Here is a 67,938-nt window from a genome sequence, read left to right on the forward strand (position 1 = left end):
TGATTGTCACAACCCGTAGGAATTTGATAAGCTCCACGGGAGTATTTCCACTTGGTATTTCTGATCATGATCTAATTTATGCCAGGGGACAGATAATACTGTTGTACCTATTTTTTACATCTCGTTTTTTACAGCAATCTAATAGTTACAGAGGGCCAGTCCTCTGGAATGCAATCACATCGAAAAACTCTGATATTGCTTCTGAACCACGTAGAACTATTAGCTCTAAATTAAGTAAAATTAAAGATTTCGCAGAGTTTACTTGTAAAGTAGAACCAGCTTCTACAGTTTATTTTAGCAACCAGGGTTTTAGACATTTTTAGGATTATGAGATATTACATTCGATTTTAGTAGTTATTAAGAGCCTTAAGCTATTTATTAAGTTTCTTATTAATTTGACTCGATAACTAAACACACGACCCCATAAGCGTTTAGCTTTTATCATTCATCTTGTATAGATAAAGTTCAGGTATGTATGTATGCATGTGTGTAATCTGTCCATAAATGTCGGTTTCCTGTAAACTGTTTTCCGTAGTGAGTTGTCATCACGGCTTTCTTTTTTTACCGTTTTCTTCGACCTCAAAAGTTAAATCAGGTGAGTCTATAACCTGACTTCCTTTGTTTGGAATTGTGTGATTATATAATGTTGCTGTGTAAGTAACCACATTGTAACATGTAATATTATTATTTAGATTGCAGTAAATACTCTTACTCAGGCTGTCAATGCTCATACCCAAACTAAGCATTGATATAAGGAACAAGTCATAGGACATGTGAGTTTTAGAGGGTTAGAATCTGGAAAAGCAAGGATCCTCCTTTAATAAGGACTGGAATTAATGGAGGCCCACCTATTTAAATTCATGTTTTAACTTTGACCTGCCTTCTCCCCTTTAATGTTTCGGGCACATAGGTGACGAGAAAATCTTTTTGTATTTTGACGCACGAAAGTTAAATTAATTGCCGTCCACACAATGCACAGTATAATAGTATTAATGCCTTGACTTTATGGGTTAAAAACAATTAAAGGAAGAGAGTTGTGCAGACCATATCTTAGTTTTTATCCTCCACTGGATATTTTCTGAAACAACATGGACGCTATCAGTCTCATTCATTCTCACTTTCCACTGACCATGTGGAAAGATGATAACCTCGGTATTTCTTTAAATGAAGAAAGGAAAGCCTGTCCTCTGACGACAGAGAGTTCTTTTGTGCATTTTAGAAGCACTCTCTTAAAATTGAAATTCATGGCAGACCCAGGGCTGTAGTTTGCTACCAATTCTTGATCATTAATTTCTTGTAAAACAGTGGTTTTCTCCCGTTATCAGTACAAACCTGGTCTCCGTTTGTACATGAAGGCGATTGTTCCAAATAGGCTAACCTTTTCGATTAGTTGTGTAATTTTCTTGAACCTTTCGTCGTATGAATGTTTGACTCAATTTTACCTCACTAGCCTAAACTGAATAAATAGAAACTTGAATTTTTTTCTTTTTGAGGTGTGCATCAGAATTATGAAGTGTGATCATAGCCTTGAACTACAGTTTTATAGAAAATACGCATGGGCGTGTATTTCATCTTATAAAACCGGGATTATGAATACTTCGATTGACTTTGCTACGTGCCGTACAGGTACAGGCAGGTGTTGTAAAAGAGTTTGTTTAGCATTTTTATTAGTACACAATTCCTTTTCTAAGAATTTTGCCTATCCAGCCTATGCTGATACATAATTTTTCAACCAACTTTTATTTTCTTTAATTCAAACAGGAGTCGAAAATGACTTTTCTTTTTAAATTTCTACGCTTTTCAGAGAAGGTTGAAATATTAGGGCAAGTGGTGGGGCAAGCAGTCATACCTCGTAACTTCTAGGGAAGATGTAAGAGACGCCTATATATATGGGCGGCCGTCACCACCAAAAATACAAGGATGTCAAATAGATCAGCAAATACAAAGATGGTGTAAGGATCAGCTGCAGGATAGCATAGCTAATAAAGGAATGGCATGGCCAAATTATAGACAGTCTAGTTTTCCTTCGTGCAACAGAACACCCTAAACATGAATAGTTTAGCCAAACGAGAAACGGTCTAGTAGCCCATGTTGAGTTGGAACATGAGATTGTGAAATGGACTAGCTCAATTACGAATAGCTTAGCACTCATTTGCAATACAGTACTCAAACGATGTAGCGTTGAGTTAAACGGCTCAGTGTTACGTTGAGTAGCACAGCGTACGCACAAACGGTGTAGCGTTGCGTCAAATGGCTCAGCTTAATGTAGAATGGTACAGCGTACACACATATGGTGTAGCGCTGCGGGAAATGGCTCAGCGTAATGTCGAATGGTACAGCGTACATAAAGACAGTGTAGCGTTGTGTGAAATGGCTCAGCGTAATGTCGAATGGTACAGCGTACATGCAAACAGTGTAGCGTTGCGTGAAATGGCTTAGCGTAATGTCGAATGGTACAGCGTACATACAAACAGAGCAGCGTTGCGTGAAGTGGCTTAGCATAATGTCGAACGGTACAGCGTACACACAAATGGTGTAGCGTTGCATGACATGGCTCAGCGTAATGCAGAATGGTACAGCGTAGACACAAATAGTGTAGCGTTAGGTCGAATAGCTTTGCAAAACATCAGACGCTCTATCTGAACATTAAATTGCTTAGTATTACTTGAAATATTTCGATGTTGTGGCGAATCGTCGTGGCGTGACGTGAAGGCTATGCCATTCCTTATTAGCTATGCTATCCTGCAGCTGATCCTTAAGTCATCTTTGTATTTGCTGATCTATACGACATCCTTGTATTTTTGGTGGTGACGGCCGCCAAGGCATCTCGCCGAAACCACCAAAATAGTTTTTGCATTATTTCTGAGTTGGTTTTGCCCACATACATACTTATCTTCCCTGTGCTCTTTCCCATTCCGTAGTCATCACGTATTAAGGAAGGCTAGTGCGGACACCGTAATGCACGTAGTTGTACGTAATTGTCCAACTCTAGGTCGTGTTTTACCGTTCGATCTGTTACAGTCGCAACTTGCTGAATAAAAACTATTGCATAATTCAGACAATTGATAGGACATCTTGCTGTTTCGTCGTTTGTTTCGGTAGACGTATTGATTTACATTTTTATTTATTTTTACATTTCTGTACCTCAACTATTAATTTTTGTGATTATTACTATTATTATTATTATTATTATTATTATTGCTACAGACTGAGTTCAGTACACACTAGATATATTGACTAGACTTGCGTGACCATGGTGTCCAGGGCACACACAAAATCCAACTTCTCACGTACTCCTGCAATGTTCAAAGAACCGTTGAAGTTAAACTCCCTTTGAAAAGTAAGCGCAAGTCAGAAAAGAAAAGAAATGAGAGCTCGGCAATAGACATTTAATGCACATTTTAATAATAGTTGAGTTTAATAGTTAAATTAATAGTTGAGGTACAGAAATGAAAAGAAATGAGAGCTCGGCAATAGACATTTAATGCACATTTTAATAATAGTTGAGTTTAATAGTTAAATTAATAGTTGAGGTACAGAAATGTAAAAATAAATAAAAATATAAATAAATGTTCAAAGGGAAGATAAGTATGTATGTGCGCAAAACCAACTCAGAAATAATATTACTCTGGCAAAAACTATTTTGGAACGCGAAAAAAACCTTTTAACTGTTTCCGGTCCAGACATGTAATCTACGTTTGATCGACAAAATAAAAATGGACTTTACTTTTACTATCACTGCACCCAGGAAAAAATTAATAAACAAAGCAATATAATGCACACCTCTTTAAAATAATAAATATGTCTTCTCTTGGCTTACTCTTATATTATCGTCCAGCACAACAATTAAAGCATTCCGATGTCACTTTGATCGAAAAATGTCAAAACAGACCAAGGATAGCAGTTTTCTTACCATGGCGTCCAGTGCACACACAATATTCAACTTCTAACGTACTCCTCCAATGTTCAAAGAGCCGTTAAAGTTGGACTCTCATTGAAAAGTAAGCGTGAGTCGGAGAAAGAAAAGAGAGCTCGACAATTGACATTTAATGCACGTCATAACTCTACTTAATACTATAAACATGTTCAGGCCCACCAACGCGTGCAAACTGTGGTAAACCGGGAGGCCGGCAAATCGTAGTAGAATTCAGTCTCGTTGCTATTTTAATTGACGCTTTCATGAACGACAACGAATAAGTGCAATATCAGCAGTGAAAAAAGAGGAGAAACTTACCAAATTGGCTCTGCTTTACGGCAAAGCGAAGTGCAGACTGTACTACGCCACGTAATACTCCTAATTCCAAAATGGCGGCGGCCGATGAGAGTCTGGATCGAATAGCATGAAAACGAGGCATCGAGGGCCAAGTCTCGTGTTTACGTATGTAAATTAATTGCAAAGAAAAAGCGCATCATGCCGCAAAATTGCTGTGTCCCTGGCTGCACTAAGAAAGTTTACGAAGAAGATGGTATTAAGATCTCTTACCACAAGTTTCCTGAAAATAGAGATTTATTTATGAAGTGGATCGTTGCCATTCGAAGAGATGAGGGTAAAGATTTCAAGGTGACAGAACACACGAGAGTTTGCTCGCGACATTTCAAATCGTCAGATTATCTACCGTCACTCACAGGCCGTAAAAAGAGTTTGAAATCCATGGCAGTCACATCTTTGTTTCCTTGGAAGCAGGGTTCGCCGATCAAGCGAAAATCACCGAGGAAAAGAACTCTGATTTTGAAAAAAACCGCGACAAAATCACAGGAGACGACAATTGCGCCAGCACGAGTCGACAACTGTTCCACGTGCGATCTAGTGACATTTCAAGAATCTCGCGCTTCCTCCCCGTCAACACTAGCAGATTCGGCAAGCACCACAGTAGAAGAACCAGCTGAGGATCTGGAAGCTCTTATTTGCGAACTTAAACTTGAAAATGAACGGCTTGTCGGGGAAATCCGTAAAATCACTATTTTAAATAACAATTTCCAGTCGGAAGTAGAGGAACTTAAACGCCGGAACGATTCCTTGCAGTCAAGAGTGTTCTGCATTGAGAAATTTTTGCCCTCGGAGAAGGACGTCGCTTTTTATACGGGGTTCCCAAACAAAAATGTCTTAGAAAGTGTTTTCGCGTTTTTAGATCCTGGTAAGAAAGGGGAAAATATAAATTACTGGCACTCGGATTCACCATGTGATGTCCCCTCCCCACCCTGTCAGAGGGATGAGGAAGATATTCCCAAGCAGGGTAGGCCACGCCAATTGAGCCCAAAGGAAGAATTCTTTTTGACCCTTTGCAGACTAAGGCAGGGGTTCAAGGAGGAGCATTTAAGCCACTTGTTTGGAGTCTCACAGACAACAGTAAGCAGAATAATAATTTCATGGATAAATTTTATGTTCTTAAAATTCAGTGTAATTCCAGTGTGGCCATCAAGAGCAAAAGTGGATTTGTGCATGCCTGCTGACTTTAAAGACAAATACCCCTCAACTAGGGTCGTTATTGACTGTACTGAGGTACGATGCCAGATGCCCAAGAGTCTACGCCTTAACGGTGAACTTTTTAGTTCTTACAAAAACCACACAACTCTTAAAGGTTTGATTGGCATCTCACCAGGAGGTGCTATTACCTTCATCAGCCAGCTATACACTGGTCATATTTCTGACAGGGAAATTGTTACAAGATCAGGATTTCTGAATCTGCCTTTTAATAGGGGAGATTCTGTCATGGCCGATAAAGGCTTTACTATTCAGGACCTTCTACCCCTTGGAGTGTCCCTAAATATTCCACCTTTTTTGGGAAGCAAGGGTCAAATGAGCGCAGCAGAAGTTGTTGAGACACAGTCGATCGCTTCTGTTCGGATTCATGTTGAAAGGGCAATAAATAAAATTTAAAATTTTCATATATGGGATAGTGTAGTACCGTTCACCCTGTTTGGGGTTGTAAACCAAATGTGGGCGGTATGTGCCATGCTATGCAATTTTCAGAACAGTATCATAAGTGCATAACTTGTTTTGATAGCAAAATATTTGTTTGAGGGAAAACTGAAAAAGGCCCTGGTGTTGAAATCTCTTGGCAAATGATTTTTTAAATTCAATTCTTATCCTTTTAGTTTTTATTTTGTATGTAAAATTTTCAAGAAGTAAGTTGTAAAATAACTTTTTGGGCTAATTAACAGCACGATGTTTGTTGAAATTGTGCATTGCCACGTGATGTAGACACCGTAGAGACTTGCGCTATGATTACAAAATTGCAATCCAATATATAGTAATTTTGCAAATATTTTTCTATTCAATAGTCTCAACTGACACTGAAATATTTGCCAGTATTTTTTATTATTACAATAAATTATGATAAAAGGCCAGTTGTCTTTGTCAGGGTATTTGGTTTCTATAAAAAAAAAAAGAAAAAGAAAAAAAACTACAGTTGGCTCCCGATTACTTGAACCCTCAGGGAAATAGCAATGATTTGAGTTATCGAGGGTAAAAATCATATAGAAAATGACCTGAAGGAAAATGTAAATTACTTCGAGTTAGCGGTAAGTTAGAGAGGGTTCGTCAATTATCTGAGTCAAATGTAGTCTTGATTTCTTTACACATTTATGATCACGACTAACTTCATATGAATAGATCATGAGTATTCATTAGACAATAAAATTTGTAACATACTGCTTTGTATTTTTTGGCTATGTTTTACAGAGCAGCAACTGGAAGAAAGTGCTTGAAATAATAGTCACATAGTTTTCCACATAAGTTGTTCCAGTGGTCCTGATCAAACTTGATCCTCTCCACACTTAGTCCTTTACTAGTGTAAACAATAAAGTCACACCATGGTACCCCTGATAGGCCCATAAGTCCTTGCACCTGATCGTAGTAAACATGGCTTCTTTTTAAAGATGGCTTCCCATTTTTGTTTTCCATAAAGAAGCCAGGGTCATCACAAGCCTCGAGGGGAGTCACATGGAATTTCGACGATGGGCATTTTACCTCACCAAGCCCAAACCTGTCTTTGCAGCTCAAGTCAATGATTTTGGCATCTGGGGAACATCCTAAAATTGGAACCTTCGGAGAAACAAACAGTCCACTCTTTAACACTTTTACAGGTTTTCTCATTTTCCTCATATGTTTCTCATATTCCTTCAGTGCCACCGGCTCATACTTTTTGCCATGTTCTACAGCAGCTGAAGAAAATGTCTTCTGTGCTAAAAGATCTTCCACAAATTTGGTGTGGTTCCTCTGTCTTCGAGAAATTTTTCCAAAATTAGAGGCAGTGAATCTCAATTTTCTTTCTCGCATCCATTCCTCACAACTTGCTTGCTCTCTGGTTTTCTCTTCCATTTTGTTTGCCTCTATAACACCAACAGTCAAGCTCGTCAGCAGTTCCATTTCTTTAACAGTGAGGTTGTCAGGGGTCTGAAATGATCCGCAGAAATCATCCAATGGGAACGAAGGGTAGGCCGGGAATTCATTTGCTGTGCAGTGTTCTGTACAGTCAAATCCATCAAACAAGGTTACAAATGTGAAGTTCGATTCAGTAAAGGAAAGCTGATACGATCCAAATGACCCAACTGGGCATTGCCCAAAACGAGTGTCAACAACAGGTGATGTATCAATACTCGAGGGATCAACCACTTGAGTTATGCCAAGCGTTGAGCTATGCTGCTCAAGAGAATGTAGTAATTGTTCAAGCTTCCTCTTCTGATCACTTTCTCCCTTTCTTGCTTCTGTCAGAAGACAAGTTACTCCTGTTTTTTTGACACGTTCAGCATTATTTGCAGGATTTGAAACAACCACATCCATGACAGGCTGGGAGCGGATACCTTCTAGTCTTGACTTGTGCCAATTTTGCAAAGCTGATGTGCATGCACTGGTTGGATTTTCATCCTCCTCATCCTTCAAATCTCGCACATCTTTGCAATTATAAATAGTGTATTTGCAAACTTTTATCATTAAAGCCAGAATGTGATTGCAAAAACCAGATTTACCTGCAGCACAACTTGACCCACAGTAGGCATACTCCACATTTCCTGTCACCATACAGAGTGCTAGTTTTAAGTTGTGCGGTGCTTCATTGACCTTGAAACTATGAAAACACTTAGCACGGAAGTAAAAATACCTCTGATCAGAGTGCGTTTGTATTTCATGCAAATACTCATCAGCCAGAAACTGCTTGGCTTTTTGTAATCCTGTGGGCAGCGAATGATGCTCACCATGTCGATGCTTTTTTCCAGAATCACTTATATGTTTCTCTAATTCTGCACGAGTAAACATCGGGCCTTTGGCAAGGGATGTACCCCATCCGTTCGCAGGAAAAGCGATGTTCTTTGTGTTGTCCGGGTCCGGCGGAGTCGACAAGTCGGAATCGGCGGATTCGGCTCTTTGGTCCTCAGTACAGACTCTGTTACGATTCTGTTTACGCCTTGTGTAGATAAAGTTTTCATCCGGATCCACAAGGAGATGAGCAACATTTGCTTGGAGGTAGTCGTTGACTCTGTAAAGGAATGAATCCAGTAAGATTCAAGGCCATAGCAACCACAGCAATGATTTGAAGTCAACATAAACACATATCTTACCGCTTGCAAAGTTGCGCTTTGGTCGATAATCCTTTACAGCTATCCCCGCGACATTTCAACCAAAACTTCAGCTCAGAATTTTTTAAACGATTCGGATCTCTTCCGTTTAATGAACTTCCCGGAATATCGTCTTCAGTTAAAAACGGAGGACCGTACACAAGAGTGTTTGCAAGAGACGCCATCTTCTGTTGTCTTTGGCGTTGGCCCTCGATGCCTCGCTTTCGTGTCAACTCGGCCCAGACCATCCGCGGTGGCCGCCATTTTGGAATTAAGCGTATGGTTTCGTGTCAGTCTTCACATTCGATGACGTCATACCCCCAGCAGATCGCTGTTCCATTTGCGGTTTGTATTTTTGGTGGTTTCGGCGAGATGCCTTGGCGGCCGTCACCACCAAAAATACAAGGATGTCGCATAGATCAGCAAATACAAAGATGACTTAAGGATCAGCTGCAGGATAGCATACCTAATAAAAGAATGGCATAGCCTTCACGTCACGCCACGACGATTCGCCACAACATCGAAATATTTCAAGTAATACTAAGCAATTTAATGTTCAGATAGAGCGTCTGATGTTTTGCAAAGCTATTCGACCTAACGCTACACTATTTGTGTCTACGCTGTACCATTCTACATTACGCTGAGCCATTTCACGCAACGCTACACCATTTGTGTGTACGCTGTACCGTTCGACATTATGCTAAGCCACTTCACGCAACGCTGCTCTGTTTGTATGTACGCTGTACCATTCGACATTACGCTAAGCCATTTCACGCAACGCTACACTGTTTGCATGTACGCTGTACCATTCGACATTACGCTGAGCCATTTCACACAACGCTACACTGTTTTTATGTACGCTGTACATTCGACATTAAGCTGAGTCATTTACCGCAGCGCTACACCATATGTGTGTACGCTGTACCATTCTACATTAAGCTGAGCCATTTGACGCAACGTTACACCGTTTGTGCGTACGCTGTGCCACTCAACGTTACCCTGAGCCGTTTAACTCAACGCTACACCGTTTGAGTACTGTATTGCAAATGAGTGCTAAGCTATTCGTAATTGAGCTAGTCCATTTCACAATCTCATGTTCCAACTCAACATGGGCTACTAGACCGTTTCTCGTTTGGCTAAACTATTCATGTTTAGAGTGTTCTGTTGCACGAAGGAAAACTAGACTGTCTATAATTTGGCCATGCAATTCCTTTATTAGCTATGCTATCCTGCAGCTGATCCTTACACCATCTTTGTATTTGCTGATCTATTTGACATCCTTGTATTTTTGGTGGTGACGGCCGCCCATACATACATTGTTTTAATGACTCACTTTTCTCACGCGTATTCTCTTCAATCGACTTATGATGTCTTAACGCAAAGTAGTTTACGAGTCGTGTCTTTCAATTTTGCCACATTTTCCCAAACCAAATTACTGGTCTCGCTCAATAGAATACGATTTTAACTGATGCTGATATCACACATTTCATCTGAAGAGCAAAACATTCCCCTATCTTCGAAAATGTGCTCAAAAAGAAAGGAACATCAACGAAGGTCCTAAGCTGCTTGAAGATACCGCTGACTAACATACGTGTTGATCGCTTTGTAAGTTATAAGAACATCGTCCCCAAGTTCCAGACCTCGTAATTTCTTCCCTTTCCTTTCCTTCCCTTCCCTTCCCTTCCCACCCCCGAACTGGTTCCTAAATCCCCTTGAAGAAACTCTCGTACAGCTAGTGCTGAAGAGTTTTATTACAGTTTATATTGTAGTGAATGGCTGGAAAATAAACTAACAAGAGCTCCGCCCTTAGGCTTGGCTAAATCTATATATTGCCGGAAATCGCATGCTTAAAATCAAAATTCATTATAAATTCCACCTTTACACGAACTCACGAATCTGCACTTCTTTTACCAACAGTCGGCTCCAGACATTTGTTTTTATCCAGTTAAGAACTTCGTCTTTCACTGTCACGGAACTGCGAGGGAATTTTATGTTCTAACAAATCGTCAGTTTTTTTTTTTTTAATTCTATTTTTTTTACCGCTAATATTTAGTTAGGAAAGATAAACCCTACAAACAGCGAGAACTCCCGAAAAATTTATTCTTTATTATCATCGTCCTTCGTACCAAAAATAACTCCACCTTGTCTACAATCTAGGAAAGAATGTTACAATCCTTTCCAGTCTGGACATTTTCGTATTTTCATATTAGTCCTTGCCTTTATCTTACTCCCAAACACGTGAATATGGCTACGGCCCTGAAATACTTGCATCGTTTTACAACGGGAACGACGACGCATGATCACGGTGTTTTCAGAAGAAGTTTGGAGCAGACAGACTTGAGGATTCTCTTTCCACCATTTTGCTTAACAAACGAGCTTCAACTTCTTTGAATTTTAGGCCTTTGGTAAAACGTAAAGTGTTCTGAGAAAGGCGAACAGAACGCCGGTCCAAATCTGAGTCAGCTAAGCGAGATCGACAAGTATTACGTACTACACATTGTTTAGGTCTTAACTTTATGAATCAAGAATTGAAAATGCTGCAATTTAAAAATTAGTTCTCTTGTTACCGGAATTAGACCAAAATGTTCTTAAATTCAGTTTTCTGAAGTCTTAATGATTTATGCGTGTGGCGTTAAAACAATGAAACTTGCATCTGCCCAATTGATGCTGTTTAGAAACATTAAGAAATAGATTTTACGACGTTTACTTTTTTCTGTTAGTTCCGGAGGATCAAGTTGCTATAATATGCAGATTTGAAAGATGACGAAATCACAGACTCAATCTATTTGTGATCGACCGTAAAAGAAAAACATATTTAGCAAATTAGTGGCTGGATCGTCTGATTTTTTGAAGACATCATAAAATGTGTTCTACATGACTTCGAGGTTGATTCAAAAGGACTTAAGTAATGTTTAAAAAACGAGCAGGAGTGTTTTATCGGGTTTAAAACTACGAGGCGTTTTTGACCCGATAAAACACGTGCTGCGAGTTTTTTGAACGGCTTCAAAAACATTCTTGGAAAAGCGTGTGTCAAGAGAGTTCATAACAATTATGCTTTTGCGAACGTTAGAAATTAGCATATGAGAAAAACATTAAGGATTAAATTAGTATGCAAGAAAATCAAATCTCACACGTGTTTTGTACTTTTCTTCTACTAACCGAAGAGGACATGGCGTCCTGTTCCAGAGCTTTTTGGAAGCCTAAAAATGAGAATTTTTCCAGATGTGTAATTCACAACTGTACTATTAATTTGGTGCAAAAGTAAATTTACTGTGTGAAATTTGTTGAAAGAACATTAAATATGTTCCCACCATTTGTTGTGTCAGTTTCTGTGTTGATAATTAATTAATATTCATAAGTCAGGTGCAGTGTATTTATATCTGATAAAACACCGCATACTAATAAGGATGAGGTTTATCGATATAAAGTCACTGCACGTGATGTATTATCTACCATTTGATAGGTTTATGGGCTTATGAATTATTAATGAGTTTTTTTAATTATATGATAGAACTTTAAAGGCCACAGTATGGAGTTTATGCTTGTTTGTGCTTATTCTTACAGTTTATACCTTTCGTGAGTATTTTATAAAGCTTCCCAATTTTAGTGCAGTGATATGATCTTTCAATATTAGATTACAGAAAATAATAACTTTAGATACGTAAATTTTATATTGTGGAGAAATCAGCACTATTCTAACATCATTTAGTCTTGATATTATTAAAGGGGTAAAGTTCCTGAAGAGACTGTGGTGCTGCATTGATGGGAGAGTATAACAGGGTAATTTAGTCTTATCAATTGAGTTGATAACGTAAATAGGCCACAGCTAAGTGTTTAAAAGCCGACGTTTCGAGCGGAAGCCCTTCGATTACTCGCTCTGACGGAAGGCTAACACTTCTCAACATTTGATGGTGGCCGATTTTTGCTATCAACTCAGTTGATAATAAAAAATTTGCCTACTCATATCCATAGTTTAGTGGTTGTGTTGCCATGGTGACCCACTGAGTTGCAGACCTCCTCCAATGCTCAAGGATTTTCAAGTCTCCACTAGCTTTTCATCCTGATTTTTTACAGTGAAGATTCTTATGCTTGATTTGACAAACAGACAAACATGTTAAAGTATCGTGTCCACTTCCTTCATGTCTTGGATCTTCCAGCCGCAGACATTTTTAGACAATATACCAGCCTCCAGAAGGGATTTATTTACACAATTTATGTATAACATATTTTAGACACAACGTGCTTTCTGATTGGTTGAAAATCGATTTTTATTTTCGTCTAAACCAATAGAAAATTGAAACATTTTCATTTCTAGGTAAATGGCCCCTTACGGGATAAATTTAATGAAGGCCTTTAGATTGGAAGAACCGAAGAAGACACTTTCAACGCCAAAAAAACGGGAAAGATTTTGTTTTTCTAACATTTATCAAATTTTTTATTCAAGGTGCGGTTTTGTTAACCGCTTCCGCTGTTCTAAGCTTCTATTTTTCGGTGCGTAGTAACTCAAAAATTATTGGCAAGTTTGACTCTACTCTTCTGCAAACTGTCTACATTCTGCTAGTCTGCTTTCCTCTTTCTTCTCTCTACTCTCCTAAGTAAGCTATAAAGAACAAGCTTTAATAGTCATTACTGACAGATATGGGTCGGCATGCCAGCCAGCTGACCCTGAGAGATTGAACATTTTTTTTTGTTGTAACACAAAACCAAACAAATTTCACGAGACTTTCGAATTGAACAACGGAATATTTCATCATAATGCTTCCGTTCAATAGAATCAACCTCTAATTGCGTCAGCCAAAACATGAACTTTCGTGTGCTTCTAAAGCAAGGTCAGTACACAAACTAAGCACGTCCATCTAAAGAAGTTAGACCAGGCTGTCACAAGTCGGAAACTCATCCCGTCAGCTTAAACTAAATGACGTCGGAATTCGAATCCATACGTAAAATTCATTCTAAATATAAACCAAAAACTAAATCATACTAAACTGATTAATTAAATGAAAAACTAATTATCCACTAGCTAAACTCTTCATGACAAATTTATTTGAATAACGTGCCAGATTTTTTGCGTGTGTCGCCAACAAAGTTAAAGAGAGACACACGTCGGCTATTTTTCTGCATTGTAGTATTATATTGAATAGCTCAACCCAAATCACATTGCAGTAATCATTACACAATACGCTGGCGAACCTCCTCGGTCCAAGTGTGAACTTTAATGGTATAAATGCATTGCAGTCAGATTTCTTTTTGCAGAATTTTCAATAAGAAGTTATTTCAAGCACCCTGAGAGTATCAAACATAAACCGTAGTGATTTAGAGGCTTCCTAAAAATAACGTTGATTTTCCAAACAAAGGCTCGAACGTAGGTACCTTAATGGTGACTTTTAAAGCTCCGCCCTCGTAATTTGACGATATTTTCAAGTTATTTACAGAGTTGACCTATATTTTCCTCCTTTCGCGATGTTTTTAATTCAAAAAATATTTATCCAATAAAAATTTTTGCTTAATAACTTAAGTGGCTCATCACGGGTGGGTTCGTGATAACAGGCGGTTCCTCTTTATTTTCCTTTACCTGGTATCCCCCGCAAATATTTTCCCCTGGATTAGCAAATACTCCGACTCCCCTGGAAACTATTGCAAACAAACAAAAAGTTTAAAATAGTCCTGGTGCATTTTTTCACGCGTTTGGCCAAAGTCCAGACGAACCTTTGAGCTGTCAGCTGCAATCTTCACGGTTCTTTAATGTCACTGAATAATGGATTTCAATAAAATACCACAAATTTTGTCTTTGTTCATGAGCAGTTTAAGTTCACAAGGCTTGAAAACAGAGGCTTTTTATTTTCTTTTGTTTGTTTGTTTGTTGTTTTTTTTGTTTTGACTTTTTGGTGGTTTATTTGTTTTTATTTTTATAACGGAAGTAGAATTTAGCCACTTCAACACTTATTAGATATACAGTTATATTTGGTTTCCAAAGTCTGAAGACTGCGTTTTATTAAACATCAGCTAATAATGAACTTGTCGAAACTTCCGGACAGAGAAGACATCGGCATGTTATCGTCTGATAAAATTATAAAACCAAAAGCTTATACTTTAAAAAATAAAAGTAGCATTTGAAGTCAACCTCAGCTCTGAAGGAGAAATGGATACTAATAATCTGAATAAAATATATACCTAATATTTTTTGGGTCAGCAATGCTATATAGGACAGTTACATCTCGTTTGTTTCAGCAGTATCGTATCAGAAAGATTATATTAATGAGTAATTATTGTATTTCCGATAATACGCACAGAAATCCGCCGGCTAATTTCCCTGAGGTCACCAATGTGATATTTATGTGTATAAAGTATCTCTGGATCCATCGATTGATTGATTGATTGAGTGGGTGAGTGCGTGAGTGGGTGAGTTAGTGAGTAATTGATGATGTGAGTACTTGGCCGTCTGACAATCAATGAAGTGAAATTCATTTTAGACGCTGTTCCATAAGAATCTGAGTAAGCCATGATATACCGTCACAAGATATCCGCTCTCGCTATATCAAAGGTAATTAAGGATCCAGGGAAAAGGCATAAGGTTTTTCTGAAAACAAATCAACGGAGGACATCTCTCTAATACCAAAGAGATCATCAAAGAGCTTACAGCATTTGCTTAGGGCGGATACGTAAGGACACGCTGTTTAAGTAATTTACAGATTGTATTGCGTTTTAAATGACTGTTTTTACCTCACTTTCGTACGAGTTAATTGAATGATGTAAATGAATCCGCGGTCATGTTTTCATGACGCCGAATAAAATTACAGTCAGGTACGTCATTTGAGGAGAACACGTGGGCAATCACAACATTTTTAAGGGGAGTTGGTCTCTTTGGGACCAGAGCCAAATATCTTTGTTTTCTTGGTGTCGTAGCCGCATCGGCCACAACGCAAGACAAATGAAATTCTAAGATTTTAAACTTACCAAATGAGACACCGTAGAAAGGCCGGTAAAACAATCTTTTTTACCGTTTAACCAATCAGAATGGTTGGAAAGTGGCGCCTGATGATATTTATAAATCTCAAGAGGTTGGCATCTCTGCATGGATATTTCTCACTCGCTTACCTTTAAGTGATTTAAGTAACCACCTGTTTCCAGAAGATTTCAGGTTGTCATTCGCTTAACCGCTTTATAGTTTAAGTTTATAGTTAAGTTTATAGTGGTTGTGTTTTGGCAACACAACCACTAAACTTAACCACTTGAAAGCGCGGCCGGTGCCTTTCAACCGTATTTAAGGGTTTGTAATCCATAGTTGTTTGATGACAAGCAGGATTTATTAGGTAATCACCTTAGTTGATGATACCAAATTACCTTGCGATACTCTCCAACAAACGCAGTACCGCAGTTTCTTAGAAAGTTACCCCGTTTATAGGATTTATTGGGGTCAACTGAAATTGACACAACGGTGATATTGCTCCTACCCATTTCAAACCACGCATTGTACTAGAAGGAATCTAATTCCCTTGTAATATTCACAGCTTTTCATGCAATTGACCAAATGAAATCTATTATTTTTAGGCCTCTGACGTATTATGCAATGACTATCTAAAATATCTCGCAAGAATCATGGTCTACCATTTTACAATCCGGTATATGAAATATTAACAAGTACAATTCTTATGAACTCACCCTCAAAACATGTCTTCTTTTATTGTGTGGGAGTGCGGTGTCATTTCCAACTCAGTTTTCTCAGCTCTGCCTACGTTTAAGAATGAAAGGTATTACATTTTAACGCGTTGAGCACATTCTGGCAATGACTTTTGAAAGGCTACCTCAAACAGAGGGCGTTTCATTCATTTGAAGCTCTTGACGAAACTTCTCGATATAATTAATTCCATTAGAGCTGTCTCAGCGATAACAGAAGTACTTTACCCAATCACGATTTCTTTGTATAAAAAATATGCGCATGCACTTAGGTAATTAAAAACTCACGTGCCGATAGAGACCTCAGTTAGTCTTGATGAAACCTTGCTACCGTATCCTCGGTAAAGTTTCTCAATTTCTCTTCAAACATTACGTTTAGGCAGCGTGGTGCATACATCACCTATAGAATCATCATGACAGGCATTCAACAAGGAATAGGTATGTGATAACAAGCTAGAAACTTATGGTGCTTAGATCCAGCTCTCACTTATCCGAATATACGACTTTTCATAAAACATTTTTTGCTTCAAGGGGATCAGAGTTCTGCCAACAAAAAGCCCAAGCGGTTTATATGCAACACTCATCTTGCAATACAACAAGAACTCTCGAAAAGCCTATTGTATATTATCAATAGCGTTGCATGGAAAAAAAAGTCGCGTTCAAACGTTTCGGAATTTATTTCGATGCTGGTCAAGAAAAAAGAACAATCACTTTATCTGACACAGTCGAACTTTCACATTCGTGGTACCCTATACCTTTGTAGTTCTAAATTTGCTTGTGCCTTAATCAATGGTTGAGTAAATGGCAAAATATGTCAACAAATATAATCATTTGTGATCCAAGATTTTCAAAAAGAATGTTTCAGTACTTTAAATCTATATTTACTCAAAAGAATACTACCATCCTAAAGCATTTATTTTTGTTTGGAAGTTGTTTGTTGAGGTTACATATAAGAACTATCTTATACCATTTCACCGAAAAAGAGAGCGTTAAGCGCCTCAAATGGAAGGTCTTTGGTCATCCATTGGCCATCAAAGTAGTATTACCTTTGATCTATTTCAAAAAAAACGAGTCTCTAAGTGGAATTGACTACAGAAGAAACAACGAGTCCAGGTTGCTCTTTCTCAGGGCGAAAATCTCATGCATCCCCTAACACGCTGACAAACTAAAGCCTTTGTCGATAAGTTTAATAAAATACCACCCGACAGAACGCTTGTCGAGAGAATCAACTAGAGTGCAGGGGCTCAGTCGTTGCATCATGTGTCTACAACTGGTCAAATGAGGCATGGAAAGTCTGTGGATTGAATTCTAAGTTACCAGCAAGGACTTAAATGCACAACGCGTTGGCGGAGAATGAGGGTTTCTCCAATACAAACTCAATTGAAAAAACCGATACTAAATCCAAACCTACCACTATTCGTGAACACTTCTTTCTCGTCGTTATATTTCTTGAACTAATCCGTTACACGCACTTCAATCAGAAAGGTTAGAGTCCATTTAAGTTGACCCTACGGAAACCTTTGAGCGCCATTGTTTGAAACAAGTGATTGTAATCTATGTTTGATAACAATTCTCAAGTAATTTTATTTTATTCTACAAAGCAGCAGACAAGTTTCCATCGAAGAAATGTTTCCCTCTCAAAAGAAAGTTGAACTCAACCTTAGTCACTTTCTACAGTGAAATGAACCCCTTCGTGAAAAGTAAAACTACTATGATGACCATCTCGGCCTCAAAGTTGTTGATCTTTACACGTGACGATATAGATACTGCAGTTCATTCATCACGCGCTGTGAAACTATCAAGTTTTCGAAACAGGAGAAATTGCGCTATTTCATCAACATCTATATGGTAGTGTAAATTCAGTTTCAAATTTGAATCCGATCAAAATCAGGAGAAAGCTGGTCTGGCCATACAAAATTATTTCGAATGTTTGATAATGATGTGATATCAAGTTTTGAGTGATGATATAGACGTATGTTCGGTGAATGTAAGTCTCTCGGAGAGGGAGATATATTAGGTCAACTTCGTCTTTTAACCCGCAGAGACTGAAACCGGTGAAATGGCTTTGAACAGGCTAGCAGTGGTATCATTTCGGTTTCTTGTTTTTTGGCTTATTCATTGCAGTCATGGTCATTATCAAATGAAGTTTTGGAAGTAAAAGTCAGCTGCCAATAACAACTTAGGCCCGGGTCGCACTAGCTAAGTTTCGATCAATAATCCGTCAAAAAAAGATTATTGTCTGTCATCACAATGCGTTTCCTTCTGCGACCAGGGTTTCATAAATTTCTAAAAATTTCGGAAAGTCCGCAGAAGCTTCAAAGACACCCAAGTGTATGGGTGAAAATCGAAAAAAAAAAAAAAAAAAAAGACACCGCATCCGGAGCTGTCAACGCCAGTCATTCGACCCAGGCATGACTTGCAGTGAAACTACTCAATCCGTTTTGACTTTATCAATTGTTCTTAGTAGCATCACGGCGAAGAAATGACTCTGAATTAGCGTGCTTCCAGTTGGAATCGTTTGACAGCTTGAATCAGAATTTATGTTAAAGAGAATAAAAAGCATGTGAAGTAAAAGGAATATTCTAATCTGAAAAAAACTGATGTAGGCTTTAGCAAAAATCCGGTTTGTCGTATTGCAATCTGTGTCCACCTTGAGTTTGTAAGTTTGTAATGGTAATAGGACCTAGTGGAGTCCAATTCGGTCCGTAATCACGCGAGTGATAACAAATCGAACGACCGCGCTCATGCATGCTTCCAGGTTTTTCTCGTCATACCATGTCATCTCATGAAGTGAAATGACTGATAGATAGATTTCAAAGTAAACAATGTTTACAGGATTTAAAGTTTGTAGTCACTTTTTTTAAGTAAAGCAAAAAAGGGAAACCTGTGATATCTGGTGTTCGATTTATTCATGAAAACGACTGAGGACGGATTTCTCAGCCTCTTAGTTCTATATTGCTAAACCTGAAATCCTGATTTCAAAATATAAATACAGAATCGCAATCAAAGGCACCCATAGTTTCTTAAATTGTTTGTCTGTTGCTCTTTTCATTCTGTAACTCGGCATTCTTTTTATAACTTCACTTATATAGCTGGAATGACTTCACACCGCATAATGACTTCTTTCCTCCAGGTTCGGCTTGGCTGTTTCTGGCTCTTTCTGTTACTTTTCAAATTCTTCTATCGACGCTTGCAGCCCCAATAGATTGCCAAGAGAACACTGTCGTCTGCTTGGAAGAAATAATGAAGGAACTCACTGAAGTTCGATTTGAGATTAACATTCTCACAGAGAACAGAACACCAATGAAATGTAAGCAAGATATTCTTCGCTCACTTGTATTCAGATAATTCCATCTTTTCTTTGTTATTACATTGTGCAGCATGGCACATTTCATCATAGGATTCTTATTGTGCAGGATGGCGATGTCAATTTATGTTTAAGAGGTCAATCTTGCGATTCCAGATGACAATCATTTCGCAGCGGAACTCTTATGTTATGCAGTCTTCTGTTCAAGCTGCGGTGTAGCAGGATATTAAGAAGCAAAGAGCGTATTATTTATAAGTTTTCTTTCGTGTTTGGAACTTTGTATGGGCGGTAGACTATTTTTAGCAAGCGCAACAAAGGTCGAATAGAGGAGATGTTGGGACACAATTTTTAAAATTATGTTTACACGTATTACCTTTTTTTCTTTTTTTTTTTTTTAACGGAAGCAAAAAACTGTGCCGAGCTGTACAAATCCGGCCGAAGGATCAGCGGTGTTTACCCGATCGACCCAGATGGTTCAGGCGCCTTCAATGTATATTGTGACCAAACTACAGCCGGTGGAGGATGGACAGTGATCCAGAAGAGGATGGATGGCTCTGTTGATTTTAACCGCACCTGGGATGACTACAAAGATGGTTTCGGTAACTTGGTCGGTGAATTTTGGCTCGGACTGAACAAGATAAACCGCCTGACACGAAACAAGACAAACAGCATGCTTCGAGTAGATCTGGGAGTAACCACTGACAAAACTATTCACGCTGAGTATGGCTGGTTTGGGATTGGGACCGAGACATCTAAAATACCGGTTGTACATTGACAATATTACAAGTTAGTCAACCTTTTTTATCACCCATCGTTGGTCTTAACATAGTTTTTCCATCTCATCATCTAGGGGCTCCCACGTAACCTGCAAAAAAATGGTTTGTTCTTACCTATTGCCGTTTGGCTATGTTTGCTGCTAATTCTACTCATATATAATTGGGTCCTCGCTCCTTTGTGGATAGTTTGCCTCCGTAACCGTTAGAGATAAAACAGTAACTGAACTTTGCTTTAGAAAAAATGTCAAATCTGATCATTTACCCGACTGCGATCTATCCAAAAAGTTTGATATTTTCCCTACCTTGATCGATAAAAGTTAATCAATTGTCCTTCCGTAAGCGATTAGAATTATTGTTTATGATATCTAATGCTAAGATAAATTTATTTCATCGAAACGGTATGGGGCTATTGTCTAAACCGAGCTTAGATCTGTTTGATTGTTTATTTTTTACGACAAAAATCAAGCCCGAGGCTTCACAGGCGTTATCTTGATCCTAATATAGTGGGAATTCCTTTTTTTTTTCTTTTTTGCTGTTTTGGAACAGATGCGACTGTTTCTTATGATTCACTCGGTCCTCACAGAGATCTCGTTTTTGGTACCTGGGATAGAGATCCTGCCAATTGTGCTCAAAATAGAGGCGGAGGCTGGTGGTATGGCAACAATAGTGATTGTGCTGTTTGGTCAAATCTCAACGGTATTTATCGGCGTTGTGGAAATGAAACCTGGGCCGATATCCAGTGGGTAAAATTAGTTCCTACCGGCGCCAAGGGCAGCGCTCCTTCTTCAACTGGAATGAAAATTAGACCAGTGGACTTTTTTTGATATCTTACGTCTACAACTATGAGATGTGCACTGCCCATTTGATGCTTTTTGAAAAAAAAAATAGGAATTTAGTGCGAAAAGGAAAAATCGATTGCTTTTTTCAATCTCTTTAATTCCAGAGATTCATATTTTTTAAAATCTGTATATCAGATCAATGACGGCATCATGGACTCAACAACATTTCTTTTGTTAAGTAAATACGTCTTAGCCAGCTGGTATGAGAAATATTTCATTATTTACAGACTTTCAAGATTTGGTTTAGATTCAAATTTGGATGTTAATCTTTTCATTACACCAAAATTAATTCAGAATAATTCAATTACAATGAATTTATGTATGATTCTTTTTTTAATTATTTCTAGAGTTTTTTTTTTCTTTTCGGTTACAATAGAACGCTATATCTACCGTATTTTCCATTTCTGATGATTTTTAAGCTTTTTATTTCAATGCAAGATTATTCAAAAGAAGAAATAAAAATTTTTAGGGCACGTTATTAATGTATTTATTGCGGGCGACCAGCGGAGCCCGCAATCCTAATCTCAACATTGGCTACAAACGCATGCGCGGCAGGTATATTGCCTTGCAGTGACTCGAATTTAGCAAAAAATGTCGTCTTTCCAAATATTTGTCCCTAGGGACACTAAGAACCAATGAAATGAAAGGACGTAATTTGAGCATAGGCGCTTTGACCACGCGAGACAAACACGAAGCAGCAGTAATTTGAGCACAGGCCATCTCACCACTAGAAACCAATACCAAGCAGAAGACAATTCTCACCAAAGCATAGCTGTTTCACGTTCCATAGAGTCCTAAAGTGTGACGTCACGTTGCCATGGGGCTAAAATTTCTGTTCTAAACAATCGAGCGCGTCCTACTGATAACCTATGCGTTGCTGAGGTCAAGTGTGTAATCATCGCTTGGAACGGTTCAAAGAAGCGTAGAATAAGGTTCAGTTACATTGTTATTAACGCTGTAGGTCATAGAAATCTAAAACTGAGAAACGATGGCGATCGAAACGATTAAAATGGTGCACTGCTTTGCGCCTGATTGCAACCATCACTCGGAAAGTCACACGTGTAGCTTCTTCGGATTCCCTAGCAAGGAAAAAAAGCTGAAGGAATATAGAAGATGGATTCACCTACTGAGGTTAGTAAGAGTTTTATTTCAATACTTTTTCTGTCCAGGAGAAAAGTATGCTTACGCAATTTATTGCGGTTGTGGAGTCGCCATCTTTGTTATGAAACTGATTAAGCTTATATAAATCTTACTGATTTTTAGACTCCTTTTTCTTGTACTCCAACTTCAAAATCGGTTCCCTAGAAGCCACGAGCCAACATTTGACTCAATGACGGAAATCAGTTGTGAGAGCTTTTGGTGTGGTTGTTGATACTTAATGGTCACCCTGCAGTGTTAAAACAGGCAGATAGAGAACTGTCTTCTTAATTAGAAATTTTTATAAGATAGAAGCTGCAAGATAAAAATCCTCCGCTAGTAGCACAGTAATCAGAAAGAATTATAAAGCTGAAATTATCCTTTTTGCTATAGGAGAGAAGACAGAGAGCCAGGAAAACATTCCAGAGTCTGTAGTTGCCATTTCAGAGAAGGAAAAAAAAGTAATGGTCCTGAGATTTTCAAGAGGAACCAAGACAAACTTTTCCCAGCAGAAGAAGCAAAGCCAAAAAAGAAAAAAATCGAATCACAACAGACCCTACAAGAAATGATAGAAGCTGCAAGGAAGAAAGAAGAACTTGAACAAGGCACCTCTGGCAGCGTGGAGAGACTTGAATCAACAAGAAAAGAAGTTATACTGGAAGCAGAGTTGGAGCAGGCAAAAAGGGAAATGATTGATCAAAGAGAAAAAAATTACTATGTGCAAAAACATTACACAGTTTCGAAAATGAGTGAGGAGGTTTTGAAGATGGAAACTGGGCTGCCAACAAAGGAAGTTTTTCAAATTGTTGTCAACTATGCAGCTAGGTTTAAACAATCCATCAATTACTTTGCTGGCTGGAGAGTGCAATCAATCAGTTTTGAAGAACAAATATTTATAACATTAATGAAAGTCAGACAGAATTACACAAATCTTCACCTTGCACAGTTATTCAATTGCAGTGTATCTACAATAGCAAATATTGTAACAACTTTCATTCATGTCTTACACTCAATTCTATTTATTGACCTCATGGCATCCATCCCATCTAGGGATAAGAACAAGCTGTGTGCCCCATCATCTTTTAGTCAGTTTGGTTCATGTAGAGTAGTGATAGATTGTACAGACATAGAGATTGCCACACCTGGGCTTATGAGCCAGCAGAATGCTACGTATTCAAATTATAGGGGAATGCATTCCTTCAAGGTTATTGTGGGTGTAGCGCCAAATGGTGTTATTACTTATGTCAGCAAACTTTATCCAGGGTCAATATCTGACAAAGCAATTGTGCAGAAATCAGGATTTTTAAATCACCTTACTGCTGGAGATATGGTCTTAGCTGACAAAGGTTTTGTTATACAGGATCTTGTACCAAATGGTGTTTCAGTAAATATACCACCTTTTTTAAACAATGGTACATTCACTGAGAGTGAAGCAAGGGCAACAAAAGTTATAGCAAAATGCAGAATTCATGTTGAGAGGGCAAATGCTAGGCTCAAAGATTTCAAGATTTTATCTTTTATTCCCTCATATTTACGTTGTCATGCAGATATAATATTTCAACTCTGTGCTTCACTTGTTAATCTGCAGTTTCCACTGATCAAAGAGGGCTGTGAAGGATATGAATTTGATTAATGAACTAATTATTTTTCATATAAGGAAAATTGAATACTTTGTAAAATACATGTTGATCTGTTTGTTTTATTCAAAAAGTAAATCTGCTATCATTGTTGAATTTATGGATGCATGTATAATTTCAGCCCAACAACAGTTCACTACAACAGAGCAGTACAGCTCAACTGTGAAACAATGAAGTGCAAAAACTGTAACTGTTTCTAAAGTTAGTTTGAGTAAACCAGGAGAGCCCTGTTGGGATCTGAAGATCTGTGTTCCTAAAGTTACTAGAGTGAACTTAAAAGTACACCTGAGCTCCCAATACCCTCCATCTGAAAAGCCTCCCTATCTCAAGAAATTCCACAACAACATGCCATCAGTGAAGACTAAACACCAAAGGGCTCCTAATGATTCCTGAAAATTATTATTTCTTAAAAAATAATTACATGCAGTAATAGATCTGGAAACCTATAATTGTCCCTCTACAACCTTTGAGAAGAGGTGTTCAAAATAAAACTGAGTAAGCTTAGAAATGTTTCCACTCCAGCCTTCATCCTTTGCTATTTTCAAAACAACTACATCTTTAGATGTCCACACAACAAAATAGCAAAGCTTCCTTTGAGCAAAATGTATCTCCCCTTGAACCTGATGCCAGTAGACATGTTCTTCCTTTAAAGCATACTGACCACTTTCAGTTTTTTTCAAGCAGAAATTGGGGGAGATATTCACTGCCTCTTCCATTGTCATATTCCTTTCGGTGTAGGGACACTTGACCTCCAAAACAGAGTCTTCATCCACAATTCCATCTGGGGAAGCACCAAGAATCCCAGAGCCATCCAGCCATAACCCAGTTTCCTGTACAGTTTTTGCAGTTAAATTGGTAAATGCCTTAATCGCTTCTGCCTCGTTGTTTACCCCCCATTGTACTGCCTTAACTCTTGATATGTCATACTCTCCAAGGAGCCGTTTGAGAAGTGAAGGGGTCACTCTTTTGGCATGCAGAACGGATCCAAAATTGCTTGCTGTAAGCCGTCCCCTCCTTGCAAGATGCCAGGTTGGGTTGTCTCGTTGGCCTACAGTTATCTGACTGACTAACAGGATATCTGCTTCTGTGAGTTTGGCTTTCCGAACCAAACAGTCCAATTGTTGCTGTGTACCTCTTGTTTGGATAAACTCCTCTGAGTAGATGATTTCCTCAATTGTTGGCACAGGCAATTTGGCTTGGGGAGCAGGCTCTGGGCACATGAGCCAGCAAGGACCAGTGAACCTCCCATATGCCTTTAAGCTTCCATATAGTGCCTGACGATCTTCTGTGTTGGGAGATCGAGTAATCGCCACATAATTCTTTGGCAGAGGGAACAGTTCTTCGACTGCCTGTAAAGACAGGGAGGTATTAGACTTCTTTTTCCTCCACTGACATTCAATATCTGTGCGGCTTAAGTTGTGAATCCCATTTATAAAAAGAGCCGCCGCGTGACTGCATTTGAATTTTCCCTTTGGACATTCACACTCCGTGGATTTTATGTTGAAGTGGTCATCCAGGTAAATCTAAGTGGTAATTAAGATAAAAGTTCAAACAAGGTGAACTCATAAATGTCTTGGTAACACTATTTCATATAAATCATAATCTGTACGATTTAAGCCTCAGCCTGGCTTTTTTGATGAGGGAAATCGACAAGATCGAAAATATATATTTCTAAATTGGGGGAGTAGATAACAAGAAGGTACTTAAAAAATATTTTAAAATATTCCTTAGGCTTCTTAATGCGATTGGTGGCTCTAAACTCACCGTGACTCGATAGACCTTTTTCTTCATACTTGCTTGAACCTCACCGCGTAAAATACCCTGATGGTAAGAAAATGACTCAATGTGTTCAGATCTGTAATGATTTTCTCCTCGTTCGATTGACTTCTTTTCTTCAGCGAAGAAAGATATCAGTGCAGCGATTGAAAGCGACGCCATTTTGGCTCTGAGCACGTTTGTTTAGAACAGAAAATTCTGCTCCCATGGTAACGTGACGTAACGGCTTTAGAACTCTATAGTCAATGATCTTTAATGTTGTTGAAGGGCTCAAATATTAGTAAATTTCGCCTTCTTGAAGCTAAGAATGTCAAGAATCACGTGCAGTTCATGCAGAAGTGGCGGTCCATAAATTGGAATGCACACAACACAATTTTATCACGTGGACGACGTCTATTTCGTCGAAGAATCACGTGCAGCTCATGCATAGCTGGCGCGCCGTCCAATCAAAATCGAGCGTGTGAACTTGTGATCGGAACGTTTCCTGTTCGTGTCTGTTTTTTTATCGGGTATCGAAATCTTCCGGCCATTGCGAGAGATCTGTATTCCTCCTTGGCGTTGTTGAACTGTAGAGCGAGAGCTGTGCGTCCATTGACCTTGGCGTTGATCCATTGAAGACTTGAACTGTAGAGCGATCGAGAGCTGTTACAAACGCATGCAAATCATGCATAGCCCTCGCACGCACTTCCTAACCTGTGGTTATTACTAGCATAAAACACTTGTTAAGTGGGTTGCCATGGTTACCCACTAAACCTCCTCCTTTACTCAAGGATTTTCAAGCTTACAATGGTTTCTCATTTTGATATTTGCAGTGAAGCTTTTTTTCGCTGATCTGAAAAACATGTAAAGGTGTTGGAGTCCTCTTTTCTGAGCATGACGTAACCGCTCAAGTATTAGTTTATCATATTTCGATGATCGTTGCAGCATAATGATCGGAGGAGCTCCAATTAGATACTACGTGTAAAATGACCGGCAAAAATAATTATGTCCCAAACTAGAATAGATATTCGTAAACGGAAATGTCATCACTAACCTCTTACGGAATTTTTGGCGATGTACTTAAAATTTGAAGGGCTCAAAATTGGATCAACAGAACACAGAGCATACCTTCTCAGTTTACCCACAATTGTCTGGACACTGTCCTAAATATTGATGAGACGGCTAATTTTTAAAAAAAATTTGAGAAATGAAACATTCTCAAGCATCTTTCACGAAGTAACAAAGTCGTCCTGGACTGGAGTGATTCAGTCCAGTTCGTTTGGATGTCCGTGTTAACGGGGAGAGCGGTAGTTAAGTTACGAAAACACCGTCTGTTGTGTATTTAGAGGCTCTGAGGTGCCCACCGTAAAATACATCTTGATTTTTTCTTTTTTTGTTTGTTTTTTTCGCAATCTATACTTTAAAAGTATTACCGCAGTGATTTACACTTTTCTGTTTTTCACAAATATATACTTTCCTGGTCTCCAATAAATATACAGGAGAAATATATTTTGTTAGCGCTTGTAACTTTTTCTACTAAGGAAAGAATTTCTGGTATTTTGTTTTGAACTTCTTTTAAGTCCATCATAAAAACCACCATGAATAAAGGTCAGGGTTTCAATCATTTTTATCAGCACCCAATGTACCCGAAATAACTTTTACCGTGTCTTAAAGATTTCCTCTCTCAGATTGTGGTCAATTGCGTCTGGATTTCATTAAAACTATTTTACCAATTACCCCTTTAGCATTACAAGTTTTCAGGAGAGTGTGATCATTTGTTGGACAAAAAAGAAAGTTTAAGGATGAGAAAGTAAAATGAGAGAAGAGTTTACTGTTTTCTCTCTATGCTTAAAACTGAGTCACTTAAGTTCGTGGAGTGAATTGCTAAATAAAGATTACGTGTTAGAAATGTGATGAAACAACGTAAGATAACACTAATCCGTGAAACCAGTGAACTTAACGGAATCATCGAGTATCACGCTGTGGCCTCAGTGAACGAGCTGAAATTGCGTGCGTATCATATGAAATATAATGATAACTGATTGATGTATTTCTTCTAATATAATACAGCTATATACAGATTTGTACAAGCTAAGGTTGCTGGTATTGGCCCATAGATGTTCGCATGGAACTGCCCCGGTTTCTATCCAGAATTACCACAAGAAGTAGGGCAATGAAATACCGTGACCATGCCATACCGGTTTTTTAAGTGATTCAATTCAATTTTGTATTTTTAACCCTTATATCGCAATTTTATTAGGAGGTGAGGACAGCTTCATCTGATTAGGGAGAATATGTTGAAACACAAAATTTGCATCCAGCAAGAATTTTCTAAATATGTGTTTATAATTCATTTAAGTGTTGGAAAATGAATTAAATAATATATAGCATTACATTGTAACACAATGATCTTAGTTATCAGGATATTCTCCCGCTAACATCTGATAATAAAACTTTAGGTTTTCTGTCTCGGAACGAAAATACATCAGAACGTATTTTATGAAACCGCAAGTCTTTTGGACTGATTGAAATAAATGAATTTCACACGTTTTCCTTGGTTAGGAAAGCATATAATTATTTTCGTCCCCCTCTGATCGATCTAGCCGATCGAAAGCTCAGAAATATTGGCTCTGCCAGTATTGACCGCGTGGAACATGGAAGTACATGACCTTGGTTACGGGCGACTCTGAATACGATTTCGGATCAATTAGGAAACGTAAAGAAATGGGTTTAAAGGGAATTCAATTTGTGCCTCTAAGACAAGAGAAATAAATAACAGAGATTCCAACTTTTTGTGCCTTACATGTAAAAGAAAGGGTAAGATCAGACAATGTTGGGAATTTTCCGGGGATTCTAACTATACGTAAGCCCACACGATCAATTTTTATTAATCCATCGATCAAATTCTAATCCAACTCATACACTTATGATGCCTATCGCTGTTAAAATCATTACGATTAAATTATTCTCGCAATTACATTTCTCGACTTTTCTGTCACCATTCTGTAGATGTCGTCAGTTGTTTAACGATCATCTCTTTTACACACGTCATCCTTAACTTGTTTCCAAAGAAAGCTCCTTATTTAATTACTCTGATGGAACAAGAGAATTTACCTTGCATCTATTCCTTGACATACACGTATTTTGGTGTTGAACGTCCTACATTGTACTAAAGCTTTGTCAACCGGGGGAAATTGTTATAATTCAAGTTCGTAGAAATAAGGTTTTGAGTGAAAGTAGGCTGGAAAGAAAGAGACAGAGCGACCAAAGAAAGCAAGAAGTAAAAGACGTAAAGCCAGTCGAGAGAAACGCGCAAAGAAGTAAGAAAGGACGCTGAGATAGGCAGAATACGGCGAGAGAAACGCGAAAGAGAACAAGAAAAGGCATAAGTAAAAAGGCAAATATCCAGCGAAGAGCAACGTAGGAAGGAAATAAGAAGAGCTCCAGAAAACAGACTGCAAAGAGGATCCGAGAAAGAAGGGGAGGTAAGTTGAGTCTTATGCGGGTTTTCTCTTGCGCTAAGGACTAGAAAAATTCAAACCTTTTTTAACCAATCGTCGTTTGATACTAGCTTTACTTTATAATCTAAATCGCGTTTCGGTAAAACAATGTCTTTAGCATTCATCGCTTTAAAACCCTCACCCCCGTTCATCGGTCGAATAAGATTTCATAGCGTTTGTATTATTCAATCTTTATTTTGTCGTCCTATCGTTTGGAATGTTTAAGACAGTCGTGTTTTTTAAGGGGAAGAAGCTATCTTACGGATTGTGTTTTGCCTAGAAAAACTTTTTATATGATAGCGAACGGCGTGAGCAAGTTTCTGTCATTCTCTCTCCAGTTAATTATTGCAGGGTTTACTTAATCCATTTCCGTAACCTTCCTAGATATTTTCTCTTAAATTCATTGAGTTGCAATCTCGGAATTTCATGAGCGATTATGAACGATAAATTCGTGTCGGCACCATCATTTCGGGAAGTTTTGTGAACACATCAGTTTACGATTAGTGAACCATTTCTGTAACCTACTTGGAAATTTTCTTCTGAATTTAATTGAGTCACACTATCGGAATTTCATTATCAATTAAGAACAATAAATCCGTGTATGTAACACAAGCGGAAGCACATCTTAACCTTTTCATACAATTTTAGGAAACTGACTCTCGATTAATTGACCTTGCATAACTCTTTGATTACTTTGTTATTTTGTGACCCCAAAAGTCCAATTTATGACTCTGAGGGTACTGAACTAGATACATTTGATACACAAGGCACCCTTACGATTTCTTTTCGTGTAAAATATATCCATTACTTTAATTGCCTCCCTAACCTGCCTGCAAATAATTAAATCTTATGTATAATTCAAGTGTGAGATTGACTTCAGGTGAGAAGACCAGTAGACTACTTGTCATATGCAACTCCTGATATCTTAATTTTAAGGCCCCGGTTTTTTTTTTTTTTTTTTTCACAAAGCCTCTTTTATATCTCTGTGTGTCAGCCAATGATTCAAATCTCAGTGAATACTAGATAAGTTACACTTTTTAAATTCCATCTTTAAAGTATCGAACATCTCTTTGTCTAAAATCTGAATCATGAAGTCAACTTAATTTTAATGAGTTTCGAACTTCATTCTAAATACGAACACTTTACTGGAGTACGATGTTATATTTATATACTGTCTTTGTCGTTCATATGACCACCATATGTGCCTAAAACTGGGGATTTCATTATATTGTAGTGATTAAATATACTTATGCTTTCAAAGGTACAGAAAAATGTGACGGGAATCTGATCTAATGAAATTCTTACAATGAAAACTTGTTGCTGGTACCTTATGTCTTTAATGTTGAAATTTTCATGAAAAACGCCCTTCTCTGAAAGCGGAGATACAGACGTTTTTAAAACTAATAGAAATAAGCTGTTAGTGAGTAATATTGACATTGATACCTTAATACTGAACATGCTTCACTCATACATGTCAGTTGTGTATAACTATCATTTTAGAGGTGTCTTAAAATTTTTTTTTGTAAGGCTGTTTTCTTTGTTGATCTTTGTGGCCATAAAAGCTTCTAGAGGCACTGAACTTCAATGTTTATTTACACAAAGCACCCTCCAAGATGGAAGAATAGAAGACCATAGAATGATGTTTACTAGGCACTTGAAACTTACCACAATTGATATGCGGTACACATTTTATGCTCTTCGCATTTATTGGCAACAATAGTTGTAATTTTAATTTTTGTAATAGTGTAGTTTTATTGTCAGGGTGAGTGTAGTCCTGTGAAAGGATGTCTTCGGTATTGGTGACTGACGTTTCCACAACCTGAGCGGAAGTCATCATCAGAGTCAAGTTAATATTTGTTGTCAGTCGGATGTTGTTAGTCCGGTTTGTATAAACTAATTGGTCAGTAAAGTAAATGGTTTGAACCCAGGAGTATCAGTAATTCGTGTAGTGTGATCGTCCGGGTGAGTGTAGTTCTAAAAAGAACTGTTGTTGGTGACTGACGTCTCGACTATCTGTGCGATAGTCATCTTCAGAGTCAAGTGAGGAGTAGTTGCCAGTCGATGATGTTATAAAGTCTGGTCTGTTGAACGTGATTGGTCTGTTTAGCCGTGATGTGATTGGCTGGAAGACTCGTGTAGAGTTTGTTAACAGTCATTGGTCGGTTTCGATCCGTCTGTTGTTTGTCGGTCTGTTTGTCGGTTTGTTCACGTCGTTAATGAGTCGTTTGTAAGGTGCTGGTAATTGTTGACATCTGTTGAGAGGCGTCTGTTCTAAGTTAGTGAACCAGCTTTCCAGAGTCAGTCGTTGAAAATAGTTTGTACTGTAGGTTAAGCATTTAGCAGAGTCCCAGTCGATTCTGTGATTAGTTTGTCGGTGATGTTCAGAAATGTGATTGTTTACATCGCCATTTCTAGTTGCTCGTTTGTGTTCAGTTAGTCGCGTGTTAAGGTTTCTACCAGTCTCACCAATGTAGGAGGCCTGGCAGTCGGAGCATTCGATCTTATAAATCGCTCCCTGTCTGTTGTTGGGTTCGTCTTTGTCTTTAACGTTGGTCAGCAAATGTCGTAAAGTAGTAATAGGCCTGTGAGCTACGCGAATGTTGTAAGGTTGTAGGATCCGCGCGATAGCCTCAGAAGTGCCTTTGATGTAGGGTGTAGCAGCTGTAGTCGTGATAGATGTGGAGTCCCTGTTAGTTTCTGTAGTGTCGGTCACCCTGTGAGTGTTTCGTCTAATGAAGTCAGTGTTGTAGTTGTTTTTGTCAAAAACACGGTCAAGGTACTTGTTTTCGTCAGATAAACTGTCCGGTGTGTTGCAAATAAGTTGCGCTCGTCTTGTCAATGTCTTGATAGTCGTAGCTTTGTGGGAAGTCGGGTTGTAGGATGATTCGTCAAGAAGTCTGTCGATATGCGTCGGTTTTCTGTATATTGTTGTTCGTAGTTCGTTGTTGTTTCGGCCTACCAAACAGTCGAGAAAAAGGAAGCTTGCCGTCTTCTTCGATCTCCCTAGTAAACTGAATGTCGGTGTTTTGTTCGTTAAGGTGATTGTGAAAAGCGTCAATTTCGTCTTTGTGTACGGCGGTAAATGTGTCGTCAACGTAGCGTAACCAAAGCGGTATGGTTTGTCGGCAAGTTGCAAGGGCGCGTTCCTCGATGTTTTGCATCACAATTTCTGCGACAACAACGGAGACCGGCGACCCCATAGCTGTTCCGTGCAACTGCTTGTAGTGTTTCCCGTTGTATTGAAAGTAAGTCGATGTAAGGCAGAGGTTAAGTAGGTCCATAATGTCTTCTGTCGGTAATGGTAGTGCATCAGTAGACTGTTGGATGGCGGTTTCAGTACACTGTAGAGCCAATTGAAGTGGAATACTGGTGAACAGTGATTTCACATCAAAAGACACCAGTTTGTAGTCGTCAGATATCTGTACGTCTTTGATAGCGTCAATAAAGTTCTCAGTTGATTGTAGTTTACGTCTCGATTTGTCAGTCAGTGGTTGCAGTATCGTCGTAAGGTATTTCGACAGTTGGTACGTCGGGGACCCACAGAATGAGACTATAGGTCGCATAGGTATCCCAGGTTTGTGTAGTTTCGGTAGTCCGTAAAGTTTAGGTGGTTGTGGTACAGAGCACCTCAGCCGGTAGTAGCGTTGAGTGTCAAAGGCTTCAGTCTTTTTGAGCGTAAGTAGTTTGTTGTTGAGTTTGCGTTGTAGTGCTGGCGTCGGGTCACGTTTAAGCAATTCGTAAGTTTGTTTGTCGTTAACAAGTGCGTCCATTTTGTCATAGTAGTCAGTCTTGTCCATAACAACAGTAACAAGTCCATTGTCGGCTGGTAGTATAACAATGTTCTTGTCGTTTTTCAGTCGTTTCAGTGCTCAGACTCAAGTGGCGTAGGTCGATCGTGATTGATCGGTCTCGATCCGTAAGTGAAGTCAGGTCGTTCTGTTCGGTTCATCTGTAATGTTAATATCGTGAATGAGTCGTTTGTAAGGTGCCGTTAGTGGTTGACACCTGTTGAGGGGAGCCTGTTCCAAGTTAGTAAACCAGCTTTCCAGCGTCAGTCGTTGAAAGTAGTTGGTGCTTTAGGTCAGGCATTGCGCAGAGTCCCAGTCAATAGTGTGATTCGTGAGTCGGTGATGTTCAGCAATATGATTGTTGACATCGCCTTTCCTCGTCGCTCGTTTGTTCGCAGTCAGTCTAATTGTGAGGTCTCCGCCGGTCTCACCAATGTAGGAGGTGTTGCAGTCGGAGGAACTGATCTTATACACTGCTCCCGTCTTTGTCTTTGACGTTAGTCAGTAACTGACGTAGTGTGGTAATAGGTTTGTGAGCGACGCGGATACTGAATGGTTGTAGGATGCACGAGATGTATGGTATAGTTGCCGTAGTCGTAAGAGTTACGTATTGTTAGGTTCTGTAGTAGTAGGTCGGTGAGTGTTACGTTGGATGAAGTCTTCGTTGTAGTTGTTCTTTGAAAAAACACGGTCATGGTATTTGTTCTCGTCAGATAAGCTGTCTGTCGTGTTGCATACTAGTTGCGCTCTTCGCGTAAGGGTCCTAATAGTTGTGCCTTTGTGTGATGTCGGGTTGTAGGATGACTCGTCCAGTAATCTAGTAATTTAATGACTCCAGTGATACAGCATTTTGCAAAGCTGCAAACCATTTTTGATAATCTCAATACGCAAAACATCATCACGAAGCCGACGAAAACTCATCTACGCTGATTGTCACAACCCGTAGGAATTTGATAAGCTCCACGGGAGTATTTCCACTTGGTATTTCTGATCATGATCTAATTTATGCCAGGGGACAGATAATACTGTTGTACCTATTTTTTACATCTCGTTTTTTACAGCAATCTAATAGTTACAGAGGGCCAGTCCTCTGGAATGCAATCACATCGAAAAACTCTGATATTGCTTCTGAACCACGTAGAACTATTAGCTCTAGATTAAGTGAAATTAAAGATTTCGCAGAGTTTACTTGTAAAGTAGAACCAGCTTCTACAGTTTATTTTAGCAACCAGGGTTTTAGACATTTTTAGGATTATGAGATATTACATTCGATTTTAGTAGTTATTAAGAGCCTTAAGCTATTTATTAAGTTTCTTATTAATTTGACTCGATAACTAAACACACGACCCCATAAGCGTTTAGCTTTTATCATTCATCTTGTATAGATAAAGTTCAGGTATGTATGTATGCATGTGTGTAATCTGTCCATAAATGTCGGTTTCCTGTAAACTGTTTTCCGTAGTGAGTTGTCATCACGGCTTTCTTTTTTTACCGTTTTCTTCGACCTCAAAAGTTAAATCAGGTGAGTCTATAACCTGACTTCCTTTGTTTGGAATTGTGTGATTATATAATGTTGCTGTGTAAGTAACCACATTGTAACATGTAATATTATTATTTAGATTGCAGTAAATACTCTTACTCAGGCTATCAATGCTCATACCCAAACTAAACATTGATATAAGGAACAAGTCATAGGACATGTGAGTTTTATAGGGTTAGAATCTGGAAAAGCAAGGATCCTCCTTTAATAAGGACTGGAATTAATGGAGGCCCACCTATTTAAATTCATGTTTTAACTTTGACCTGCCTTCTCCCCTTTAACGTTTCGGGCACAAAGGTGACGAGAAAATCTTTTTGTATTTTGACACACGAAAGTTAAATTAATTGGCGTCCACACAATGCACAATATAAAAGTATTAATGCCTTGACTTTATGGGTTAAAAAAAATTAAAGGAAGAGAGTTGTGCAGACCATATCTTAGTTTTTATCCTCCACTGGATATTTTCTAAAACAACATGGTCGCTATCAGTCTCATTCATTCTCACTTTCCACTGACCATGTGGAAAGATGATAACCTCGGTATTTCTTTAAATGAAGAAAGGAAAGCCTCTCCTCTTACGACAGAGAGTTCTTTTGTGCATTTTAGAAGCACTCTCTTAAAATTGAAATTCATGGCAGACCCAGGGCTGTAGTTTGCTACCAATTCTTGATCATTAATTTCTTGTAAAACAGTGGTTTTCTCCCGTTATCAGTACAAACCTGGTCTCCGTTTGTACATGAAGGCGATTGTTCCAAATAGGCTAACCTTTTCGATTAGTTGTGTAATTTTCTTGAACCTTTCGTCGTATGAATGTTTGACTCAATTTTACCTCACTAGCCTAAACTGAATAAATAGAAACTTGAATTTTTTTCTTTTTGAGGTGTGCATCAGAATTATGAAGTGTGATCATAGCCTTGAACTACAGTTTTATAGAAAATACGCATGGGCGTGTATTTCATCTTATAAAACCGGGATTATGAATACTTCGATTGACTTTGCTACGTGCCGTACAGGTACAGGCAGGTGTTGTAAAAGAGTTTGTTTAGCATTTTTATTAGTACACAATTCCTTTTCTAAGAATTTTGCCTATCCAGCCTATGCTGATACATAATTTTTCAACCAACTTTTATTTTCTTTAATTCAAACAGGAGTCGAAAATGACTTTTCTTTTTAAATTTCTACGCTTTTCAGAGAAGGTTGAAATATTAGGGCAAGTGGTGGGGCAAGCAGTCATACCTCGTAACTTCTAGGGAAGATGTAAGAGACGCCTATATATATGGGCGGCCGTCACCACCAAAAATACAAGGATGTCAAATAGATCAGCAAATACAAAGATGGTGTAAGGATCAGCTGCAGGATAGCATAGCTAATAAAGGAATGGCATGGCCAAATTATAGACAGTCTAGTTTTCCTTCGTGCAACAGAACACCCTAAACATGAATAGTTTAGCCAAACGAGAAACGGTCTAGTAGCCCATGTTGAGTTGGAACATGAGATTGTGAAATGGACTAGCTCAATTACGAATAGCTTAGCACTCATTTGCAATACAGTACTCAAACGATGTAGCGTTGAGTTAAACGGCTCAGTGTTACGTTGAGTAGCACAGCGTACGCACAAACGGTGTAGCGTTGCGTCAAATGGCTCAGCTTAATGTAGAATGGTACAGCGTACACACATATGGTGTAGCGCTGCGGGAAATGGCTCAGCGTAATGTCGAATGGTACAGCGTACATAAAGACAGTGTAGCGTTGTGTGAAATGGCTCAGCGTAATGTCGAATGGTACAGCGTACATGCAAACAGTGTAGCGTTGCGTGAAATGGCTTAGCGTAATGTCGAATGGTACAGCGTACATACAAACAGAGCAGCGTTGCGTGAAGTGGCTTAGCATAATGTCGAACGGTACAGCGTACACACAAATGGTGTAGCGTTGCATGACATGGCTCAGCGTAATGCAGAATGGTACAGCGTAGACACAAATAGTGTAGCGTTAGGTCGAATAGCTTTGCAAAACATCAGACGCTCTATCTGAACATTAAATTGCTTAGTATTACTTGAAATATTTCGATGTTGTGGCGAATCGTCGTGGCGTGACGTGAAGGCTATGCCATTCCTTATTAGCTATGCTATCCTGCAGCTGATCCTTAAGTCATCTTTGTATTTGCTGATCTATACGACATCCTTGTATTTTTGGTGGTGACGGCCGCCAAGGCATCTCGCCGAAACCACCAAAATAGTTTTTGCATTATTTCTGAGTTGGTTTTGCCCACATACATACTTATCTTCCCTGTGCTCTTTCCCATTCCGTAGTCATCACGTATTAAGGAAGGCTAGTGCGGACACCGTAATGCACGTAGTTGTACGTAATTGTCCAACTCTAGGTCGTGTTTTACCGTTCGATCTGTTACAGTCGCAACTTGCTGAATAAAAACTATTGCATAATTCAGACAATTGATAGGACATCTTGCTGTTTCGTCGTTTGTTTGGGTAGACGTATTTATTTACACTTTTATTTGTTTTTACATTTCTGTACCTCAACTATTAATTTTTGTGATTATTACTATTATTATTATTATTTTTATTTTTATTATTATTATTATTGCTACAGACTGAGTTCAGTACACGCTAGATATATTGACTAGACTTGCGTGACCATGGTGTCCAGGGCACACACAAAATCCAACCTCTCACGTACTCCTGCAATGTTTAAAGAACCGTTGAAGTTAAACTCCCTTTGAAAAGTAAGCGCAAGTCAGAAAAGAAAAGAAATGAGAGCTCGGCAATAGACCTTTAATGCACATTTTAATAATAGTTGAGTTTAATAGTTAAATTAATAGTTGAGGTACAGAAATGAAAAGAAATGAGAGCTCGGCAATAGACATTTAATGCACATTTTAATAATAGTTGAGTTTAATAGTTAAATTAATAGTTGAGGTACAGAAATGTAAAAATAAATAAAAATATAAATAAATGTTCAAAGGGAAGATAAGTATGTATGTGCGCAAAACCAACTCAGAAATAATATTACTCTGGCAAAAACTATTTCGGAACGCGAAAAAAACCTTTTAACTGTTTCCGGTCCAGACATGTAATCTACGTTTGATCGACAAAATAAAAATGGACCTTACTTTTACTATCACTGCACCCAGGAAAAAATTAATAAACAAAGCAATATAATGCACACCTCTTTAAAATAATAAATATGTCTTCTCTTAGCTTACTCTTATCGTCCGGCACAACAATTAAAGCATTCCGATGTCACTTTGATCGAAAAATGTCAAAACAGACCAAGGATAGCAGTTTTCTTACCATGGCGTCCAGTGCACACACAATATTCAACTTCTAACGTACTCCTCCAATGTTCAAAGAGCCGTTAAAGTTGGACTCTCATTGAAAAGTAAGCGTGAGTCGGAGAAAGAAAAGAGAGCTCGACAATTGACATTTAATGCACGTCATAACTCTACTTAATACTATAAACATGTTCAGGCCCACCAACGCGTGCAAACTGTGGTAAACCGGGAGGCTGGCAAATCGTAGTAGAATTCAGTCTCGTTGCTATTTTAATTGACGCTTTCATGAACGACAACGAATAAGTGCAATATCAGCAGTGAAAAAAGAGGAGAAACTTACCAAATTGGCTCTGCTTTACGGCAAAGCGAAGTGAAGACTGTACCACGCCACGTAATGGTTTCGTGTCAGTCTTCACATTCGATGACGTCATACCCCCAGCAGATCGCTGTTCCATTTGCGGTTTGTATTTTTGGTGGTTTCGGCGAGATGCCTTGGCGGCTGTCACCACCAAAAATACAAGGATGTCGTATAGATCAGCAAATACAAAGATGACTTAAGGATCAGCTGCAGGATAGCATACCTAATAAAGGAATGGCATAGCCTTCACGTCACGCCACGACGATTCGCCACAACATCGAAATATTTCAAGTAATACTAAGCAATTTAATGTTCAGATAGAGCGTCTGATGTTTTGCAAAGCTATTCGACCTAACGCTACACTATTTGTGTCTACGCTGTACCATTCTACATTACGCTGAGCCATTTCACGTAACGCTACACCATTTGTGTGTACGCTGTACCATTCGACATTATGCTAAGCCACTTCACGCAACGCTGCTCTGTTTGTATGTACGCTGTACCATTCGACATTACGCTAAGCCATTTCACGCAACGCTACACTGTTTGCATGTACGCTGTACCATTCGACATTACGCTGAGCCATTTCACACAACGCTACACTGTCTTTATGTACGCTGTACCATTCGACATTAAGCTGAGCCATTTACCGCAGCGCTACACCATATGTGTGTACGCTGTACCATTCTACATTAAGCTGAGCCATTTGACGCAACGTTACACCGTTTGTGCGTACGCTGTGCCACTCAACGTTACCCTGAGCCGTTTAACTCAACGCTACACCGTTTGAGTACTGTATTGCAAATGAGTGCTAAGCTATTCGTAATTGAGCTAGTCCATTTCACAATCTCATGTTCCAACTCAACATGGGCTACTAGACCGTTTCTCGTTTGGCTAAACTATTCATGTTTAGGGTGTTCTGTTGCACGAAGGAAAACTAGACTGTCTATAATTTGGCCATGCAATTCCTTTATTAGCTATGCTATCCTGCAGCTGATCCTTACACCATCTTTGTATTTGCTGATCTATTTGACATCCTTGTATTTTTGGTGGTGACGGCCGCCCATACATATATTGTTTTAATGACTCACTGTTCTCACGTGTATTCTCTTCAATCGACTTATGATGTCTTAACGCAAAGTAGTTTACGAGTCGTGTCTTTCAATTTTGCCACATTTTCCCAAACCAAATTACTGGTCTCGCTCAATAGAATACGATTTTAACTGATGCTGATATCACACATTTCATCTGAAGAACAAAACATTCCCCTATCTTCGAAAATGTGCTCAAAAAGAAAGGAACATCAACGAAGGTCCTAAGCTGCTTGAAGATACCGCTGACTAACATACGTGTTGATCGCTTTGTAAGTTATAAGAACATCGTCCCCAAGTTCCAGACCTCGTAATTTCTTCCCTTTCCTTTCCTTTCCTTCCCTTCCCTTCCCACCCCCGGACTGGTTCCTAAATCCCCTTGAAGAAACTCTCGTACAGCTAGTGCTGAAGAGTTTTATTACAGTTTATATTGTAGTGAATTGCTGGAAAATAAACTAACAAGAGCTCCGCCCTTAGGCTTGGCTAAATCTATATATTGCCGGAAATCGCATGCTTAAAATCAAAATCCATTATAAATTCCACCTTTACACGAACTCACGAATCTGCACTTCTTTTACCAACAGTCGGCTCCAGACATTTGTTTTTATCCAGTTAAGAACTTCGTCTTTCACTGTCACGGAAGTGCGAGGGAATTTTATGTTCTAACAAATCGTCAGTTTTTTTTTTTTTAATTCTATTTTTTTTACCGCTAATATTTAGTTAGGAAAGATAAACCCTACAAACAGCGAGAACTCCCGAAAAGTTTATTCTTTATTATCATCGTCCTTCGTACCAAAAATAACTCCACCTTGTCTACAATCTAGGAAAGAATGTTACAATCCTTTCCAGTCTGGACATTTTCGTATTTTCATATTAGTCCTTGCCTTTATCTTACTCCCAAACACGTGAATATGGCTACGGCTCTGAAATACTTGCATCGTTTTACAACGGGAACGACGACGCATGATCACGGTGTTTTCAGAAGAAGTTTGGAGCAGACAGACTTGAGGATTCTCTTTCCACCATTTTGCTTAACAAACGAGCTTCAACTTCTTTGAATTTTAGGCCTTTGGTAAAACGTAAAGTTTTCTGAGAAAGGCGAACAGAACGCCGGTCCAAATCTGAGTCAGCTAAGCGAGATCGACAAGTATTACGTACTACACATTGTTTAGGTCTTAACTTTATGAATCAAGAATTGAAAATGCTGCAATTTAAAAATTAGTTCTCTTGTTACCGGAATTAGACCAAAATGTTCTTAAATTCAGTTTTCTGAAGTCTTAATGATTTATGCGTGTGGTGTTAAAACAATGAAACTTGCATCTGCCCAATTGATGCTGTTTAGAAACATTAAGAAATAGATTTTACGACGTTTACTTTTTTCTGTTAGTTCCAGAGGATCAAGTTGCTATAATATGCAGATTTGAAAGATGACGAAATCACAGACTCAATCTATTTGTGATCGACCGTAAAAGAAAAACATATTTAGCAAATTAGTGGCTGGATCGTCTGATTTTTTGAAGACATCATAAAATGTGTTCTACATGACTTCGAGGTTGATTCAAAAGGACTTAAGTAATGTTTAAAAAACGAGCAGGAGTGTTTTATCGGGTTTAAAACTACGAGGCGTTTTTGACCCGATAAAACACGTGCTGCGAGTTTTTTGAACGGCTTCAAAAACATTCTTGGAAAAGCGTGTGTCAAGAGAGTTCATAACAATTATGCTTTTGTGAACGTTAGAAATTAGCATATGAGAAAAACATTAAGGATTAAATTAGTATGCAAGAAAATCAAATCTCACACGTGTTTTGTACTTTTCTTCTACCAACCGAAGAGGACATGGCGTCCTGTTCCAGAGCTTTTTGGAAGCCTAAAAATGAGAATTTTTCCAGATGTGTAATTCACAACTGTACTATTAATTTGGTGCAAAAGTAAATTTACTGTGTGAAATTTGTTGAAAGAACATTAAATATGTTCCCACCATTTGTTGTGTCAGTTTCTGTGTTGATAATTAATTAATATTCATAAGTCAGGTGCAGTGTATTTATATCTGATAAAACACCGCATACTAATAAGGATGAGGTTTATCGATATAAAGTCACTGCACGTGATGTATTATCTACCATTTGATAGGTTTATGGGCTTATGAATTATTAATGAGTTTTTTTAATTATATGATAGAACTTTAAAGGCCACAGTATGGAGTTTATGCTTGTTTGTGCTTATTCTTACAGTTTATACCTTTCGTGAGTATTTTATAAAGCTTCCCAATTTTAGTGCAGTGATATGATCTTTCAATATTATTACAGAAAATAATAACTTTAGATACGTAAATTTTATATTGTGGAGAAATCAGCACTATTCTAACATCATTTAGTCTTGATATTATTAAAGGGGTAAAGTTCCTGAAGAAACTGTGGTGCTGCATCGATGGGAGAGTATAACAGTGTAATTTAGTCTTATCAATTGAGTTGATAACGTAAATAGGCCACAGCTAAGTGTTTAAAAGCCGACGTTTCGAGCGGAAGCCCTTCGATTACTCGCTCTGACGGAAGGCTAACACTTCTCAACATTTGATGGTGGCCGATTTTTGTTATCAACTCAGTTGATAATAAAAAATTTGCCTACTTATATCAATAGTTTAGTTGTTGTGTTGCCATGGTGACCCACTGGGTTGCAGACCTCCTCCGATGCTCAAGGATTTTCAAGTCTCCACTAGCTTTTCATCCTGATTTTTTACAGTGAAGATTCTTATGCTTGATTTGACAAACATGTTAAAGTATCGTGTCCACTTCCTTCATGTCTCGGATCTTCCAGCCGCAGACATTATCAGACAATATACCAGCCTCCAGAAGGGATTTATTTACACAATTTATGTATAACATATTTTAGACACAACGTGCTTTCTGATTGGTTAAAAATCGATTTTTATTTTAGTCTAAACCAATAGAAAATTGAAACATTTTCATTTCTAGGTAAATGGCCCCTTACAGGATGAATTTAATGAAGGCCTTTAGATTGGACGAACCGAAGAAGACACTTTCAACGCCAAAAAAACGGGAAAGATTTTGTTTTTCTAACATTCATCAAATTTGCTATTTAAGGTGCGGTTTTGTTAACCGCTTCCGCTGTTTTAAGCTTCTATTTTTCGCTGCGTAGTAACTCAAAAATTATTGGCAAGTTTGACTCTACTCTACTGCAAACTGTCTACATTCTGCTAGTCTGCTTTCCTCTTTCTTCTCTCTACTCTCCTAAGTAAGCTATGAAGAACAAGCTTTAATAGTCATTACTGACAGATATGGGTCGGCATGCCAGCCAGCTGACCCTGAGAGATTGAACCCTTTTTTTGTTGTAACACAAAACCAAACTAATTTCACGAGACTTTCGAATTGAACAACGGAGTATTTCATCATAATGCTTCCGTTCAATAGAATTAACCTCTAATTGCGTCAGCCAAAACATGAACTTTCGTGTGCTTCTAAAGCAAGGTCAGTACACAAACTAAGCACGTCCATCTAAAGAAGTTAGACCAGGCTGTCACAAGTCGGAAACTCATCCCGTCAGCTTAAACCTAAATGACGTCGGAATTCGAATCCATACATAAAATACATTCTAAATATAAACCAAAAACTAAATCATACTAAACTGATTAATTAAATGAATAACTAATTATCCACTAGCTAAACTCTTCATGACAAATTTATTTGAATAACATGCCAGATTTTTGTGTGTGTGTCGCCAACAAAGTTAAAGAGAGACACACGTCGGCTATTTTTCTGCATTGTAGTATTATATTGAATAGCTCAACCCAAATCACATTGCAGTAATCATTACACAATACGCTGGCGAACCTCCTCGGTCCAAGTGTGAACTTTAATGGTATAAATGCATTGCAGTCAGATTTCTTTTTGCAGAATTTTCAATAAGAAGTTATTTCAAGCACCCTGAGAGTATCAAATATAAACCATAGTGATTTAGAGGCTTCCTAAAAATAACGTTGATTTTCCAAACAAATGCGCGAGCGTAGGTACCTTAATGGTGACTTTTAAAGCTCCGCCCACGTAATTTGACGATATTTTCAAGTTATTTACAGAGTAGACCTATATTTTCCTACTTTCGCGATGTTTTTAATTCAAAAAATATTTATCCAATAAAAATTTTTGCTTAATAACTTAAGTGGCTCATCACGGGTGGGTTCGTGATAACAGGCGGTTCCTCTTTATTTTCCTTTACCTGGTATTCCCCGCAAATATTTTCCCCTGGATTAGCAAATACTCCGACTCCCCTGCAAACTATTGCAAACAAACAAAAAGTTTAAAATAGTCCTGGTGCATTTTTTCACGCGTTTGGCCAAAGTCCAGACGAACCTTTGAGCTGTCAGCTGCAATCTTCACGGTTCTTTAATGTCACTGAATAATGGATTTCAATAAAATACCACAAATTTTGTCTTTGTTCATGAGCAGTTTAAGTTCACAAGGCTTGAAAACAGGGGATTTTTATTTTGTTTTGTTTGTTTTTTTTTTTTTGTTTTGACTTTTTGGTGGTTTATTTGTTTTTATTTTTATAAGGGAAGTAGAATTTAGCCACTTCATCATTTATTAGATATACAGTTATATTTGGTTTCCAAAGTCTGAAGACTGCGTTTTATTAAACATCAGCTAATAATGAACTTGTCGAAACTTCCGGACAGAGAAGACATCGGCATGTTATCGTCTGATAAAATTATAAAACCAAAAGCTTATACTTTTAAAACTAAAAGTAGCATTTGAAGTCAACCTCAGCTCTGAAGGAGAAATGGATACTAATAATCGGAATAAAATATATACCTAATATTTTTTTTTGGGTCAGCAATGCTATATAAGACAGCTACATCTCGTTTGCTTCAGCAGTATCGTATCAGAAAGATTATATTAATGAGTAATTATTGTATTTCTGATAATACGCACAGAAATCCGCCGGCTAATTTCCCCGAGGTCACCAATGCGATATTTATGTGAATAAAGTATCTCTGGATCCATCGATTGATTGATTGATTGAGTGGGTGAGTTAGTGAGTAATTGATGATGTGAGTACTTGGCCGTCTGACAATCAATGAAGTGCAATTCATTTTAGACGCTGCTCCATAACAATCTGAGTAAGCCATGATATACCGTCACAAGATATCCGCTCTCGCTATATCAAAGGTAATTAATAATCCAGGGAAAAGGCATAAGGTTTTTCTGAAAACAAATCAACGGAGGACATCTCTCTAATACCAAAGAGATCATCAAAGAGCTTACAGCATTTTCTTAGGGCGGATACGTGAAGACACGCTGTTTAAGTAATTTACAGATTGTATTGCGTTTTAAATGACTGTTTTTACCTCACTTCGTACGAGTTAATTGAATGATGTAAATGAATCCGTGGTCATGTTTTCATGACGCCGAATAAAATTACAGTCAGGTACGTCATTTGAGGAGAACACGTGCGCAATCACAACATTTTTAAGGGGAGTTGGTCTCTTTGGGACCAGAGCCAAATATCTTTGTTTTCTTGGTGTCGTAGCCGCATCGGCCACAAAGCAAGACAAATGAAATTCTAAGATTTTAAACTTACCATATGAGACACCGTAGACAGGCCGGTAAAACAATCTTTTTTACCGTTTAACCAATCAGAATGGTTGGAAAGTGGCGCCTGATGATATTTATAAATCTCAAGAGGTTGGCATCTCTGCATGGGTATTTCTCACTCGCTTACCTTTAAGTGATTTAAGTAACCACCTGTTTCCAGAAGATTTCAGGTTGTCATTCGCTTAACCGCTTTAAATATCGTCATTGAAAGCGCGGCCGGTGCCTTTCAACCGTATTTAAGGGTTTGTAATCCATAGTTGTTTGATGACAAGCAGGATTTATTAGGTAATCACTTTAGTTGATGATACCAAATTACCTTGCGATACTCTCCAACAAACGCAGTACCGCAGTTTCTTAGAAAGTTACCCCGTTTATAGGATTTATTGGGGTCAACTGAAATTGACACGACGGTGATATCGCTCCTACCCATTTCAAATCACGTATTGTAATAGAAGGAATCTAATTCCATTGTAATATTCACAGCTTTTCATGCAATTGACCAAATGAAATCTATTATTTTTAGGCCTCTGACGTATTATGCAATGACTATCTAAAATATCTCACAAGAATCATGGTCTACCATTTTACAATCCGGTATATGAAATATTAACAAGTACAATTCTTATGAACTCACACATCTTCATACAAAGGTTGACCCTCAAAACATGTCTTCTTTTATTGTGTGGGAGTGCGGTGTCATTTCCAACTCAGTTTTCTCAGCTCTGCCTACGTTTAAGAATGAAAGGAATCACATTTTAACGCGTTGAGCACATTCTGGCGATGACTTTTGAAAGGCTACCTCAAAGAGAGGGCGTTTCATTCATTTAAAGCTCTTGACGAAACTTCTCGATATAATTAATTCCATTAGAGCTGTCTCAGCGATAACAGAAGTACTTTACCCAATCACGATTTTTTTGTATAAAAAATATGCGCATGCACTTAGGTAATTAAAAACTCAGGGGCCGATAAAGACCTCAGTTAGCCTTGATGAAACCTTGCTACCGTATCCTCTGTAAAGTTTCTCAATTTCTCTTCAAACATTACGTTTAGGCAGCGTGGTGCATACATCATCTATAGAATCATCATGACAGGCATTCAACAAGGAATAGGTATGTGATAACAAGCTAGAAACTTATGGTGCTTAGATCCAGCTCTCACTTATCCGAATATACGACTTTTCATAAAACATTTTTTGCTTCAAGGGGATCAGAGTTCTGCCAACAAAAAGCCCAAGCGGTTTATATGCAACACTCATCTTGCAATACAACAAGAACTCTCGAAAAGCCTAGTGTATATTATCAATAGCGTTGCATGGAAAAAAAGTCGCGTTCAAACGTTTCGGAATTTATATCGATGCTGGTCAAGAAAAAAGAACAATCACTTTATCTGACACAGTCGAACTTTTACATTTGTGGTACCCTATAACTTTGTGGTTCTAAATTTGCCTGTGCCTTAATCAATGGTTGAGTAAATGGCAAAATATGTCAACAAATATAATCATTTCTGATCCAAGATTTTCAAAAAGAATGTTTCAGTACTTTAAATCTATATTTACTCAAAAGAATACTACCATCCTAAAGCATTTATTTTTGTTTGGAAGTTGTTTGTTGAGGTTACATATAAGAATTATCTTATACCATTTCACCGAAAAAGAGAGCGTTAAGCGCCTCAAATGGAAAGTCTTTAGTCATCGATTGGCCACGAAAGTAGTATTACCTTTGATCTATTTAAAAAAAAAAAAACGAGTCTCTAAGTGGAATTGACTACAGAAGAAACAATGAGTCCAGGTTGCTCTTTCTCAGGGCGAAAATCTCATGCATCCCGTAACACGCTGACAAACTAAAGCCTTTGTCGATAAGTTTAATAAAATACCACCCGACAGAACGCTTCTTGAGAGAATGAACTAGAGTGCAGGGGCTCAGTCGTTGCATCATGTGTCTACAACTGGTCAAATGAGGCATGGAAAGTCTGTGGATTAAATTCTGAGTTACCAGCAAGGACTTAAATGCACAACGCGTTGGCGGAGAATGAGGGTTTCTGCAATACAAACTCAATTGAAAAAACCGATACTAAATCCAAACCTACCACTATTTGTGAACACTTCTTTCTCGTCGTTATATTTCTTGAACTAATCCGTTACACGTATTTCAATCAGAAAGGTTAGAGTCCATTTTAGTTGACCCTACGGAAACCTTTGAGCGCCATTGTTTGAAACAATTGATTGTAATCTATGTTTGATAACAATTCTCAAGTAATTTTATTTTATTCTACAAAGCAGTAGACAAGTTTCCATCGAAGAAATGTTTCCCTCTCAAAAGAAAGTTTTACGTTCTACAGTGAAATTAACCCCTTCGCGAAAAGTAAAACTACTTTGATGACAATCTCGGTCTCAAAGTTGTTGATCTTTACACGTGACGATATAGATACTGCAGTTCATTCATCACGCGCTGTGAAACTATCAAGTTTTCGAAACAGGAGAAATTGTGCTATTTCATCAACATCTATATGGTAGTGTAAATTCAGTTTCAAATTTGAATCCGATCAAAATCAGGAGAAAGCTGGTCTGGCCAAACAAAATTATTTCGAATGTTTGATAATGATGTGATATCAAGTTTTGAGTGATGATATAGACGTATGTTCGGTGAATGTAAGTCTCTCGGAGAGGGAGATATATTAGGTCAACTTCGTCTTTTAACCCGCAGAGACTGAAACCGGTGAAATGGCTTTGAACAGGCTAGCAGTGGTATCATTTCGGTTTCTTGTTTTTTGGCTTATTCATTGCAGTCATGGTCATTATCAAATGAAGTTTTGGAAGTAAAAGTCAGCTGCCAGTAACAACTTAGGCCCGGGTCGCACTAGCTAAGTTTCGATCAATAATCCGTCAAAAAAAGATTATTGTCTGTCATCACAATGCGTTTCCTTCTGCGACCGGGGTTTCATAAATTTCTAAAAATTTCGGAAAGTCCGCAGAAGCTTCAAAGACACCGAAGTGTATGGGTGAGGATCGAAAAAAAAAAAAAGACACCCCATTCGGAGCTGTCAACGCCAGTCATTTGACCCAGGCACGACTTGCAGTTAAACTGCTCAATCCGTTTTGACTTTATCAATTGTTCTTAGTAGCATCACGGCGAAGAAATGACTCTGAATTAGCGTGCTTCCAGTTGGAAACGTTTGACAGCTTGAATCAGAATTTAAGTTGAAGAGAATAAAAAACATGTGAAGTAAAAGGAATATTCTAATCTGAAAAAAACCGATGTAGGCTTTAGCAAAAATCCGGTTTTTCGTATTGCAATCTGTGTCCACCTTGAGTTTGTAAGTTTGTAATGGTAATAGGACCTAATGGAGTCCAATTCGGTCCGTAATCACCCGAGTGATAACAAATCGAACGACCGCGCTCATGCATGCTTCCAGGTTTTTCTCGTCATACCATGTCATATCATGAAGTGAAATGACTGATAGATAGATTTCAAAGTAAACAATGTTTACAGGATTTAAAGTTTGTAGTCACTTTTTTTAAGTAAAGCAAAGGAGGGAAACCTGTGATATCTGGTGTTCGATTTATTCATGAAAACGACTGAGGACAGATTTCTCAGCCTCTTAGTTCTATATTGCTAAACCTGAAATCCTGATTTCAAAATATAAATACAGAATCGCAATCAAAAGCACCCATAGTTTCTTAAATTGTTTGTCTGTTGCTCTTTTCATTCTGTAACTCGGCATTCTTTTTATAACTTCACTTATATGGCTGGAATGACTTCACACCGCATAATGACTTCTTTCCTCCAGGTTCGGCTTGGCTGTTTCTGGCTCTTTCTGTTACTTTTTAAATTCTTCAATCGACGCTTGCAGCCCCAATAGATTGCCAAAAGAACAATGTCGTCTGCTTGGAAGAAATAATGAAGGAACTCACTCAAGTTCGATTTGAGATTAACATTCTCACAGGGAACAGAACACCAATGAAATGTAAGCAAGATATTCTTTGCTCACTTGTATTCAGATAATTCCATCTTTTCTTTGTTACTACATTGTGCAGCGTGGCACATTTTATCACAGGATTCTTATTGTGCAGGATGGCGATCTCAATTTATGTTTAAGAGGTCAATCTTGCGATTCTAGAAGACAATCATTTCGCAGCGGAACTCTTATGTTATGCAATCTTCTGTTCAAGCTGCGGTGTAGCAGGATATTAAGAAGCAAAGAGCGTATTATTTACAAGTTTTCTTTCGTGTTTGGAACTTTGTATGGGCGGTAGACTATTTTTAGCAAGCGCAACAAAGGTCGAATAGAGGAGATGTTGGGACACAATTTTTAAAATTATGTTTACACGTATTACCTTTTTTTCTTTTTTTTTTTTTTAACGGAAGCAAAAAACTGTGCCGAGCTGTACAAATCCGGCCGAAGGATCAGCGGTGTTTACCCGATCGACCCAGATGGTTCAGGCGCCTTCAATGTATATTGTGACCAAACTACAGCCGGTGGAGGATGGACGGTGATCCAGAAGAGGATGGATGGCTCTGTTGATTTTAACCGCACCTGGGATGACTACAAAGATGGTTTCGGTAACTTGGTCGGTGAATTTTGGCTCGGACTGAACAAGATAAACCGCCTGACACGAAACAAGACAAACAACATGCTTCGAGTAGATCTGGCAGTAACCACTGACAAAACTATTCACGCTGAGTATGGCTGGTTTGGGATTGGGACCGAGACATCTAAATACCGGTTGTACATTGGCAATATTACAAGTTAGTCAACCTTTTTTATCACCCATCGTTGGTCTTAACATAGTTTTTCTATCTCATCATCTAGGAGCTCCTACGTAACCTGCAAAAAAATGGTTTGTTCCTACCTATTGCCGTTTGGCTATGTTTGCTGTTAATTCTACTCATATATAATTGGGTCCTCGCTCCTATGTGGATAGTTTGCTTCCGTAACCGTTAGAGATAAAACAGTAACTGAACTTTGCTTTAGAAAAATTGTCAAATCTGATCATTTACCCGACTGCAATCTATCCAAAAAGTTTGATATTTTCCCTACCTTGATCGATAAAGGTTAATCAATTGTCCTTCCGTAAGCGATTAAAATTATTGTTTATGATATCTAATGCAAAGATAAATTTATTTCATCGAAACGGTATAGGGCTATTGTCTAAACCGAGTTTACATCTGTTTGATTGTTTATTTTTTACGACAAAAGTCAAGCCCGAGGCTTCATAGGCGTTATCTTGATCCTAATATAGTTTCTTATGATTCACTCGGTCCTCACAGAGATCTCGTTTTTGGTACCTGGGATAGAGATCCTGCCAATTGTGCTCAAAATAGAGGCGGAGGCTGGTGGTAAGGCAACAATAGTGATTGTGCTGTTTGGTCAAATCTCAACGGTATTTATCGGCGTTGTGGAAATGGAAACCTGGGCCGATATCCAGTGGGCAAAATTAGTTCCTACCAGTGCCAAGGGCAGCGCTCCTTCTTCAACTGGAATGAAAATTAGACCAGTGGACTTTTTTTGATATCTTACGTCTGCAACTATGAGATGTGCACTGCCCATTTGATGCTTTTTGAAAAAAAAATGGGAATTTAGTGCGAAAAGGAAAAACCGATTGCTTTTGTCAATCTCTTTAATTCCAGAGATTCATATTTTTTTTTTAAATCTGTATATCAGATCAATGATGGCATCATGGACTCAACAACATTTCTTTTGTAAAGTAAATACGTCTTAGCCAGCTGGTATGCGAAATATTTCATTATTTACAGACTTTCACGATTTTTTTAGATTCAAATTTGGATGTTAATCTTTTCATTACACCAAAATTAATTCAGAATAATTCAATTACAATGAATTTATGTATGATTCTTTTTTTAATTATTTCTAGAGTTTTTTTTTTTCTTTTCAGTTACAATAGAACGCTATATCTACCGTATTTTCCATTTCTGATGATTTTTAAGCTTTTTATTTTAATGCAAGATTATTCAAAAGAAGAAATAAAAATTTTTAGGGCACGTTATTAATGTATTTATTGCGGGCGACCAGCGGAGCCCGCAATCCTAATCTCAACATTGGCTACAAACGCATGCGCGGCAGTTATATAGCCTTGCAGTGACTCGAATTTAGCAAAAAAAGTCGTCCTTCCAAATATTTGTCCCTAGGGACACTAAGAACCAATGAAATGAAAGGACGTAATTTGAGCATAGGCGCTTTGACCACGCGAGACAAACACGAAGCAGCAGTAATTTGAGCACAGGCGCTCTGACTGCTACAAACCAACATCTAGCAGAAGACAATTCTCACCAAAGCATAGCTGTTTCACGTTCCATAGTCAATGATCTTTAATGTAGTTGAAGGGCTCAAATAATATGTAAATTTCGCCTTCTTGAAGCTAAGAATGTCAAGAATCACGTGCAGTTCATGCAGAAGTGGCGGTCCATAAATTGGAATGCACACAACACAATTTTATCACGTGGACGACGTCTATTTCGTCGAAGAATCACGTGCAGCTCATGCATAGCTGGCGCGCCGTCCAATCAAAATCGAGCGTGTGATCAGAAACGGTGATCGGTGATCGGAACGTGTCCTGTTCGTGTCTGTTGTTGTCTGGTATCGAAATCTTCCGGCCATTGCGAGAGATCTGTGTTCCTCCTTGGCGTTGTTGAACTGTAGAGCTAGAGCTGTGCGTCCATTGACCTTGGCGTTGATCCATTGAAGACTTGAACTGTAAAGCGATCGAGAGCTGTGCGTCCATTGACCTTGGCGTTGATCCATTGAAGACTTGAACTGTAGAGCGATCGAGAGCTGTTACAAACGCATGCAAATCATGCATAGCCCTCGCACGCACTTCCTAACCTGTGGTTATTACTAGTATAAAACACTTGTTAAGTGGGTTGCCATGGTTACCCACTAAACCTCCTCCTTTACTCAAGGATTTTCAAGCTTACAGTGGTTTCTCATTTTGATATTTGCAGTGAAGCTTTTTTTCGCTGATCTGAAAAACATGTAAAGGTGTTGGAGTCCTTTTCTGAGCATGACGTAACCGCTCAAGTATTAGTTTATCATATTTCGATGATCGTTGCAGCATATTGATCGGAGGAGCTCCTATTAGATACTACGTGTAAATGACCGGCAAAAATAATTATGTCCCAAACTAGAATAGATATTCGTAAACGGAAATGTCATCACTAACCTCTTACGGAATTTTTGGCGATGTACTTAAAATTTGAAGGGCTCAAAATTGGATTAACAGAACACAGAGCATACCTTCTCAGTTTACCCATAATTGTCTGGACACTGTCCTAAATATTGATGAGACGGCTAATTTAAAAAAAAAACTTTGAGAAATGAAACATTCTCAAGCATCTTTCACGAAGTAACAAAGTCGTCCTGGACTGGAGTGATTCAGTCCAGTTCGTTTGGATGTCCGTGTTAACAGGGAGAGCGGTAGTTAAGTTACGAAAACACTGTTTGTTGTGTATTCAGAGGCTCTGAGGTGCCCGCCGTAAAATACATCTTGAATTTTCCTTTTTTTGTTTGTTTTTTTCGCAATCAATACTTTAAAAGTATTACCGCAGTGATTTACACTTTTCTGTTTTTCACAAATATATACTTTCCTGGTCTCCAATTAATATACAGGAGAAATATATTTTGTTAGCGCTTGTAACTTTTTCTACTAAGGAAACAATTTCTGGTATTTTGTTTTGAACTTCTTTTAAGTCCATCATAAAGCCCACCATGAATGAAGGTCAGGGTTTCAATCATTTTTATCAGCATCCAATGTACCCGAAATAACTTTTATCGTGTCTTAAAAATTTCCTCTCTCAGATTGTGGTCAAATGCGTCTGGATTTCATTAAAACTATTTTACCAATTATCCCTTTAGCATTACAAGTTTTCAGGAGAGTGTGATCATTTGTTGGACAAAAAAGAGTGTTTAAGGCCGAGAAAGTAAAATGAGAGAAGAGTTTACTGTTTTCTCTCTATGCTTAAAACTGAGTCACTTAAGTTCGTGGAGTGAATTGCTAAATAAAGATTACGTGAAGATTTTAGATATATGAAAATTCATATATTTGCACTGCGGTGGAGAGATGAAATTAGAAGATCCTCGCAGCTAAGAACACTACTGAAACGAGTATTTGTAAATAGGACCTGAAAAAAATTCAGGCCCGTACGGGATTTGAACCCATGATCTCTGCGATACCGGTGCAGCGCTCTACCAATTGAGCTAACAAGCCTCTATATCTAAAATCTTCATTCACTTGGATGTTTATTTTGACCCAATTCATTGACCAGCTCCCAGTTGGCTTGTTAGCTCAATTGGTAGAGCGCTGCACCGGTATCGCAGAGGTCATGGGTTCAAATCCCGTACGGGCCTGAATTTTTTTCAGGTCCTATTTACAAATACTCGTTTCAGTAGTGTTCTTAGCTGCGAGGATCTCCTAATTTCATCTCTCCACCGCAGTGCAAATATATGAATTTTCATATATCTAAAATCTTCATCCACTTGGATGCTTATTAGGACCCAATTCATTGACCAGCTTCCAGTTGGCTTGTTAGCTCAATTGGTAGAGCGCTGCACCGGTATCGCAGAGGTCATGGGTTCAAATCCCGTACGGGCCTGAATTTTTTTCAGGTCCTATTTACAACTACTCGTTTCAGTAGTGTACTTAGCCGCGAGGATCTCCTAATTTCATAAAGATTACGTGTTTGAAATGTGATGAAACAACGTAAGATAATACTAATCCGGCCGTGAAACCAGTGAACTTAACTTAATCATCAAGTATCACGCTGTGGCCTCGGTGAACGAGTTGAAATTGCGTGCGTATCATATGAAATATAATGATAATTGATTGATATATTTCTTCTAATATAATACAGCTGCAAGTTACAGATTTGTACAAGCTTGCTGGTATTGGCCCATAAATGTTCGCATGGAACTGCCCCGGTTTCTATCCAAAATTATCACAAGAAGTAGGGCAATGAAATACCGTGACCATGCCATACTGGTTTTTTTAGTGATTTAATTCAATTTTGTATTTTAACCCTTATATCGCAATTTTATTAGAAGGTGAGGACAGCTTCATCTGATTAGGGAGAATCTGTTGAAACACAAAATTTGCATCCAGCAAGAATTTTCTAAATATGTGTTTATAATTCATTTAAGTGTTGGAAAATGAATTAAATAATATATAGAATTACATTGTAACACAATGATCTTTGTTTTCAGGATGTTCTCCCGCTAACATCTAATAATCAAACTTTAGGTTTTCTGTCTCGGAACGAAAATACATCAGAACGTATTTTATGAAACCGCAAGTCTTTTGGACTGATTGAAATAAATGAATTTCACACGTTTTCCTTGGTTAGGAAAGCATATAATTATTTTCGTCCCCCTCTGATCGATCTAGCCGATCGAAAGCTCAGAAATATTGGCTCTGCCAGTATTGACCGCGTGGAACATGGAAGTACATGACCTTGGTTACGGGCGACTCTCAATACGATTTCGGATCAATTAGGAAACGTAAAGAAATGAGTTTAAAGGGAATTCAATTTGTGCCTCTAAGACAAGAGAAATAAATAACAGAGATTTCAACTTTTTGTGCCTTACATGTAAAAGAAAGGGTAAGATCAGACAATGTTAAGAATATTAACTATACGTAAGCCCACGCAATCAATTTTTATCAATCCATCGATCAAATTCTAATCCAACTCATACACTTATGATGCCTATCGCTGTTACAATCATTACGATTAAATTATTCTCGCAATTACATTTCTCGACTTTTCTGTCACCATTCTGTAGATGTCGTCAGTTGTTTAAGCATCATCTCATTTACACACGTCATCCTTGACTTGTTTCCAAAGAAAGCTCCTTATTTAATTACTCTGATGGAACAGGAGAATTTACCTTGCATCTATTCCGTGACATACACGTATTTTGGTGTTGAACGTCCTACATTGTACTAAAGCTTTGTTAACCGGGGGAAATTGTTATAATTCAAGTTCGTAGAAATAAGGTTTTGAGTGAAAGTAAGCAGGAAAGAAAGAGACGGAGCGACCAAAGAAAGCATGAAGTAAAAGGCGTAAAGCCAGTCGAGTGAAACGCGCGAAGAAGTAAGAAAGGACGCTAAAGTAGGCAGAATACGGCGAGAGAGACGTGAAAGAGAACAAGAAAAGGCATAAGTAAAAAGGCAAATATCCAGCGAAGAGCAACGTAGGAAGGAAATAAGAAGAGCTCCAGAAAACAGACTGGAAAGAGGTCATTAACAAAGAGAAGACTAACTACAAAGGATCTGAGAAAGAAAGGGAGGTAAGTTGAGTCTTATGCGGGTTTTCTCTTGCGCTAAGGACTAGAAAAATTCAAACCTTTTTTAACCAATCGTCGTTTGATACTAGCTTTACTTTATAATCTAAATCGCGTTTCGGTAAAACAATGTCTAAGCATTCATCGCTTTAAAACCCTCACCCCGGTTCATCGGTCAAATAACATTTCATAGTGTTTGTATTGTTCAATCTTTATTATATCATTATAACATCATTTAGTCTTGATATTATTAAAGGGGTAAAGTTTCTGAAGAAACTGTGGTGCTGCATCGATGGGAGAGTATAACAGTGTAATTTAGTCTTATCAATTGAGTTGATAACGTAAATAGGCCACAGCTAAGTGTTTAAAAGCCGACGTTTCGAGCGGAAGCCCTTCGATTACTCGCTCTGACGGAAGGCTAACACTTCTCAACATTTGATGGTGGCCGATTTTTGTTATCAACTCAGTTGATAATAAAAAAATTTGCCTACTTATATCAATAGTTTAGTGGTTGTGTTGCCATGATGACCCACTGGGTTGCAGACCTCCTCCGATGCTCAAGGATTTTCAAGTCTCCACTAGCTTTTCATCCTGATTTTTTACAGTGAAGATTCTTATGCTTGATTTGACAAACATGTTAAAGTATCGTGTCCACTTCCTTCATGTCTCGGATCTTCCAGCCGCAGACATTATCAGACAATATACCAGCCTCCAGAAGGGATTTATTTACACAATTTATGTATGACATATTTTTAGACACAACGTGCTTTCTGATTGGTTGAAAATCGATTTTTATTTTCGTCTAAACCAATAGAAAATTGAAACATTTTCATTTCTAGGTAAATGGCCCCTTACGGGATGAATTTTATGAAGGCCTTTAGATTGGACGAACCGAAGAAGACACTTTCAACGCCAAAAAAACGGGAAAGATTTTGTTTTTCTAACATTCATCAAATTTGCTATTTAAGGTGCGGTTTTGTTAACCGCTTCCGCTGTTTTAAGCTTCTATTTTTCGCTGCGTAGTAACTCAAAAATTATTGGCAAGTTTGACTCTACTCTACTGCAAACTGTCTACATTCTGCTAGTCTGCTTTCCTCTTTCTTCTCTCTACTCTCCTAAGTAAGCTATGAAGAACAAGCTTTAATAGTCATTACTGACAGATATGGGTCGGCATGCCAGCCAGCTGACCCTGAGAGATTGAACCCTTTTTTTGTTGTAACACAAAACCAAACTAATTTCACGAGACTTTCGAATTGAACAACGGAGTATTTCATCATAATGCTTCCGTTCAATAGAATTAACCTCTAATTGCGTCAGCCAAAACATGAACTTTCGTGTGCTTCTAAAGCAAGGTCAGTACACAAACTAAGCACGTCCATCTAAAGAAGTTAGACCAGGCTGTCACAAGTCGGAAACTCATCCCGTCAGCTTAAACCTAAATGACGTCGGAATTCGAATCCATACATAAAATACATTCTAAATATAAACCAAAAACTAAATCATACTAAACTGATTAATTAAATGAATAACTAATTATCCACTAGCTAAACTCTTCATGACAAATTTATTTGAATAACATGCCAGATTTTTGTGTGTGTGTCGCCAACAAAGTTAAAGAGAGACACACGTCGGCTATTTTTCTGCATTGTAGTATTATATTGAATAGCTCAACCCAAATCACATTGCAGTAATCATTACACAATACGCTGGCGAACCTCCTCGGTCCAAGTGTGAACTTTAATGGTATAAATGCATTGCAGTCAGATTTCTTTTTGCAGAATTTTCAATAAGAAGTTATTTCAAGCACCCTGAGAGTATCAAATATAAACCATAGTGATTTAGAGGCTTCCTAAAAATAACGTTGATTTTCCAAACAAATGCGCGAGCGTAGGTACCTTAATTGTGACTTTTAAAGCTCCGCCCACGTAATTTGACGATATTTTCAAGTTATTTACAGAGTAGACCTATATTTTCCTACTTTCGCGATGTTTTTAATTCAAAAAATATTTATCCAAGAAAAATTTTTGCTTAATAACTTAAGTGGCTCATCACGGGTGGGTTCGTGATAACAGGCTGTTCCTCTTTATTTTCCTTTACCTGGTATCCCCCGCAAATATTTTCCCCTGGATTAGCAAATACTCCGACTCCCCTGGAAACTATTGCAAACAAACAAAAAGTTTAAAATAGTCCTGGTGCATTTTTTCACGCGTTTGGCCAAAGTCCAGACGAACCTTTGAGCTGTCAGCTGCAATCTTCACGGTTCTTTAATGTCACTGAATAATGGATTTCAATAAAATACCACAAATTTTGTCTTTGTTCATGAGCAGTTTAAGTTCACAGGGCTTGAAAACAGAGGGTTTTTATTTTGTTTTGTTTGTTTGTTTGTTTTTTTGTTTTGACTTTTTGGTGGTTTATTTGTTTTTATTTTTATAACGGAAGTAGAATTTAGCCACTTCAACACTTATTAGATATACAGTTATATTTGGTTTCCAAAGTCTGAAGACTGCGTTTTATTAAACATCAGCTAATAATGAACTTGTCGAAACTTCCGGACAGAGAAGACATCGGCATGTTATCGTCTGATAAAATTATAAAACCAAAAGCTTATACTTTAAAAAATAAAAGTAGCATTTGAAGTCAACCTCAGCTCTGAAGGAGAAATGGATACTAATAATCTGAATAAAATATATACCTAATATTTTTTGGGTCAGCAATGCTATATAGGACAGTTACATCTCGTTTGCTTCAGCAGTATCGTATCAGAAAGATTATATTAATGAGTAATTATTGTATTTCCGATAATACGCACAGAAATCCGCCGGCTAATTTCCCTGAGGTCACCAATGTGATATTTATGTGTATAAAGTATCTCTGGATCCATCGATTGATTGATTGATTGAGTTAGTGAGTGCGTGAGTGGGTGAGTTAGTGAGTAATTGATGAGGTGAGTACTTGCCCGTCTGACAATCAATGAAGTGAAATTCATTTTAGACGCTGTTCCATGAGAATCTGAGTAAGCCATGATATACCGTCACAAGATATCCGCTCTCGCTATATCAAAGGTAATTAATAATCCAGGGAAAAGGCATAAGGTTTTTCTGAAAACAAATCAACGGAGGACATCTCTCTAATACCAAAGAGATCATCAAAGAGCTTACAGCATTTGCTTAGAGCGGATACGTGAGGACACGCTGTTTAAGTAATTTACAGATTGTATTGCGTTTTAAATGACTGTTTTTACCTCACTTTCGTACGAGTTAATTGAATGATGTAAATGAATCCGTGGTCATGTTTTCATGACGCCGAATAAAATTACAGTCAGGTACGTCATTTGAGGATAACACGTGCGCAATCAAAACATTTTTAAGGGGAGTTGGTCTCTTTGGGACCAGAGCCAAATATCTTTGTTTTCTTGGTGTCGTAGCCGCATCGGCCACAAAGCAAGACAAATGAAATTCTAAGATTTTAAACTTACCAAATGAGACACCATAGACAGGCCGTAAAACAATCTTTTTTAACGTTTAACCAATCAGAATGGTTGGAAAGTGGCGCCTGATGATATTTATAAATCTCAAGAGGTTGGCATCTCTGCATGGATATTTCTCACTCGCTTACCTTTAAGTGATTTAAGTAACCACCTGTTTCCAGAAGATTTCAGGTTGTCATTCGCTTAACCGCTTTAAATATCGTCATTGAAAGCGCGGCCGGTGCCTTTCAACCGTATTTAAGGGTTTGTAATCCATAGATGTTTGATGACAAGCAGGATTTATTAGGTAATCACCTTAGTTGATGATACCAAATTACCTTGCGATACTCTCCAACAAACGCAGTACCGCAGTTTCTTAGAAAGTTACCCCGTTTATAGGATTTATTGGGGTCAACTGAAATTGACACGGCGGTGATATCGCTCCTACCCATTTCAAACCACGCATTGTAATAGAAGGAATCTAATTCCATTGTAATATTCACAGCTTTTCATGCAATTGACCAAATGAAATCTATTATTTTTAGGCCCCTGACGTATTATCCAATGACTATCTAAAATATCTCACAAGAATCATGGTCTACCATTTTACAATCCAGTATATGAAATATTAACAAGTAGAAGTCTTATGAACTCACCCTCAAAACATGTCTTCTTTTATTCTGTGGGAGTGCGTTGTCATTTCCAACTCAGTTTTCTCAGCTCTGCCTACGTTCAAGAATGAAAGGTATTACATTTTAACGCGTTGAGCCCATTCTTGCCATGACTTTTGAAAGGCTACCTCAACCAGTGGGCGTTTCATTCATTTGACGCTCTTGACGAAACTTCTCGATATAATTAATTCCATTAGAGCTTTCTCAGCGATAACAGAAGTACTTAACCCAATCACAATTTCTTTGTATAAAAAAATATGCGCATGCACTTAGGTAATTAAAAACTCAGGGGCCGAAAGAGACCTCAGTTAGTCTTCATGAAACCTTGCTACCGTATCCTCGGTAAAGTTTCTCAATTTCTCTTCAAACATTACGTTTAGGCAGCGTGGTGCATACATCACCTATAGAAATATCATGAGAGGCATTCAACAAGGAATAGGTAAGTGATAACAAGCTAGAAACTTATGGTGCTTAGATCCAGCTCTCACTTATCCGAATATACGACTTTTTATAAAACATTTTTTGCTTCAAGGGGATCAGAGTTCTGCCAACCACAAGCCCAAACGGTTTATATGCAACACTCATCTTGCAATACAACAAGAACTCTCGAAAAGCCTAGTGTATATTATCAATAGCGATGCATGGAAAAAAAGACTTGTTCAAACGTTTCGGAATTTATTTCGATGCTGGTCAAGAAAAAAGAACAGTCACTTTATCTGACACAGTCGAACGTTCACGTTCGTGGTACCCTATAACTTTGCAGTTCTAAATTTGCTTGTGCCTTAATCAGTGGTTGAGTAAATGGCAAAATATATCAACAAATACAATCATTTCTGATCCAAGATTTTCATAAAGAATGTTTCAGTACTTTAAATCTATATTTACTCACAAGAATACTGCCATCCTAAAGCATTTATTTTTGCTCGGAAGTTGTTTGTTGAGGTTACATATAACAATTATCTTATACCATTTCACTGAAAAAGAGAGCGTTAAGCGCCTCAAATGGAAGGTCTTTGGTCATCCATTGGCCATGAAAGTAGTATTACCGTTGATCTATTTTTAAAAAAAAACGAGTCTCTAAGTGGAATTGACTATAGAAGAAACAATGAGTCCAGGTTGCTCTTTCTCAGGGCGAAAATCCCATGCATCGCCTAACACGCTGACAAACTAAAGCCTTTGTCGATAAGTTTAATAAAATACCACCCGACAGAACGCTTCCTAGGAGAATCAACTTGAGTGCAGGGGCTCAGTCGTTGCATCATGTGTCTACAACTGGGCAAATGAGGCATGGAAAGTCTGTGGATTGAATTCTGAGTCACCAGCAAGGACTTAAATGCACAACGCGTTGGCGGAGAATGAGGGTTTCTGCAATACAAACTCAATTGAGAAAACCGATACTAAATCCAAACCTACCACTATTCGTGAACACTTCTTTCTCGTCGTTATATTTCTTGAACTAATCCGTTACACGTACTTCAATCAGAAAGGTTAGAGTCCATTTTAGTTGACCCTACGGAAACCTTTGAGCGCCATTGTTTGAAGCAATTGATTGTAATCTATGTTTGATAACAATTCTCATGTAATTTTATTTTATTCTACAAAGCAGTAGACAAGTTTCCATCGAAGAAATGTTTCCCTCTCAAAAGAAAGTTGAACTCAACCTTAGTCACGTTCTACAGTGAAATTAACCCCTTCGTGAAAAGTAAAACTACTATGATGACAATCTCGGCCTCAAAGTTGTTGATCTTTACACGTGACGATATAGATACTGCAGTTCATTCATCACGCGCTGTGAAACTATCAAGTTTTCGAAACAGGAGAAATTGCGCTATTTCATCAACATCTATATGGTAGTGTAAATTCAGTTTCAAATTTGAATCCGATCAAAATCAGGAGAAAGCTGGTCTGGCCATACAAAATTATTTCGAATGTTTGATAATGATGTGATATCAAGTTTTGAGTGATGATATAGACGTATGTTCGGTGAATGTAAGTCTCTCGGAGAGGGAGATATATTAGGTCAACTTCGTCTTTTAACCCGCAGAGACTGAAACCGGTGAAATGGCTTTGAACAGGCTAGCAGTGATATCATTTCGGTTTCTTGTTTTTTGGCTTATTCATTGCAGTCATGGTCATTATCAAATGAAGTTTTGGTTTGAGAAATAAGTCAGATAGCTTTTTAAATTTTTACTTCTTTTTAACTCAGAAAGGACTCCTGTTGAATTTGTGTGCGCTTGAGTACAATTTAGGCTATTTCAAACAACTGCTTTGTGTTGCCCACTTAGCCTGTTTAGTCCAGCTGTAAACTTCGATCATACCGCATCGGAAATTTCCCTAGAAAATCGTTCGGCCATGCTTTTGAAGAGAAATACATAACGGCCTCTTAAGGCGGATTGTTTGATGATACACTTTTTTAAATTGTACAGTAACTTCCATAAATTCGTTTATCATTTAGAGTTATTAAAGATATTTCTTAATCAGTATGGAAAGGAATACGTTATCTGTCATGAGAACTTGTCACATCTTTATGTCGGAAATGGAAATGTCCGACATAAAGATTGATCGGTATATCCACCAATCGATCGCAGTAACTGATGATTGACTGATGATGTCACTGTGTTCTTACTTTCATCGCAATCCAACTCATTTTATACTCCGCTGCACCATTATACGACTAAGTTATGACATAGATAAAAATCAAAAGGCGAGGAGTAAGGTTTCATAATTCAACGGAAGACATCTCTCTAGAATCAAACGTAGAAACGTTATCCGTTTTATGGCGCCAAGGTTAAGACAAATAACTTTTTGTAAAGCATTTGTTGCTTTTCGTATTCAGCAACCTAATTGAATTGGTTAAACAATCACCCGCAGCGGCTGTGTTTTTACATCACCGGAAATAACCCGATAGTTCGTTGTGGTAATAATCTGAGAGGGGCACGTGCGCAAATATATCAAGTTTTAGTTATGCAGCGGATTATGCATGCGTTATTCGCTATTAGCAGAACACTTTCCATTTCCTAGCTTCAATAGAAGGATCTTCCCCTCGATACGATTGCCATTGGATAATTTCACAAAGAAAACCTTCTGAGATCGTGAAACATATAAGGCCCTTTGTGGACAATTAAGTAATAAGGAACTTTACTGGTGTTTACACAGCCTCATCTTACTTCTGGAAAGTTGGAAGAATTTAAAAAGTTAGGCAAACTTGAGACGCAATTCCCCTGAGTTCCCTCGATAATATTGTCTAGCTCACGATCATCGGAGCAGGCAAAGGGATGAAGTTCTTTTTTCTTTTTATTTTTTTCCTCGGGCTCGGAGGGATCGTGATGGCCAAACACAAAATAAAAGCTTGCAAATTTTCTCTATTACCTTAGTATTTGTTACGTGAAATGTTTTGTCGAACCATTTGCGAAAGATCGGAGATTACGTCAAAACCGTAACGCACACTCTCTTAAGTATTTCACAATAAGAAAAATGCACGCTGTCTGTACATGTCAGGTAATAAGAACTCAGCGGTAGGTAGAGTCCCATCAGTTTATTAAGCTTGCCGCCTCATTTTCTGTAGCGTCTCTCATTTTCTTTTTGGCCGTATATGCGTGCTACCTACATCCAAATAGTTACACCCAAATCATTACAATGAGATATCCTCAACGAGGAATAGGAATAGGATACCGCAAACACTGTGCTCATTTTTTTTTTCTTTTTTCTTTTTCAAAATAGGACTTTTTGTGAAACAAGTATGTCATTTAATGCTAGAGCTCTTCAGCTTAAAGAAGCAAACAGCTGTAGCGAATTTTGAAGATCGTTGTTGGTTTGTACTAGTGATAAAATAACATAAAAATATTTCCGAGAGCATTTACTTATTACAAGCGTGAAAGTAAATTTTGAATCAAGATCGGTGACATCTACACCAGCTAAATGAATCATTAATTGTATAAAAAAATATGAGTGATCTTGCTTTGGTCTTCTAATGCTTGCTTGTTCCAGTGGTAGAGCAAAATAGAGATAGCGTAGGTTCTTAGTGTCAAAGGTCTAAGTACTTCACTAAAGCGTGGTCTATAATGTCATATTTGCACATTCAAATTACACAAGACTTTTATTGATTTGGCGCATGAGCTTGTGAGAATAGGTGTCATCGAATTAATGTTGAAGATTCTAGAATAACTAAGGAAGTTATGTTTGCCTTATAAGCAAACACAAAGGGGTAGTGCACATATGCTGTTTCTCAAGTTGATCTGGCCTTTAAATTTCCTAAACAGTATTTTCTTCTTTGCTACGGGACTTGATGGTGAAAAAAAAAAAATTCTCGGCGGCGATGCAGGAAATGAAGCACCAGGGCTTTGACTTCAGGAGACATCTTTACCTTGAAGAGGATACTTTCAACGCCAAAAAACGGGAAATAATTTTTTTTCTATTATTTATCAAATTTTCTATTCGAAGTGCAGTTTTGCTAACCGTTTACATTGTTCTAAGCTTCTACTTTTCACTGCGCGGTAAAAATATAAGAACCTCAAAATTATTGACAACATCTCCCCAACCTTACGCCGAGAAGAAAAAGTCCCGATGTTTTTGCTTCAAGAAAATTGTAGCAACTAATTGAGTGTTTTTTGGTTTTTTATTTTTTGTTTTTTTTTTCCGAGAAAATTATCATCTCATATACACGAAAACCACATGGGAAGTGAATGTGCACTCAAGATTTATTGTTGGCTGCTCGCGATTTCAACTTGCATTTGATAGTTTTTGCCAAATATAATCGTTTTAAGCACCATCTGTAAATTTTAACGAGGACTCCGTGAAAGCTTTAATTTAGGCTGAGGGGTAGAAACAAATTTGGCTGAAATAGCATACCGAAGCGAATAGCTAAACGGCGTTTGAACTCGGCTTGATGTTGTTGTCTTTCGATCTTGTTGCCTTTGTCGTAGTACCGACTAAAAATGTCATCAGATAATTTAGAGTTAAGCCCTTACAAGTGTTTCCGTCCCCTCTAGGTCTGAATACTTCAGCAGAAACGAGAGAAAAGACTGTTTCCAAAAAGTAACCTAATATTTCCGTCGACTTTCTGTCTGACTACGTCAACGGAAACAAGAGAAAAGCGTGTTTCCGGAACGTAACCTTGTATTTCCGTGAACGTTTAGGTCTGATTACGTCAACAAAACTATAAAAAGAGTTGTGTTTCCGGAACGTTACCATGTGTTTCCGCACATGTTGACATAAAGTTGCACTTGCGGAAATATTTGTTTCCTTCAACTGGAACCTGACGGAAACATGTAAAGAAAGTGGTGTGCTGTGACCGCAGCAACAAGTAAACGTCACCAAATCGACAGCGGAAACGCGTGATAACCGTCGTGTTTCCGGAACGATTTCACATGTTTCTTCCACGTTTCCGTCTGCGGATTCTTGATATTTCGTCCTGTGTGTTGATTATTTCATTTCCTCGGATATTAATGAAAGCTGTTATCATTCTCTGTGTTATAGCATTGATCCTTTCAAGAAACGCGCAAACAACATGTATTTCCGGCATGATATTTAAGAAACAACAAGTCTCGATAAGAACGCAATTAGAATAATTTACTAGAAAAGAGTTAGCTGAGGAGCACACCACTCTCGGAGAAAGGCAGCAAGACTCTTATATGGTCTTTTTAACTTTTTTCTTTAAAGTGCCTATGACACAAATTTTTATTTATTTATTAATATATTTTTCTTTTTGCATTTTCTAGTTGATAGCTGTATTTAAAATTAGAATAATTAAAATTAACGCCTAGCGAGTTCTCCTTGACCAATTTTTTTGTGCGTAGAAATTACAATTGACGGGCAAAAAAAGCGCGGCCAAAACGGTCATGTTACACAGCTGTGACGTAGAAAACTATGAACACACATCGGCGACTATGGTGGAGAAAGGAGAAATCTAGAAGAAAGGACGAAGATATTGCGCGGCCGGAGCGCCAAATAATGTTAGCTACAAGAATAATACACATATGCCGGCTATTTCTATATACTTCTTCACGAAGGATGTAGCTGTATGAAAAATGAAATGAACGGCCAAATGAACGCATCTCGATCGTCGACATTGAGGAGATTTTACTCTTCAATGTCGTCCGCCTCATGCTCTGCATCGGCTTTGAAGACGCCTGTCACGAACATATACCACTAACTAAATCAGGGGAAGATAAACAAAGAATTCAGCTGATTAAGGGGCCTGTTCCCACAGCGTACACGATTGTTCCACGTTCTTTTCAGCTTACATTTCGCAAGCGAAGAATGGTGCGCTTCTCGTTGTTGTTTATGTCACGCGCTTAAGATGTACTCATGCTCCTTGTCTTTGTATGTAACTGCATTTGCGCTTTCCTTATTGAATGAAAATCCTGCCAATTGTCGTATTTTGGTAACTGTAATGCATCATTTGTGATGAAGGTCAAGCCCTTTCCTGACCGATATCCTGATGCGTGAACAGTGCGAAACCTCTGGCGGATACTGGCATAAACACAATTTCAAAGGGGCCGTGTATTCTCCTAACCTAGGTTTCCGAAAGTCCATATTACGAGCCATGTTTACATATTTATTGAATTAGTTAGTAGCGAATCGAAGTGCTTTCTGAAAGTCGCTGCATACGAAATAATCATTTACAAAACTGATGTCAATTATTTCCTTTTAACGGAATGGGTTTTATGGCAAGGCTGCACTTAAACTGAAGAAGTTTTTCTCTATTAAAATCCTTATTTGAGATAAACTTGAATCAGATGACTATTAACTCACTCGTTTTCCATTCGGTATGGCCGGCTCGACGATCACGAAGATAGCCTTGCAGTGAAACTGCTCGATGACTTCTCGGTGAAAAATTATCGTGCCTCGTGATACAGCTGAATCTTTGATCAAAATTTAGCTTTTGATTTCCCTAAAGGAATTTCGCTACAGCAACGAAACTGTAGAGCATTGATCGAGGGGAGCCTTTGCCGCCGCACATAGTGCGATGGAATAAAATATTATGGCAACAAAAACGAACACAGCTACCCATTCTTAACATAGATTTCGCTAGAGAGAACAAAACACGAAAGCAACAAACTAAATATTCAGTAGCAGGGATTTTTTGCTCCAATCTTGACCTGAACACCACAGGCGAGAAACCGTCTTTGTCAGTCTTCGTCGAAATCTTCGTTCGATGCAAACGGTTCCTCTTCGTGGGGCTGAACGGTACGCGCAACTTCCGTTTCTTCTCTACTACTCGAGTGCGATGCATCACAACTCTCAGTAGAATTTTTTTAAGGTAGGTATACATCGCTATCGGACATTATTTAAAGAGTATTTCAACGCTGACAAAATCACTAGAGATGTGAGAGATATGTTAGTGTCAAAAGAGAGTTTTCACAGTTTTCTACGTCATCACTCACTAATTCGTTACCGGTCCACGGAAAACTTTTAAGACAACATAAGAGCACTTTAGGGCCCGAAGAAACCGAGTTTTATTTTATTTTTTTTTATTTTCTTCTATCAAAATTGATTTGTACATATGATAAGATTCATATTTACTCATGAAAAAAATTCTTGTCATATAGGCACTTTGATTATTCGGTTCTCTGGATCCAGTACACAATTCTACTAACATTCAATCTTATTTCATTCTGTGTGACTCTTTTGTTAATCTCTATGGCTCCCGCACTTTTATTCTCACTTCTTCTTCAACCAAGAAACTTTGACTCTACCACTTTGCATACTGTCAACATTCTTCCAGTCTGCTTTCCTCTCTCTTCTCTCTACTCTCCTTAGTAAGCTATAAAGAACAAGCTTGAATAGTCAATACAGACAGATATGGGTGGGCATGCCAGCCAGCTGACCCTGAGAGATTCACGAGACTTTCGAAATGAGCAAGGCAATTAACCTCTGACTGCGTTAGCCAAAACGTGAAGTTTCGTGTGCGTCTAAAGCAAGGTCAGTACACAAACTAAGCACGTCCACCTAAAGAAGTTAGACCAGGCTGTCACAAGTCGGAAACTCATCCCGTCAGCTTAAACCGAATAACGTGGGAATTCCAACTCTAACATAAAATGCATTCTAAGTATAAACCAAAGATTAAATCATGCTAAACTGATTAACTAAAAGACGAACTAATATGTCCACTAGCTAAACACTTCATAACAAATTTATTAGAATATAATGGCAGATTTTTTCGTGTGTGTCGCCAAAAAAGTTAAAGAGAGACACACGTCAACAATTTTTCTGCTTAATAGTATCATACTGAATACCTCAGTCCAAATCGCATTGCAGTAATCATTACACAATACGCCACGGCGACCTTCTCGGTCCAAGTGCGGACTTAAATGGTATAAATGCCTTGCGGTCGGATTTTTTTTTGCAGAATTTTAAATAAGAAGTTATTTCAAGCATCCTGAGAGTATAAAGTATAAGCCGTAGTGATTTAGAGGGTTTCCAAAAGTTAAATCGAATTCAGCCACTTCACCGCCTAGTAAATATAGTTATTTTCGCTTTTCATAGTCTGATGACTGTGTATGATTAATCATCAGCTAATAATGAACACTTGGAAACTACTGGACAGGGAGGACATCGACATGTAAGCGTCTGATAAAATGATAAAACAAAAATAATTATACACTAAAAACAAAAGGTAGCTTTTGAAGTAGATCTCAGCTCTGAAGGAGAAATGGGTGCT

The 67,938-nt window shown here is 38.1% G+C and overlaps 6 protein-coding genes across 6 annotated transcripts in view; 4 read left to right on the forward strand and 2 right to left on the reverse strand.

The window, feature by feature from the left end:
* The first annotated feature begins 4,411 nt into the window (after positions 1-4,411).
* LOC149037332 (uncharacterized) lies at positions 4,412-5,878 on the forward strand. Its single transcript, XM_089188425.1, has one exon. The coding sequence runs from the start codon at positions 4,412-4,414 to the stop codon at positions 5,876-5,878; it is 1,467 nt and encodes a 488-aa protein (XP_089044551.1).
* Positions 5,879-6,087: 209 nt separating this feature from the next.
* Positions 6,088-8,831, reverse strand: LOC149037333 (uncharacterized). The gene is made up of 2 exons (XM_089186483.1): positions 8,557-8,831; positions 6,088-8,474 (listed from the first exon to the last, which is right to left on the reverse strand). The coding sequence occupies exons 1-2, from the start codon at positions 8,799-8,801 to the stop codon at positions 6,677-6,679; spliced, it is 2,043 nt and encodes a 680-aa protein (XP_089042609.1). The 5' UTR covers positions 8,802-8,831; the 3' UTR covers positions 6,088-6,676.
* A 7,706-nt stretch (positions 8,832-16,537) lies between these two features.
* Positions 16,538-21,618, forward strand: LOC149037334 (angiopoietin-related protein 7-like). The gene is made up of 4 exons (XM_089188426.1): positions 16,538-16,665; positions 19,361-19,537; positions 19,939-20,300; positions 20,739-21,618. The coding sequence occupies exons 1-4, from the start codon at positions 16,641-16,643 to the stop codon at positions 21,132-21,134; spliced, it is 960 nt and encodes a 319-aa protein (XP_089044552.1). The 5' UTR covers positions 16,538-16,640; the 3' UTR covers positions 21,135-21,618.
* Positions 21,619-22,122: 504 nt separating this feature from the next.
* LOC149037335 (uncharacterized) lies at positions 22,123-24,019 on the forward strand. The gene is made up of 2 exons (XM_089188008.1): positions 22,123-22,280; positions 22,680-24,019. The coding sequence occupies exons 1-2, from the start codon at positions 22,138-22,140 to the stop codon at positions 23,917-23,919; spliced, it is 1,383 nt and encodes a 460-aa protein (XP_089044134.1). The 5' UTR covers positions 22,123-22,137; the 3' UTR covers positions 23,920-24,019.
* On the reverse strand, positions 23,957-25,937 carry LOC149037336 (uncharacterized). The gene is made up of 2 exons (XM_089188009.1): positions 25,688-25,937; positions 23,957-25,446 (listed from the first exon to the last, which is right to left on the reverse strand). Exons 1-2 carry the CDS (start codon positions 25,859-25,861, stop codon positions 24,367-24,369), a joined length of 1,254 nt encoding a protein of 417 aa, XP_089044135.1. The 5' UTR covers positions 25,862-25,937; the 3' UTR covers positions 23,957-24,366.
* A 33,557-nt stretch (positions 25,938-59,494) lies between these two features.
* The window catches only part of LOC113686201 (angiopoietin-related protein 7), a 19,239-nt gene continuing 10,795 nt past the window's right edge, over positions 59,495-67,938 (forward strand). Inside the window, exon 1 of the mRNA XM_089188015.1 lies at positions 59,495-59,715. Coding sequence (XP_089044141.1) covers positions 59,691-59,715 — 25 coding nt within the window. The 5' untranslated portion in view covers positions 59,495-59,690. The remainder of the gene's footprint in view (positions 59,716-67,938) is intronic.

The sequence above is a fragment of the Pocillopora damicornis genome, chromosome 11 (assembly GCF_964200805.1).
Source record: "Pocillopora damicornis chromosome 11, jaPocDami1.2, whole genome shotgun sequence".
Taxonomy (NCBI): domain Eukaryota; kingdom Metazoa; phylum Cnidaria; class Anthozoa; order Scleractinia; family Pocilloporidae; genus Pocillopora; species Pocillopora damicornis.

Coding starts and splice junctions, on each gene's coding strand:
- LOC149037332 (XM_089188425.1), top strand. CDS start 4,412: ATGCCGCAAAATTGCTGTGTCCCTGGCTGCACTAAGAAAGTTTACGAA.
- LOC149037333 (XM_089186483.1), bottom strand. CDS start 8,801: ATGGTCTGGGCCGAGTTGACACGAAAGCGAGGCATCGAGGGCCAACGC. Junction 8,475..8,556: donor AAAGCGCAACTTTGCAAGCG/GTAAGATATGTG, acceptor ATTCCTTTACAG/AGTCAACGACTACCTCCAAG.
- LOC149037334 (XM_089188426.1), top strand. CDS start 16,641: ATGACAGGCATTCAACAAGGAATAG. Junction 16,666..19,360: donor AGGCATTCAACAAGGAATAG/GTATGTGATAAC, acceptor TCTTTCCTCCAG/GTTCGGCTTGGCTGTTTCTG. Junction 20,301..20,738: donor AGACATCTAAAATACCGGTT/GTACATTGACAA, acceptor AACCGAGCTTAG/ATCTGTTTGATTGTTTATTT.
- LOC149037335 (XM_089188008.1), top strand. CDS start 22,138: ATGGCGATCGAAACGATTAAAATGGTGCACTGCTTTGCGCCTGATTGC. Junction 22,281..22,679: donor AGATGGATTCACCTACTGAG/GTTAGTAAGAGT, acceptor TTTTTGCTATAG/GAGAGAAGACAGAGAGCCAG.
- LOC149037336 (XM_089188009.1), bottom strand. CDS start 25,861: ATGGCGTCGCTTTCAATCGCTGCACTGATATCTTTCTTCGCTGAAGAA. Junction 25,447..25,687: donor AAAAGGTCTATCGAGTCACG/GTGAGTTTAGAG, acceptor ATTACCACTTAG/ATTTACCTGGATGACCACTT.